Source organism: Polypterus senegalus, chromosome 5, assembly GCF_016835505.1.
Source record: "Polypterus senegalus isolate Bchr_013 chromosome 5, ASM1683550v1, whole genome shotgun sequence".
Classification (NCBI taxonomy): Eukaryota; Metazoa; Chordata; class Cladistia; order Polypteriformes; family Polypteridae; genus Polypterus; species Polypterus senegalus.
Window position 1 is genome coordinate 53,068,712 of NC_053158.1, and position 72,089 is coordinate 53,140,800.

General features: G+C 36.6%; 1 long non-coding RNA gene across 1 annotated transcript; it reads left to right on the plus strand.

The window, feature by feature from the left end:
• Window positions 1-10,636: 10,636 nt before the first annotated feature.
• On the plus strand, window positions 10,637-35,564 carry LOC120530284. The gene is made up of 4 exons (XR_005633936.1): window positions 10,637-10,752; window positions 22,299-22,389; window positions 29,886-30,009; window positions 35,408-35,564. It is a non-coding gene; the product is annotated as an uncharacterized LOC120530284 (long non-coding RNA).
• The last annotated feature ends 36,525 nt before the right edge of the window (window positions 35,565-72,089 follow it).

The window sequence follows — 72,089 nt, forward strand, 5'->3', positions numbered from 1 at the left end:
ATATACACAGGTTCCACATTAAACGTGGCAAAACAAATGTTCCTGTAGCGGCCCACTTTAACAGTCATGGACACTGTGAGAGGGACTTTAAAGTCACAGTGCTTATGGGCAACTTCAAAACACAGCAAGAGAGAAAAGAATGGGAAGTGAAACTCATGCTGGTTTAACACATTACAACATGGCTTGAATAGAGACAAGAGTTTTATGGCCGAATATGAGGATTGTTTGCATCTCTCAGACGGACACAGATAACCTGACTACATATCCACACTGTATGGAAAAACTCATTAGAAACTTCTGTTCTTGTACATTGTTCTTCTCTCTTGTTAAATGACCTTAGCCTGAAGGGGTCTATTAATTTTGTACATTTAAGATTTCTCACTTAAAGATTTACCAATGTTGTTTTTTTTCCTAGTGTGCATATAAACACAGGGAACTCCAGTTTCTGTATTACATCTTGCCTGAAGAAGGGGCCTGATTTGCCTCGTAAGCTTGCATATTGTAATCTTTTTAGTTAGGCAATAAAAGGTGTCATTTTGCTTGACTGTTCACTATAATCTTTCCAGAGCAACTATATTCAAGTAAACTAAAAATATTTCTATTTTCATTAAAAATTATGAAGAATCTAATGCTGCAGTTACCTTTACTTTGACAGTCTTTTCGTTATTTTAATTGGATATGAAGAAATGTGGAAATAAAATAAAGATAAGGACAAGAAAGTTTGGAGAAGTATATTACAGCTGTAATAAAGAAAACCCATTGAGAATAACATCCACCGAATTATGTGTCTGTGTCTTTAATCACTGCGGCACGCATATTCTGAGGCTCATGGAGCTCAGTCACTCCTGGCATAAAGAATTTCAGTCTACATTGAACTTAAAGGTAATTTGCAGTTGCCAAGGACTTTTCACATGTAATGTATTAAAGTGATCTATGTGTAGCAAAGATGTCTGCGGATCATTGTGGCACTGTGTCAGAAGGCAAGTAAAGGGTGATTTTGTTGTTTGGCGACTACTGGGTGATAGCAAGTAGCCCCTTTGTGCATGCATGTTGTCAAACCTCAGATGACGGCCAAATAATAGTACAACACAGCACATCAGCAAACACCAAACGTAAAAGAACACAAGGTATAGGCATAGCTATGTGGAAAATGCACTTCTGCTGTCTTCATAAATCATCAAGTGGCATGAGACTTTTACCTTCCGCCTTGTGGTACTGTGATAGCTGTGTGTGCAATGCAGCATAACATTGTTATAAGGGAATACGGAGATTGGAAATGTCAAATTTCCTTACCTTAGAGCAAATGGTTTATATCAGGAAGACGCTTATCATGTTGTCATCATTACTACTGTTTTACATAGTTATGTTGTGTTGTTAACCAGTTTCTAATTAAAACACTTTGGTTTCAGTCCATTGTACTTGACGTATTCCCTATATATTCAACAAATAAACACAGAGTGCACTAGCAAAAAGAAGGAGGGGATTTTAATACATAATGGAATTTATTGACTTTATGGATTGTGAAAAAAGTAGATTATACAAATTACATTTGTGCACAAACAATTAACAAATATCCTCCATGTTTTTCAGGTGGTATATACTGTATGTGTCTGGGTGAATACAATTTGCCATCCCATTTTGTTTTTTCTTTGTTTTTAAAAGAGTGCTGCTTGTCTTAATAAATAATAACACTCTGCTGTCATCTAAAAGAAGGAGGAAACAATTACAATTTTTATTCATCCATGTGTTTTCCATTTATTTTGCACTTGTCTTATGACTTATGATGCTTTTTTGAAGGCAAAATATCTTCCTGCTTAAAAGTTTTAGTTAAAATTCAAAGTAAAACAGTTCACACAAAAAAGAGAAAATTGAAATAGCAAGAAAAAAGAAAAGTTCTTGTTAAGAAAAGTTCTGTTCAAAGCTTAAATCTTGTTACATTTCAAATTGTTACAAATCACCTCAAAACATTTCTGAAGCATTTCAAAATGGTTTGAAAACTGTATGCCTATCCCATTTCTAATTTGAAAGTGGGTCCTTTAAGTCCCTGTGTACTGGGACCTATTCTAAATAACGTATCTTAGTTATAGCAAGAAAGTTCTATCTCTTACTAACTTACAGGGGGAAAAGACTTTACCATTGTCTATGACTATGAAAGAAATTTATATTCTATTCAAATTAAGCAAATTCTGAGTTTAATTCAAAGTTTTAACTTTCTAAGATTTGCCCTTACATTATGTAATCATCCAGTAAATACATGTTGAAGGCAAATAATCTTCTGGTGGTCAACTAGTGCTGAACCTTTTACAATTTATTTAATTTGACACGTGAACTAGATGATAAAAAAGTTTTATTATAACATATCAACAAACCCAATTGGAGCATACATTCTTACAAACTGTCTGGGGAAAAAGCAAAGGAAAATCACAAAACCCATCTCTCCTTCATAACAGTATTGATCATGGTTTGTATGCAATATTTTTCTGCTCCATATTTTAAAGTTCATTAACAAATGGTTTGTGAACTTTTGTTTATTTTTCATTTGCTCTTCTTTGCTGTGATATTAATAAATAATTATAGGCCTATTTCAAATTTACCCTTTCTGTCTAAAATACTAGAAAAAGTAGTCGCCAATCAGCTTCAGTCACACCGTACACATTACAATTTATTTGAGAAACTCCAGTCTGGTTTCCGCACTGGTCATAGTACAAAAATGGCACTAATGCGGGTTGTTAACGACATTCTGATATCCTATGATGAAGGAAACTCCACTGTAATTATGTTGTTAGACTTAGTTGCAGCATTTGACACCATTGACCGTTCTATTTTACTGCATAGACTAGAAAATGATGTTGGCCTTGCAGGCACCATGCTCGCTTGGTTTAGTTCTTATTTATCGATTCCAATATGTACAAAAATGTGCTGACAGGACTCCATCATTATACACAGAAGTGAGATATGGTGTCCTGCAGGGCTCAGTACTGGGACCTTTACTGTTTTCACTTTACATACTGCCGCTGGGATCTATCATTAGGAAACATAATTTTAATTTTCACTCGTATGCAGATGACACCCGGTTATACCTTTCATTTAGATCAAATGAAGTTTCTCCGATGTTGTCTTTAATGAGTTGTGTTAGTGAATTAAAGGAATGGATGGATAAGTACTACTTGTCTTTAAACACAGATAAAACAGAGACATTAATTGTTGGAGGGAATGATGCTAATCACAACAATATTTTGTCATCATTTAACTCACTTGGAATCACCATTAATTTTACTGAATCAGCCCGCAATCTAGGAGTTATCTTTGACTCTAGCACAGGAGTGCCCAATACATCGATTGCGATTGACAGGTAGATTGCAAAGGTAGTGCAGATAGATCGTGTTGCATTCAAAAAAATGTTTTTAAATGTTAGCCTATCATACAGTATATCCTCCCTGTGGCATTTGTCACTTGATTGACATACAGGACGGCCAGTCTGAGATCTCCTTTCTTCTAATACACTGGTCATCCCGCACACATGATCAAATGCGCGAGCTACTGCAAAACTCTGGCTGTGATCTAGTTAGCCTTCAAATTTATATCGACTAAAGAAGGGATTTAAAAAAAATCATTTGGGAAGGGTATGGGCTGGATGTGGAATTGGAAGAGGATTTTTTTCTGACAATGTCACAATCCAAGTGTGTTTGTCTGATCTGTCAATCTATCATTGCTATTCCAAAGAAGGAAAATGTGGAAAATCACTTTTGAACTGTTCATAAAAACTATAAAACTGAGGTCCTTCCAAAAAGCGATCTAAGAAAGAGAAAGGAGAGGGAACTAAAATCGCAGTTAATCGGGCAGCAGTTATTTTTCACTCAGCTGAATTCAAAAACTCCTTGACTGCATTATTCGGCTCTACTTACCTACCTGGAAAGGGGTCTCTTTTTGAACTGCCTTTCCCAAGTTTCTTCCATTTTTTCCCTACAAGGGTTTTTTTTGGGAGTTTTTCCTTGTCTTCTTAGAGAGTCACGGCTGGGGGGCTGTCAAGAGGCAGGGCCTGTTAAAGCCCATTGCGGCACTTCTTGTGTGATTTTGGGCTATACAAAAATAAACTGTATTGTATTGTATTGTAATTTACTTAAGTGCACTGTCTCTACAGCACTAGAATCTCTTTCAGACAACCTTACTGTCTGTAGTTGCTGCTTAGATGTACTCATTCCACCTCAAGAAGCACTGCAGGCACCTGATTAACACTGCCTTACAGGCGGACATGCCTGCCTATATTTCATGCAGATCTCCTCTCCTCTCCTGTTATGCTTTACTGTTGCTCCTAACAATTTTTGTGGCTCATTTTCAATTACATTCACCTAGGCAAATGCTTGCCACTCAATACATCAGGGGTCCTTAGTCACGGTCCTGGAGGGCTGCAGTGGCTGCAGGTTTTCCTTTCAACTAATTTCCTAATTAGGAGACGGTCCTTGCTGACAACTATTTGACTTTAGTGCTTTCATTCAACCAAGTGAAATTTTAATTGCACTGTAGAGTTTCCTTCTCAGAGAACATTATTCATGTGGTTTGTGGACCAGAACAGATTTAAACTTAATGCTCCTTCCAATTCTGCTCTCATTTATTTCTAAACATTTTTTTTTATCTCTGATTCTTCATGGTTCATACGTGCAGATTTATCTGTTATCTGCATTTCATTATGAAATAATGCCTGATTAAAAACAACAGGCAGCAATTAAAACAAATGCAGATGCTAAAAACTAGAATAGGCAATTAAAGGTTCAGAATTGTAACAGGCAAGATATCTAAATTTAAGCCCTATTACTTTAGTAGTAAATAAATGGGTTCTAATTAAGAAATTGTTTGAAGTGAAAACCTGCGGCCATTGCGGACCTCCAGGACTGTAATCGAGGACCTCTGTACTACAATTTAACTAACATTTTTCTTTGATGAATGAAAGTGCTTACAAATCATATAGTTAAATCCCAAGTTTCATTATCAGCAAGGACTGAGTTCTAATTAGGAAACTGGCTGGAACTAAAATCTGTAGCCACTGCGCCCCTCCAGGACTGTGATTGAGGACCCCTGCAATACATCAACAAAGGGCATTAGGGTCCAAATTAGCAAAACAATGCAAAATACTAATCAAAGTGCATCTTAGTGTAAAAAATCAAAATGAAATTCTTTTGATTTGACAACCTTGTGGCAGAAACATTAGAAGTCATTTTTGATCACCTACTTATTGTAAAACGTCAACATGACAACACCAGACTTTGCATTTTAAATCGGGTGTTCAGGGACGGAAATGGTCATTTAATTAATAAAACTGGCAATCAAGCCATTGCAGCAACTCAATAATCATTTAGAACTTAAGAGTATGAAAAACAAGATTATCAATTGAACAAAAAGAGTGCAAAAATGTGGCTGTTCTTGATGGAGCTAGACATTTTGTCTCTCAGTTTTAAAATATTTTTAATAAAAGTTAAAATTTAGTTTTGGCTTTCAGGATGGCATCATTTTTAAAGTTTAAGCAATAAATACTCAACTGTTTTCAATTTTTTTTTTCCAAATCTCTCAGATGTACTAAAATATGTTACAGGAACCCCTTCCAGGCTCATCTGAGGTGTGCAATACCCATCCGGTGCGAGAGGGGGCACTGGTGCTAACAGTCTCATCCTTTCCCTCTTCTGCAGCAGTGAGAAGACGTCCCTCAAGGGCAATTGAACCTGCACCTTCTGACCAGAGGGCTACAAAAACTCGACACCTTCTTGATGTTGCCGTCTCATTTGGCCCCAGGCTTGTCAAAGAATGGAGCTCCCCATAAAAGACCTGCGCTTAAGAGTCATCAACCGTACAACGCCAAGAAGGCTGGATTATTCTTATTTCTGTTTTGTGCCCTTGTGCACCTATTTAGATTTACAATCATTTGGAATCAAAAAGGGTGACCCAGCAGGCACGCCAACACTTTTTGGATCTCACCCTGTATTCTTTCACCTGTCCACATCAGGCACTTGGTAGGAGAAGATAATGTTGCAGGTTTAAAATTCTTAATTAGAGCTGAAAAATAAAGCATACAGTAAATGGAAACTAACAAAGTTACTAAACTCCTGAGCAACATGACAGACATTGTTCAAATGTACGAAAACTCCTTTCTGACCTGATCTGAGTGCTATTTCAAACAACAGAGATGCAGTCTGTACAGTAATACATGAAAGCTAAAATTATCTTTGTGTACTGCTTAGAATAAATGCTAACTTGACAAATGGGAAATGTGAACCGCCATGAAAAATCCCAATAAACATTAACAGATTAGATTTTATAAACTTCTTTAATGATAAAATATAAAATTGCTTATATTGTTTAAGATCTTTCAAGGTCATCTCACAAACACAATATTGCAGTATCAAACCTTGTTTCTCCTTGTGCACACAATTTTACTTATTATAACATTATAACAGAATAGGAACTCATAAGTTTATTTTAAAATAAAAATGAATATCTGCCCTTTATTCCCCATCACAACAAAACTAGCTAAAAGCTTAGTCACTGTTCTAGCAGTACCCATTCCTAACATTATCAGTAGATCTGAATAAACTACTATACAGTAGTTCCTGAGGCAGAAAAAGTGTCAGTTGTCAGATTAGTCAGTCAGTCAGACATTTTCCAACCCACTATATCCTAACACAGGGTCAAGGAGGTCTGCTGGAGCCAATCCCAGCCAACAGGGCGCATGGCAAAAATAAATCCCGGGCAGGGCACCAGCCCACCGCAGTTGTCAGATTATTATAGAAAAAACAGAGGTAACCAAAAAGACTTACAGATCTATTTCAAATGTACTTCTTTTGAAAGCTATCATGCAGCTTCAGCAGCCCCTTGTTCACTCAGTGGAGTAGTTTCAGTCTGGCTTTCACACTTCATACAGTTGTGTCCTCAATGACATTGTCTTCAGATGAAGGTAATGCTACAAATACTCTGTATTAAAGTTTAGGGCAGCCTTTCATAACCTTGTACTACTCTTTACACAAACTTGAAAATTATGTAGGTGCATTTCATACTTATGAAATCAACTTTAGCATGAACAGAAATGTGATAACAGTACTCTGTCATTATGTTCTGAAGTTAGATGTGGTGTCTGTCAGGGCTTAATACTCTGCCCTCATATACGATCAGCCCCATCCACTCATTAAACAAACCCACCCACAGAGTCCGAATCACACAATTCTTATTTAAAAATCACATATTGTCATGGACCCAAATGCATCTTATCATAGTGTGTTAAAGATTATACCATTTGCCTGTATGCTGATTGGTGGCCGAGTTTTGCAAAGTAACCTAACTCTTGTAAACTCTTTGTTATGTTACTTTGTCTTGTCATTAGTAATGGGGATCGTAACTATTCTTTATTAACAGGGTGTTTTCCTACAGCTGTGTATGTCTCATACATAAGAAGCTACCTATATAGTATATAGTGCCAGAGGGTCATCATTCAGGTTCCACCTAGCTATGTAATACCACCATGGGCCGAGAAGTGGTGCTGTTTCTAACTGTGCATGCTGTTTTTGCCTTCACAGTACTCAGAAACTGTCCAGTGAGTGAGGCTGACTTCGGCCATTCCAGCCCCCAGACCATAAAAACCAAGCCACCCAGAAGGAGGTGTCACTTGTTGATGAGAGAGCTAGACAGTTACCTAGAGCCAAATCAAGATACCTTGATAGGCAACAATTTTTTGTCAGAGCACCAAAGGGTGTTGTTTCTGTTTGTAATTGCGTCATCAAACTCAGTTTTGTTTTTGTTTTGGAAGTAAATGGGTACAGCCGGGTTGGCACCCCAACATTTATCACAGTTATTGACTCATTATTATCTCGGACTACCACAATCAACACTAGGATTATTACAGAATGCTTGTTATTATGAAAAAAATTGCATCATGAAGAAATCTGGAAATGTTTAAAACATTTATGTGATGCTATCTACACTGATTATGAGTTTTAAAATACAGCTGAAAGAAGCAGAGAAGAAAACTAAAGTTTATGACCAGCTGCCTAACTTTCTGACAAATTCGTTAATTTTAACCTTTGAAACAAAACTGCTAAGTTGTTTAATAGAGATGATACAACTGTTTCTACAGCTAACATTTATTTTTAAATGCCATCTGAGAGTAAGCAGATCTCTTACTTGATGAACTTAATTAATTAAAGTGTGGTCTTTCAATTCTTTTCATCTGTTTTGCATGTAACTGCATTTCTTGTACTGTTTTAGTTTCATTAAAATTTCTGTTTACCATGAATTTACCAAGATGAATGTAGCAACATAAGTTTTACATGATGATACAAATAGGCCTCTGTCAGATTGTGTATACAGTGAGAATTCCAAGAAACAGTAAGGTTTGATTGGCTTTTAATGGCATCAGAGACTAGCGTTTTGAGACTTCTGGTTATGATATATAAGCGGCCAGAAATAAGCAACACATGTTAAAATGAGCCAAAGAAATGAGACAGCGCACATCATCCAAAACCTCTTAGCATGCTGTGTGGTCCAGTGGTTAAAAAAGAGACTTAAATACAGGAAAGTCCTGGTAGAAATCCCAGCTTACTTATTCACTCATTTTATGACCTTGAGCAAGTTAAACTACCTCCGTGTAGAGCTTCCCATTGGACATGAAATCAAAAGTGAGGTTCCACGCTATGAGACTCGTTGCAGATGTCAACTCACATTTCAAACACTTGTCTCTGATCGGATGTATTGCTTCAACGGGGAATGAAAAGTGCTGTGAAGAGGCAAACATTATTATGCGAGAAGCTATTAAAAAAGACATGTCATTTTATATTAATTGTATTTGCAAGTACTGCTTAATTTACAACTACTTCTTGTAAATTATAGTAGAGATATTTGTGGGCACTGCTGAGGTGTACTAATATTATCATACTGCATCCACAAATATATGAGATATCAGAAATTGATTTGAGCAGATGGAACTTTGGGAAAATGATATAAAATATGCAATGATATTTATATTACCCATTGAGGCCATATTACTGTAAATATCAATGTCAATTATTTAAATGCCATTAGAATTTACTGTTAAAATAATGCTAAAAACAGGATGCACCATACAGGAATACTAATGTGGTAGCAGATGACATGAGAAGAATGCCAAAGACCATGAAAATTTCAGAGAGTAAGAACTTAATGCTATTCAGTTCAACCAGCTTATTTATTTAGCTATTAGCTAAGTTCTCCCAATATCTCATCCATCTTTTAACAGATGTAAAGAAGAAATACATACACTTGGTAGTTTGTTAAAGTTTTCCTTGACTAGTTGTGTGAAGAAGCGATTTCCAAATTCCGCCTTGAATGTACTTTCATTTAATGTCTTACTGTGTCCTTGAGTATGCGATTCATTACTTAACTGAGAATTAATGGACATCTGAACAACCTGCTGGTGTTTGACTGGTATTGTTGGAGAATAAAAACAGGTAGTTCCTTCTTGTAAGCAGTAGCAAAATCAAAGTAAAGATTTTCATTTTTACAGGGATCTTATCACCTACAGATCTGTATTTGGAGGTTTCTAAATCTTTCGACTGCTAACAATCTAATGGCAAGTCCTCTTTGGGCTGGTAAAGCAGCAGTGGTGGTAACACAGCTGACTGATGGATCCAGCAACCTAGAGACGAATCCCATGACTGAACTTTGTCCAATATAAAGATGGCACATCTTTCCCATGTTTGTATTAGTTTTCTCCATGTACAGTAATTTGATCAATTGAGATACATGGCTCTGTTAGGCATAAGCTACATGGACTAAAAATGTCAATATGCCAGTGCATTTTTGATTTGTGGGACTCTATTATACTGTATTACTAAAGGAATGAAATAAACAAACAAAACAGATATTCAGTGTGAGATTTGGTTTTACTTATTTTCAGCTTTTATGTTTCAACTCTCCTTTTAAATCCCACAATTAAGAACCGATGAGGCTTAGCCTTTTAGACGTCAGATCAAGGCTGTGAGTTAAACAAGAAGAATGTGAAATTCAGAGTAAGAAACACCTGCTGGAAAGAAAATAACTACTAGTCAGTAATTCCATCTTGTATATTAGCACATCATGAAGAGACAGAGGACTTATTTGGATGAAAATCAGTAATCAGAACTTTAAAATAAACTGATTGCATTTTATTTGCAGATTCGTTAATCCCCTACATCAAAGAGGAAAGAGTACAATCAACAAAAAATGGAAAAGTAATGTTACATCAGTTTAATTGGTGAGTTCACTTGAAATAGCTCCAGTGTTATAATAAGTTTGTTATAATATTAAGAATTGTGTCACTGTATCTGTTTTAGATCTTTTTATATGTATTTTTCATTATTTTTCTGTGTAACATGCCATAAAGAGCTGAGCCAGATTTAGCATAGAGTGTCAGCATTCAGAATTGCTGGACCAAGCAAAGCATAAAGACAGACAGGGACATCTGGAAGGCTGTGTTGTAAACCCTTAAAAGGACTAAGTGTCATTTGAACCGACTGTTTGATGTTCAGCACAAAATTGTCTGCCTTGTTTGGAAATGTAATGGGAGCTTGGTCGTGTAGAAAACAATATAAAAGAAGCTGGAACTTTGTAAACTTTGAGAAACTGAGTGGGTGATAGATATTGACCCCAAAAGCCACCTCCGTTGTGACAAAAAAAGCAGTTTCTACACGACCGAATCCCTGAAAAGAACTCTTTGGTGAAATGAAGCTGACTTGTTTCTCCTGTCTGTACAGCAACGTAAGCCACATTAAACAAGCTAAGTATATTCTGTCTTTTTTGTGATTTTGTTGCTGCCTATTGCTGAAAAGAGGGATAGTGTCATTATAATTTATAATTATTTAAATAAAGGTTTATTAAAACGCCGAAATATAAAAGAACATATTTCCAAGGAGCTAACAAACCCATCGGAATCTCCTAAGAGAAAGAATAAAGATAAAGTTTCTTCAAAAATCCAATTTGCACAAATTTGCAAATATGCAGTAGAGTGTAAAATAAGGTACGGATGAACAGTTTATTTAAATGTAGTTAATTTATTAAGCTAATTAACGATGTTGCATCTATGCTTGGTTTACTTGATCTTTGGATTTGAATACTATTTCTTTTTTTCTAAGGCATTTCCTGATCTTAGTTACTTTTATCCTTGGTTTTTAACAGTGTTCAGTATTGAAGGTAAAAGAAAAAGAACAAAGAAGTATGGGCAGACATATGTTGTGCGATTGTTTAAAAATTGTGGTCAAGCAACTACTCAAAATGCATGATAAAGTCACCAGTCGTATATGTGCTCAGACTGTTCAAGCACATTAGCTCCGATTGACATGACACAATGTTGGTGCTCAGATTATGAATGTTCATAACACCCAATGGACAGCTTTGCCCATTGACATTTTTCAATAAATTATCACCCATTCAAAAAAAACTATACAGCCACAGACTTCTCAAAATGTCAAAAAGGAAAAGAGCTGCACAACAATAGAGGAAAGAGCTGACTGTACTGTGCTCTGAAATTTCAGGAGAAAGGAAAGGGCATAACTGAACACGCAGATTGTTGGCAAGATGACAATACAGTCTATTTTGCAGAGAGAACCAGAGGCACATAATCTGTGTAATTTACCATTGTATGAGTTTATTTTTGGTTCTTACAATAAATGTTTACTAAGATACTTTTGTCAGTGGCCATTTTGTTGTATTTGTATTGCAATGTGATAGCTTTTTGAAATAAAAAAAGGGAAAATAAGTTTGACAATGACAATGTACAATGTACAACCACTATATTGTTATCATAGTTTTGCTACATGCACAGTCACTGCAGTCAATGCACAATAAATTTCAGAAAATATGATAGTGACATCAGCAAATTGGCTTTAGAGACTGTTCACACCACAAGACATTTGACTGAAATAACTGATGTGACAAAAAATTTTCCATACATACAACAACCCAATCATACGATCCAATCAGACATAGATAGATAGATAGATAGATAGATAGATAGATAGATAGATAGATAGATAGATAGATAGATACATTGCAAATAAAACAACAGATCAAACCCTGATCCAGCCTGCTATGAATTAGAGTTGCACATTTGAGGGAAGATCTTTTCCCATTATGTAATACTTAAACCGGGTAGAAGTAGAAACATTGACCTCATTAACTATAATTACAGAACTCTGTCTCATTTGTTGATGCCACTCCAAGATTCTAACTTTCAGTGACAGGTGGACAGAGAGAAATTCTGTGAGAGAAGATTATAACTCGGTAGCTTAGAGTTGCAGTTGGCTATAGCCAGTGGTTAAAAGGGACAGATTTCAAGACAAACTTAAAGACAACTGCTGAAGAAGATGAGTGCTACATTTTAACTAAGTCAATATATCCTGCCTTAATCTATACGTGTTCATCGTTCACTGTAAAAAAAGGCCAAGTCAAAAGATTTAAAGCATTCTCAGTTTTGGGCATAAGGAGTGCTGCTCCACTACAAACAACTGACACAGAATCAATAAAATTCAGAAGCTACTGGACATTACTGTCCTAAGCCAGCTGGGAATGAATACAGCAGCCTTGGTCAGGACAAATGCATTTTTATTTAATTTTGAAACTTTATTTTCACTGCAGAATAGTACAACAAATGCTAATTCTAATGATGCTTATGGACAAATTACTAACAGAGAAATAAAGTTATACAGCTAGGAAAAAAACAATAAAGATAACAAATAAAGAAAATACTACAGCTAAAATGTTTTTCGTTTATAAATAAAATGTATTATTATTATTATTATTTAATTGATGAATTAGTGTTTGTAACTGATAATCAAGTATTGGAGGTTTTGCATGTACTGTATATTTATGATTGCAAGAGGCCTGAAGTTTTGGCTTAGTATGAGGTCCATGCTTTGTTTTAGGAACTGGAATAATTTGTAGATGTATTGATGCTGAAATATTATTTTTTGTGATCATTTGAAATTATTATTATAGTTTAAGATCTAATTTTCAAATATTTAGATTTTTGATTGCCATTTGATTTTATCACATTTACACCATTTTGTGGACTTGTTTTGGTGTTGGCACCCATCTTGTTTGTTAGCAATGAGTCCAGAAGATGGAATATAGCTTGCCACTACAGTATTTCAAAAATTGAACAACCAGCAGATGAATGATAATTATAAACTGTTACCAGCAAATACTATAAGGATTGACAAATCTTTCTCTAAATTCAAAACATGAGACAAACATCACAGTCAAAATAAACTCTAGCCAGAATTCAATAACCAAGAATACTTTCAGACACTATCACAAATTTGTTTTTAGAGTCAATTCACCTTTAACCACAATCCTAACCTTTACATGGTTGCACTGATGATATTATTGTTCTGCCAAGAACTGAAAGCCAACAGACCATACAGGAAAATTAGAAAATGGATCAGAAGAAGAATTCAAAGTCAATAAATGAGTCTTATCAAAATCAGGAAAACAAGCCTATGAAACATATAAACCCAAAATATGGACAGAAATCAAAGTTGAGAAGTAGTTGTATGTTTGTTGCCAATAGGTTATATACACACTCTCTTCCAAATTCAACATCAGCCAGCTGTGGAACTTCTGGTACTGATATCAAAATAGATTAGCTATGGCGTTTTTCACCTGATCACTTCAAGACTTACAGTAAACAACACAAGTCGTATTATTGAACACTGTACCAAACATCAGGAGCTAAAAAGGAGAAGGGCTTCAAAATACTGTATATGTTTCAAGCTACATTCACCATTAAAAACTCGTGTCTACTATGAACTTACATGGGACAAATATGTGATTACATTAGGATTCTTAAAGAAAACAGAATTTCAATAACTCGTCATTAAACTTTATTCAAGGACAGGTGAATATGTATGTAAGTTTAATTCTGCAATGGTGCTGGACAAGTTATATCAGCCAGGGATAAGTCAAGAAAAGAATCACTTAGCATTACATAATAAATAACAAGAGAGCATATGAAAACAGCAACTCTACACAGTAGGACGCACTATTTCCAACTCGTATGGCAAAAGGCAAGCAGTCCTCTTAAGAATAGCGAGCCACCTTGGTCAAAGAGCAGAGAATCCATTCATTGTGGTGCTTGGCACTGATGCTAAAAAATCGAATGTCTCTGTCAGAGCCAGCAAAATGGTGAATGCCAAGCTGCTGCTTCATTGTAAGGGTCTCAATATGTTTCCTCAGCTGGAGGATCTACTCACTGAGAGACATGTTTTCATCAAGCTCTAGGTCAATAACTGCTGGATTTGAAGCCGAAGTGTAATTGTTGTCCTGAAGGATTTTATTATCCTCCGCCTCACCCTGTGTGTCGTCCTCTGCTAGTCGCTTTCTCCTCTCCCAAACTCCAAGTCTTGAAAGTGAAATGGAGAAATTGTTCCACTGAAATAATGCAGGAACCCCTCCCTTCTTCAACAGTTGCCACCCTGTCTTAGACTCTGGCTTGAGAAAATCCTTTTTTTAAAATGCCAGCTATAAACTCGGGTATGGGGACTAACTGTAAAGTTCTTTCTCCAGATATGGACAATCCATTTAGATTGGATTTCTGCACTGAAAGGCAAATGTATGAAGACTAAGTTCCTTGTTGTACTTACTACAATCTCAACATAAAGGTATGCAACAATGTTTGGTCATAGAGCTATCTGTACACTGAGACTTAAACTTTTCTTGGACAGTATCAACACTAAACAAATATCAAAACTGCAGTATGAACAATGGAAGTGACTGAATTGGCTCAGATTTCACCGAAAGTATGTCAGCACTACAGTGTGCATATAGTGAATTATCGTATATACTCACGTATAAGTCGGGTCTTGACACCCAAAAAATCAATTATAAAATCAGACCCTGACTTATACACCCATTCAAAAATGCGATACTTCCTTTTTTTTTTTACATCTTCTTGCTTCCTCCAATCTCGCACCAGTTTCTCAGACACGTCAAATTTTGTTGCAGCAGCACAGTTACCAATTTCTTTTGCCTCTTCAATGACTTTTAATTTAAAACCAGCTTCATATTTTCTTCTGATCGTACACTCCATCGTAGATAAAGGATGCTCTTACGATAAAGGTGTATGAGGGTGTGAGATACAAAAAACATACAACAGTGCAATCATCGCTTTGGAATAGTTCGGGTATTACCACGTGGTCACACAATACATAGAAAAAAAAAGGCAGTGTGCTCCGTGGTTACTCTCTCAGGTGGGTGTTAGCATATCAATCTCTTGGATCAATAGCGTGAGTTTTCCTCATTTGACTTATACGACCAACATTATAAAATACTAGAAGTTATATGGTAAAATCAAGTCAGGACTTATCTGCGAGGGAACTTAAACGCAGGAAACCTGAACCACTTTAAACAGCACAAAAAGTAGTCATACTTGGACAGTGAATGTACTGAGTAGCCGGTTTATATATTGTTGCTCCAATGATATCCTTTAACGTGACCTCCTGTTTTCATTATCTAGCAACCTGCAGTCTCTTCCTTGAACAAACAGTGGCACCCAAAAGAAAAACAAGATGAAATTGTAGTAAAATAAAAATAAATTATAATTATTTTAAATCATTCCATAACACAAATCCATGACAAAAATAACTGATAGTGAAATATTTATATTCAGAAATATGGAAAAAGGTTGAAGAAATATAGGAAAAAAATGAATTGAAAGCAGGAAAGTTACATATAAGCACAAATCACACACTCATTTCTTCATGATAATAAAAAAAAGAAAGGCTGTTATGATTAAAAACAAAACAATAAGTCAATCAAAGTGCAGAGAAGGAACATTTCACAAAAAAAACTATCGAATCAGAATCCCTGATATTCAGAATATTCAGAAAGAATAATTTGCACATTCAAAAAGATTTATTTCAATCATAAAAAATGTAAAGTTTCCAAAATTCAGTGGAACCTCGGTTTGCGAGTAACTTGGTTTATGAGTGTTTTGCAAGATGAGCTAAAATTTTTAATAAATTTTGACTTGATAAACGAGCGACGTCTTGCAATACGAGTAGTTTGGAGACGCTTTGTCTGCTGAGCGTCATGAGCTGATGGTTCTTCTCTCTCTCTCTCTCTCGCGGCGGGATTGTGGGCAATCATCTCCTATTGTCTGTCTGAGTCAGCATGCCTCACTCATATAGTCAACATCCGTACGAGCGTATATTGTTTACTACAGCTTTGTGACTGTGTGTGTGTGTGTGTGCGCATGCATGTGTGCTGTGACGTACGAGTCCCCGTCTTGCACCACCAGCTTTATTCAGCTTGAAACAGCAACAGCGCGGTTATTTATTGTAGCAGGATCTGCCACTCTCCTATACACAGACACAGCAGTCAGGCAGGGTCATTGCCAATCAGTACTGTGCCCTGTGCATTTATAATGTTCCTTGTTCCTTGTATCACCTACTGACGGCAGGCGCTTATAGCATGTCCACGTTCGTTCTGGATTCGATTTTTACAGCGAACTGCTACAGTGCTGGGAGACTGCGATTGCTTTGGGACGTTCTTCCGCATCTCGTCCCGTTGGGTGGATTCCCACAAAAATTTAGAAACTCACTCACACCAGCCATGATTCTTTTCAAGGGTAAAGTGCAGGTTAATTTGTTATATGTATTTTTACTTTATATTTTATATTAATCATTTTTATATGAATAGTTTTGAGTTGTGGAATGAATCATCTGAGTTTCCATTATTTCTTATGGGGAAATGCACTTTGATATACGAGTGCTTTGTACTGCGAGCACGTTTCCAGAACAAATTATGCTCGCAAACCAAGGTTCCACTGTAATAGTATTTTGTTGCTATCATGTGATATCAGAAAATTAAGTATCGTAATCCTATAAACCTAGAAGGTAATTAATGCAGCAATGAATTTCTTCCTGGTGTCCAAAAATTTAAATTTAAACAAATGTCCACTGTGGTAGGAGAAAGCTTTCCTAAAGACATTCAGGACAAAAGACTTTTTTAGTGTTTCCTTTCTGATTTTGAGTTTGGGTTGTATTCTGATTTTGTCAATTTTAGTTTTGTTTGGCTTCAAAGTATTTTTGACCTCTGCATGTACAGTATTTTTCAACCTTGATTCTTCTCTCCCTGTCCATCTTTCATTATTCTGTTTCTTCTTTTCTGCCTCCCCACCAGAACAGAAGCAGCATAGTAACTGTAATATTAACTCTCGTATTCAGCTGACCAGAATGTGTGGCCTACTTAATCATGTTATAGAAGGTGATAGATAATTGCTTCAAGAAAAAGATATTAACTTAGAAGACAGTCCAACCTTTCTGTTACTGTTGACAGAAGAAGAAGAAGAAGAAGAAGAAGAAGAAGAAGGGGAAAGTGTGTCCAGAGACAGGGGAGAAGAGGACAGTAAAGACAGTGGAACTGAGCGTAGGAACTTTGAATGTTTGCAGTATGACTGGTAAAGGGAGAGAGTTAGCAGATATGGAGAAAAGGAAGGTTGATATATTGTGCGTGCAAGACACTAGATGAAAGGGGAGTAAGGCCAGGTGTATTGGAGGAGGGTTTCGATTGTTCTACCATGCTGTGGATAGGAGAAGAAATGGGGTAGGGTTTATCCTGAAGGAACAGTATATCAAGAGTGTGTTGGAGATGAACAGAGTGGCAGACAGAGTGATGATTATGAAGCTGGAAATTAAAGGCGTAATAATGAATGTTGTTAGTGCATAAACCCCGCGAGTTGGGTGAGCTATGGATGAGATGGAAGATTTCTGGAGTAAGTTGCACACAAGCAGATTATACCCTATGCAGGAGGGTCAGTCTCAAGGAGAATGGAGACTGCAAAGTGGTGTCAGGGAAAAGCGCTGATAGGCAGCATAGGATGGTTGTCTGTAGGATGATGTTGGATATCAAGAAGAAGAGGAGAGTGAGGGCAGAGCCAAGGATTAAATGGTGAAAGCTGAAAAAGGAAGACTATACAGTGAAGTTCAGGGAGAAAGCAAGACAGGCAATGGGTGGAATTGAAGAGTTACCAGATAGCTGGGAACTATAGCAGAAGTGGTAAAGGAAACAACTAGAAGGGTGCATGGTGTGACATCTGGACAGAGGAAGGAGGACAAAGAAACCTAGTTGTGGAATGGAGAAGTACAGGAGAGTATACAAAGGAAGAAGTTGGCAAAGAAGAAGTGGGATAGTCAGAGAGATGCAGAAAGGAGACAGGAGTACAAGGATATAAGATGTAAGGTGAAGAGAGAGGTGGCGAAGGCTAAAGAAAAGGTGTATGATGAGTTTTATGAGAGGTTGAACACTAAAGAGGGAGAAAAGAACCTGTACCAATTGAGTAAACAGGGGGACCGAGCTGGGAAAGATGTGAAGCAAGTTAGAGTGATAAAGTACACAGTAACAGAGAGTATGGGAAAAGGAAATGAAGGAGTGCGTGCAGGCAGGGTGGAGTGGGTGGAGAAGAGTGTCTGGAGTGATTTGTGACAGATGGTAGTGAGATCAGTTAGGTTATATGGATTGGAGACAGTGGCACTGTCCAAAAAGCAGGAGACAGAGTCAGAGGTGGCAGAGTTAAAGATGTTAAGATTTGCATTGGGTGTGAGAAGGATGGACAGGATTAAAAATGAGTACATCAGAGGATTAACTCAGGTTGGACAGTTGGAAGACAAAGTCAGAGAGATGGACATGGGCAGAGGAGAGATGCTGGGTATATCAGGAAAAGGATATTAAGGAGCGCCCTGCCCGGGGTTTGTTTCCTGCCTTGCACACTGTGTTGGCTGGGATTGGCTCCAGCTGACCCCTGTGACTCTGTAGTTAGGATATAACGAGTTGGATAATGGATGGATGAATATTAAGGATGGAGGTTCACGTAAGAGGAAAATAGGAAGGCCTAAGAGAAGGTTTATGTATTTGGTGAGAGAGGACATGTAGATAGGGGAAGTATTGCAGCAAGATGCAGAGAACAGGAAGATATGGGAAAAGGTGATCCGCTGTGGCAACCCCTAATGGGAGCAGCCAAAAGAAGAAGAAGAAAAAGAGGAAAACATAAACCCTAGTCTACAAAACTGGGGAAAAGCATAAAGGTGTTGTAAGGACAAAACTGTAAAATTATTCTTATGCTCAAATCAGAAAATGACTGTTGGATGAACTACAATACTTGTGGGCAGGTATTAAGATTTTAAAAGATCATTCTGCAAAATTGTTAAAATTATGAGTGATGACCAGTGGGTGAGATAGGGTGTTAGGATGAAATGGAGGCACCAGATGGACGTGGGTTTCATTATTGGTGTTCCTCTTAGAGTGGATGTTATGAGGTCTAATCCTGGCTTGATTGAGGGGCTTGTCCATGACAGAAGAATGGTATCCTCTAAAAATGGAGAAACTCATCATTCTGAACTCCTTATTACAGAAATCAACCTCATCACTGCAGAGGCAGAACAGTGATGGAGGTAGACAGTTTTTAGTATGCCAGGGATGGAAGGAGATGTGGAGAAGGCAACTGTGTGAGTCATTTGGTTTGTGTTAGACAGTGGTTTTAAGTCCTGGACTCTTACTTCATCTTCCTAATTAAGACATCTGTTACATGTGGGATAGAGAAAGAAGAAGTACCATGCTCTGGTTGCCTGACTGTCCTCAAGTGTTCACAGTATTTACATTTAAATTAGCTTGTATTTTTAAGACCCTAACAACAACGTCACTTTTTTAATAGCAAAACGCTTAAATGTATCACTTAAAATTGGTATATCTTATAAATAAGGTCATCAGAGATTGTGACACAAACTAAATTTTCACATGGATGCAGTTCTAGTGGATACCATTTAAATGAACTGGCATTCCCTTCTCCTCTAGATTACGCAATTGGTCTATGCAGATTTCTTGTGATTTAAGAGCCAGGCTATCTCTGCCAAACCAGTTTTTGCATTCTCACTGGTAAAAATGCAAACGGCACAGACCAAACTTCTGAAATTTTATCTCACCTGATTGCCTAACAATAAACAACATTGTAAACATTGTGTATAAGGTTCAGAAAACATGACTCACAAGTGTAATAGCAACATGTGCCTGATGGGAGCTTATACACGGCTAGGTTAAGTTAAAAATATTAGAATTTATGAAAATAAGGAAAGAAGGCTTGCAATTAATATAACATAATCTTTTAATAAAGAAACTCTGGCAATTTAGAACATTTTTGGATTGGTTCTTGAAAGAGATAAATACCATGATAAACTTTAAATGCTGCCAACTCTCCAGTGATTTAAGCACTGGTTAAAAAAAAAAAAATCTCAGAATTTTAAATCAAAAGGTAAAAAGGTTTGGGGTTTCCTGTAGCTGATTAACTTAAAGTTACGACTAAATGCTTAAAAAGGTTCTTGGCAAACGAAATATCACAGATTATGTCAAACAGGGGGTAGATGTCTATAAAACATACAGTATAAAAACCAAAACTCAATTAGTGTGACATAATTATGGCCATGAAGTGTGTCTGATGCTGGGCAAAGCATTCATGCTGCATTGCAAACACTACAATATGGAGCGATTGCTGACAGATTAAAAACAGTATAGGCTCTCCAAAATATCTTTAGACACAAAAAAAGCAGTATTGCTAAGAAATCCCACTTGTGTGCTATGGTTTCGAGTTTCTTTGCAACCAATCTCCGTTTACAGACTTGAGTGGCTATGACACATAGTACTGTTCCTCGGATGTCTTGCCCATTCTTTTTGTACAGATAGAAAACAGAAGCTCTGTTCTTCTTGGTTGTGTTTGTGCAGCTCTTGGAATGATGGATTGTACCATGGCTTTATTTATTTATCTTAGACCACAATGAAGAATATAGCCAAACCTCAGCAATCAGTTGCAAACATCAGATTATGAATTATGAATCAGCAGCAGTTGGCAAAAGGGACACATTCTGCCTGAAGCAACCCTAGTCTGATTAGTAGGACTGTACACTTGCACTTGATTTCATCTTTACTGCTAATCATCTATCAGTTCAAGCAGGCAGAACAAAAATATCTGTGTTTCTTTCTCGTAAAACTGTCAAGCTGATAGACTGCTTTACATTTGTTCAAGACGTGATGCCTCTGTTTTGAGAATGGGCATAAATTGCATGAAAGTTTTATATTTGTTCCAAATTAAACATACATTTACAGAAAATGAAAAATGCATGAATGTGCTTGGATTCCCTCTTTTCTGCAAAATGAATGAAAGAAAGTGATCATTATTGCAACACTGCTCTACTATTTGAAATTTAATTTGCTTGACAAAACTATCTTTTTATTTACAATATTGTGCATTACTATTATTATTATTATTATTATTTATTCAGTAGATACCTTTATCAAAGGTGGCTTACAAAGCATGTTATAATACATGCAAGAGTGATTAGTGGGTGCAAACACTAAAAGCAATAGAAAACAAGATAAAAAAACTGAGCGAGATTAAGTTGTATAACTACTATATAACTATACCTGAAGCTAAACTAAGACAAAAAGCAGTTTCCTAAAGTCATTGGCAGTGCAAACGTAGTTATCCTGTAGATAAAATATTAAGCAGTCACAAAACATTTAATGAAAAGGTGTGCAGAATGGAGACTTCTTGAAGGTAAATATGGGGAGACCAAGGACTGGGGATACTGTGGAGCAGAACCATTCAGAAAGCCGTAAGTCAAGACAAGAATTTTAAACTGGATCAGTTTAGCAAAAGTAAGCCAATGAAGAGGGTGAAGGAGAGAAGAAATAGGAATGAACACGAGGAACTGAGAACACCAGTTGGGCAGATGCCAACTGAAGGAGCTGGAAAGGTTGGATAGCAGTTGAAAGAAGTCCTGGCAGCTGAAAAAGTTCCAAAAGTCCAGCTGAGAAAGAACCAGTGAATGAACGAGGTGTTGGGGGGCATAATTAGTGAGGAAGGATCAGATCCTCTGAGCATTAAGAAGAAAGAAACAACAGTGAATGAAAGTGAGTAGGCCAGAATCATGCAGAGATTCCTGAACGTGATGGATGTTGGACTGCTATAGACTACTATATCTTCTTGGTTGTTTGGCTAAACTTGCCTTCTTAAAATAAGCATAACATTTGGATGTTATATTTCTGAACGAAGAAAGAACAGACTAACAGGCAAGCATTAAAACTGAAAAAATATATATGCAGATATGTCAAAACAGTAATAGTTGAGATTACTTTTACTACCATGATAAATAGTTAAATTAATCAGTCAATTTAATTTTGTAAATTCTTATTTTCCAGCAGAATTATATTTTTACTTTTATTCATGCATCCATTTTATGAATTCACTTTATCCATCCCAGATTCATGAGGAGTGAGAGCCTACATCAACATGAATGAATAGGCATTGTCACACACGTGTACATGGGAGAAAGCTAGAAGGACCAAAAGAAGGTAATTCCATGCCAGGCCAGGGGGTGGCAGGGTGCAGTAAACCTTTCACTTTTATCTTTGCAGACCAGAGATGGGAAATTCTCCCTGATTCCGATGAGGCCACTTCCAGTTTCCAGCCAGACAACATCACTTCCGGTTCCGACCCTGAGGACGTCACTTCTAGTTCTGGGTCCCGATGACATCACTTCCGTCGACCTGTTTTAAAAGCTGATCAATCTCCACTTGGATTCAGTTCTGTCTTGGGCTCAATTCTGAACACAACTCTGTTCCATATTTGCCTTTTTGCTGCCAGGAATTAAGTACACGGGTGGCTGCTTCAACCCTTTTTTTCGTGTGTCAAAAAGGTTTACATGTCACAGCATGTATAAAACCCTTGTCGATCGCATAGCCCATAAAATACCTTAATTTAAACACACCACTTAAGATAATCTGTACAACTTTGAAATAAATGAGAAAACCAGAGTGCCTGAAAAATTCAAACTTGAACATGTGGAGAACATAAACACTCATAACACAGATGTTAGCCTGGAAAGCAAAGCTGGGCTTTCTGGAGTTGTGAGACCCCAGTGTTAACAACTGTGCACCTCCAATTTAATTCACTTCAGTTAGCTTTAAAGTATACTTTCCATAAAGTGTTACTATATTTTTATGCAAATAAAATATGATTTAAACAGAATACAAACTATAATTCATTACATATATTTATACAGATTTAGCAAACTTTATACATGTACACATTAATGAATTTCATGAAATGCTTCTTTATTCTAAGTCTCATAATCATAATAAAGTAAGTAAGTAAACAATTTAAAATAAATTGTAATATAAGCTACTGCAAGGTCAGTTAGCAGCTGATGACATTACTTGTCTTCTGTGCATCATTAGCCTTGGAAGCGTCTAAAATGTGGACGCTTTACCCTAATGCCACAGCTATAAGCTGTTAAAATGCTTTGTTTAGCACTTTCATGTTCAGATTTGCTGAAGAAATATGTCATGCAGCATGTTTTAAACAAACTTGGCATAGCTCTGCACACATGAATTAAATGGAGCAAAAATGAGCGGCGGAGACTGAACGCTTTTAATAAAATGCTGCATTGTAAGAAAGAAGAGAAAAGGCAAAAAACTTGATTCACTGCCACAATTCTAACATAAAATATTATAATTTAGGCGACATGCCAATCATTTGAGCTCTGTATGTGTAATGCAAGTCTAGGGAGTATGAGACACTGCAAACAGAGTAGAAGTGGAGATGCAGGACAGGATGTGCATCACGATGTAGTATAAGTCCAGACATTCCATATGTTTTCACCCATACTGGACTGAAACAGGTAGCTTTCCGAGTGTGTTGTGCCTGTGCCTTGTGAAGAAAGAATGATTCTTAGCCATTAAGTCTACATCCATAGAATTACATTTTCATTTAGAAACAGCTTTTGTTCATGAAAGTACTCTCTGTCCACGTGTGTGTTTTCACCTTGTTTACAAAAGCATCTCCACCTATACTAAAAACAACCAAAGACATATACGGCACAGCTGTTCATGGGCATGTGCCCACCAGCAGAAACAATAAGAGGTAGTGTCTTCCATGCTAGACATTTATCTGCAGCTTGTGTTTACACAAAGAGAACAGCAATAGTGAATACAAAAATCAAAAGAAAAGGATGGAAAACAAAGTAAGTCAAGAAGAGAATCTGTGACAGATTTGAGATGTTGAAGAAACAAATGCTCAGATATTTTTATTATTAAAAAGGTCACTGTCCCAGTTTGTAATTGTTTGCTAATGTTCTTAATAGTCTGAATTAAGTGCTGATTCCAATACAGCAATGTAAATAGTGAAATGGGCTGCAACAGACGTATTCACACCTGAAAAACTTTAAGAAATTCTTTACTATTATAGCACCATGGTAAACTCAAGTAGTCTCTGAACTCAAAAGTGACAGTTGTAAGGCAGATCAAAAATGGAAGAAAACTAAATTAACAGCTTACCGTAAAATTCTGAGGGCTCATGTAATTAAATACAACACAGCAGTTCAATCCTTCTTCTCTAAACTTATAAACAATAATGCAGGAAATCAGAATGCTGTGATCATCCGTTAAACCCAGCTCCATTCATGGAATGAATCCCAAATTAGAGGCTAAAATCTTTTTTAAAGAAAAACAAATAAGATATATTATAATACAGCCCTCTAAAAATAAACCTTCTTGAATCTTAACATACTCATTACAGTAACCTGAACTGCTTTACTACTACAGATTTACCTGAATTTCATAGAATAATTACTCACTGTCCACCTGTGTCCTTGATGCTATACTAGAAATGATTGCAAATGTTCATTTGATTGAACATTCTTCCAATTTTTTTAAAGACTAATGTCAGTAAATCCATGCTTAACAAAAATGACTTTAAGAGGTACTTCCTTCTGTCTTGGTGTCTGCAGTTTGTGTCCACTGTTATTCTCAGTCCAAACCAGATTATCTGAAAATGCAAGGTGAACCACAACAACTATGCAAATGGCCCACAGCTTTATTTATCTACAGTATAGTGCCAGACGACCCTGAGACTCCAAGCCCTTTGATTCTGTGTCTTAGTATCATTTCACAATGAAGTTCATTTATGAAAAAAATTAAATTTTAGTTAGTGGAAGCAATAATGCAATCATTTTTTTTTTCATCTGGCTTTACAAATTAAGCCAGAAGTAAAGAATCTATATATTATTATGGATTCAGAACTGAACTTCTATATCATAAATTAACCATATTAGTCAAACTGTACTATTTTATTTAAGAAACATGGCAAGAGTTAGATCTGTTATAAGATTTTAATATGCTAAAAAATGACTGCACACTTCTGTTTTTAGTCAAATAGATTTAGTATAAAGGATGCATGACATGACAGCCTAATAATATTGAAATGCATTTGCTGTAGCTAGCAAGAGTCTTACCTATAGTATATACCATTAAATATACTAAAAATGTTTAATAGTAGGAGTGCAATTATGCATTATGGATATTTGCACTACTAATGCATACAGTATGTTGCATTGGTGTCATGTATTTTGTGTTGTATATTTGTATTTACCTTGTTATGTATAAGGATGTGACTCCAAGAGAAATTCCTAGCAATTACGTTTGCCTGGAAATAAAGTTCTAAGTTCATATAAATCTCTGAACAATCTTGTTCAGTTTTGTATTTTGCGTTGTCTGTCCCCACTAAATTCCTTATCGGAATCTTAGAACCTCTAACATTAATTTGCATATAATTAGAGAAAAGCCTTTTGTTCTCATATACCAAAATTTTGGAATATTTTACTGATGGAGATACACCAGGGCAATAATGTGGAATATTACAAAAAAAAAAAAATTTTAATTCATTGTTTTAGTTTGGACTTTTCTTATTTTTTTGCCAATTGTAACGTTACATATAAACATCTATGTGTGGAAGTGTGTGTGTCTGTCCAGCCTGGAAGTGAGAGGTGGAGTTGGGGTAAGGGCTCCACCTCCAAGGATATGCAAGCAAGACCAGCACGTCGGCAAAACGAAACCTCTGAAGAAAGAATCACTCGCTTAGCCGCTAATACAGAAGCGAGGCGAGCACTTCAGCAAAATGGTATCCTTTTTACTTTTCCTCCCGCCGTTAATACACAAGCGAGGCGAGCACGTCAGCAAAACGAAACCTCCTAGGAGAGAGATGTCCAGAGTAGTTCCTTTCAATTACTTGACATCTCTATATTTCAATTTTTTTTCTGATGATTTCAATAGTTTTTAGGACCCCGGGCTTTTTACAGCACGGGCTTACCCAGCTAGTCAATTATAATAAGCACTGCAGTCGTCAATGCCCAATATTTTTCTATGTTTCCTTTTTACAGTTTTCTGTAATAGTTTTCTGATATAGATAATAATAAAAATAATAATACATTTTATTTATATAGTGCCTTTCCCATGCTCAAGGCACTTACAGAATATAAGAAAGAATGGCAGGGTATACAGTATATAGCATTGTACAAACCAAATAAATAAATAAAGAAGATTAAGGCAGTAAATTCAGAGAAAGCCTAACAGACAACTTAATTGATGGTCTAGCACACACACATACAGGTTACGTGAGCATCGTAGATACTACAACTTTTGAAGAGATTTGCTGCATCAAATCTTGCAGGACATGACATCATAATGATAATTAATAAGTTTATCCCATTTATGCTTTGTAGATTGCCATTTGGGGTTGGGGGATGGGTGGCCCAGGGTGTTAATGGTGGGGAACCCCTCTTTTTTTCCAGTTTTTGGAGTTTTAGTTTTCCTCTCCATAATAACCATTTGACCACAGCATTAGACTCTGAGCTTTAACATTACAACTGCATTTACTATGTAGTTAATAGTAATTTAAGTTATGCTTGATTCCTTTAGACACTCATATTCACTCCACACTCACTCCATGTTGTTTTATTAATTTATGTACTTGGAGCATTTATTTTGAATTAATTAATCCATTCATTCATCTGTTAATTTCTTTTTAATTGAACTTCTTTCTTTTAGTTTTTGTACTTTTTGTAAAAAAAATATGCTATATAAATAAATGTTAACACAGAAAATATTTTTAATTTTGCAGAATTCTTGAAACATTGAAAGGGTAATGAACTCTGGTTTGAGCAAAAGACTAGTTAAAACTCTCAGTGCTACCTCGTGAACACAGTGCCTTAATGCAGAGGGACAGGAGATGTCTAGCTGTTTTACTACAGTTCCCTCATGTTCAGTGATGCCAAAGTTAGAAAGAATTATATTGAAGGACAGATGTGTTAAGTGGTGCACAGCCATAAGCAAAGTCCTGTGAGGTGGGAGACCAACTGTCAAAACTGCAGCAAAAACCGTTCAGTTGATTAGGTAGAAAGGGATTAGTCTGTGTTGTGGGGATTTCCATCTGTCACCAGTAATCATTTTTAGCCTTTACAATCAGAGGAACAATCACTGGTGGAAAAAATGCTTTTCCAGCTTGTTCCTATCTGCGTTTAACATACTTAAGTTCCCTGTAAAGTTCATACTTTGTTTTTTTGTATTCAGACTTATCTCCACTTTAGGAAGCTTCCTCTTTATCTGGGTGTAACATTTTCAAGCAACAGTGACAAAACACTTTATTGTAATTCTTTAGTGTCATCATCAATAGGAAAATAAGTAGAAAATGTCATGTGTTAATAATATACTAAGAACAATTTGAGAAAATCCTTATTTGGAAAGATCACTTTGACCTGCTCTTCTCATTTGGTTTTCTAATTTTCCCATTACTGCTACACTCTAAATAGTGCAGCCAGAGGAAGAGGCTCATCCACAGGAGCCAGAAAAAATAGAAACTCTTGACAATGTCCACTTTCTTAACAACAACTTGTCCAAATTGTATGGACTTATTTATTATTTCTTCAAACCTCAGTAAACAATTCTCCATAAAAAATCCTAAGCAATGGTGTTGTATTCTAAGTGTGATACTACCTTGTCTATTATGCACACAATCATACATAAAATGAGTCCTTTAACTATTATTTTGCTTTGTAAGCTCATACTCAGTCTTAATGATCCTGTAAAAGTACTATGATTACTTCTGAAAAAGTCACAAATGGTTCTGCAATGAACAATTATTCAAATAGCTGGTATTTCTCATGCTGATTTCAAACAATCATTACAGTGTGATGAGTTTAGAGGCTCGTATCAGTTATTTGGTCTGTGAATCTGAAAGCACGTTTAAGAGCTTACCTGGGTCAACATGAGACTCCAGGAGTGAGACAGCAATGCGTAACCCAAGATCAATAATTTAAAAATCAATTTCAGTCAACAAGGCCCATTACTGGGGAGCAGCCACAGGTACTGGTGAATTTAAGCTACTTTAACAGTCTGGCATTAGATTAAACACTGGATGGGTAAGTCCACATTTTTTCTTTTGATCCAAATGTGGATGTAATGGATGTGTTACACAACAAATCGTTGAAGCTCAATAACACTGTTTTTGCATCTTCTAATATGGCTTTCTCATAGGGTTGTATACATTTTCTTATACTTACTGAACCTATAAAGTGGCACACTGACACAATAGTTAAGAAGGTAATTGTGTTTGATGCTTGCATATTGTCCCTGGGTTCTCATTTATTTCCTCAAAGGGACTTTGTGTATTAAATAAAAAACATATTGTTTAGTCTATTGACTTCTCATTACCCACGTATGTATGTGCCATACAGTCAGACATTTCTGATTGGCTTTCTTCTTCTTCTCCACTTCTGCTGTGTTTATTTTTTTGCTCCTTGCAAATCTAGTTTGGATTGAGAGGATTATGAATGTGAATGGATCTGGAATGAACTTACACTTTATGAACCTTGAACTAAAATGTATTATTTGTTATTGCTTCTGTGTATGTTTCTGCATTTATATCAAGGTATGTTCAATTTAGTCATTTCAAATAGTGAAGCAAAAATGTTTTTATTCTATAAACTGTAGTATTGATCTTACTTAAAGTTCACACAATCACACTTGCCTAGAACTGATGTTGACACCATCTACTGTATGTTCTTTCACCTCTGCTTTAATAAAATGGCAAATTATGAGGAAGCCCCAAGATCAATTATAGCATAAAGTTAGTCTTTGAAGCTGGTCCGTTAAAATTTGTTATACAATAAGCCAGTGCTAATCTGATTATGAACTATGAGCCATTAAATCTACTGTAAAAATGGACCGTGCAGTAGTTTTGAACTCAATACCAGGCAGAAATATGAACCACTCTTCTGTGAAACATTAAAGTCCCTTTGATGTTATATTTTTCTACACTGCATCAGAGAAATGATGCCATGAAGTATGTTTTTATTAGTCCAGCCACAGACTGAAATGTGTGATTTTACTATTAAAAAGACAGTTTTCCCAAAAGAATAGCAGTTGTTAAAATAACATTGGATTAAATCCTACTCAAAAGAAAGCAGCTCACAGACATGAGACGGCTCATACAGAAATTTCCACGTATATTAAACATTACTATCTCTTAATTCATTCTTTGCATATGTCAAAACATTGTCTTATAAAGACTTTTTTCAGTGTTGTATGTTATATTTTGTAAAAGAGTCTTATTATTGTCACTTAGTATTTCTTTTTTGCACATATATGCTTTGTTCCTTCATTCAAAGAAGAGTGAGAAATATACATTAAATGTCTTATACATAAATTGTTTTAGGAAGCCTCTATTATTAACTAAAGCTGAATTAAACTGAGCATGTAATAACTTCTATTTAATCCACATCAACAAATCTCTTGAGCAGTTCAGAACTGATGACTTATAAATATTACATGAGCTTTAAGGATATCATATTAACACCAAATTAAGTCTTCATTCAATTCTAGCTAGTGCTTTTCTCACTCTCCCATTTTTAATTTTGGCTTTTGTTTTGATCATTTCTTATCGTATAACTAACCTAATGGGCCTAGTAGTGTAGATTACTAGTGTAGCCAAGTGCTGATTGATCTTTTTTGCCTAGCTGAAGATCCTGAAGGGCACAAAGGACACTGTGGAATCCTCTGTTGGTGGTAAACTGGGTTGAAGTAAAGTCCTTGTTAGCAAGAATGTTGAATACAGAAGGTACAATATGGGCACTGAAACAGGTAAGTGGTTACAGATAACTGTTACATTTCTACTTACCCCAGTTTAGGAAAGAACCTAAGACGTTAGCTGGCAATCAGAAAGTTGCCAGTTCAATTCCCGTAAATGCCAAAAGGCACTCTGCTCTGTTGGGCCCTTGAGCAAGGCCCTTAACCTGCAATTGCTGAGCACTTTGAGTAGTGAGAAAAGCGCTATATAAATTCAAAGAATTATTATTATTATGTTAGGATTATCTATAAATGTTACTGGATCTTTTGATATCCCTCTCTTCAGGGACGGTTCTACTAAATAGGCAAACTAGGTGGTCACCTAGGGAAGCAAAGTCTTTAGGGGACAGCATGTTATCAACTCTAACAGATGTAGCCAATTGCAGGGAGCAGCACCCAACAATGTTCTTCAATCTACAATAATATACATAGCAAGTACTTTCAAGACTCCAAGGTGTGAGTGCAACAAGTGAGTCTTAGTGTGCAAATCTAAATTATAATTAGCCTCAGTACCGTAGAAGGGGTTTACTGATTTACGTAATCACTAAGATATTAACAGAATACAAAAAATATAAATTCTTAATGTGATTTCCTTAAAGATTCATCTTTGGGGCTTAGCAGCAGATAGTACCCCTAGTAACAAATCAATGGCACAATCATATTCTCTGTATTGGATGAGTCCATAATTATTAAGTACACCCATATACTTTTACATTGTATGGTAAGTCCTCTATTGAAAAACGTTGCAGTGTACATGAAGTTGTTATTTTTTAAGTGTTTTTCAAAACTTAAACATCCCCCAAATTCGATTTCTCCTGGCATCCAGTTATATCTGGGGCTATGTTTCCTTAACCAGGGATAAGCTAAAACAATTTGTGAAATGGTACTATTAAATAACATAAACTTTAACTTATATAAGCAGACAACCTATTGGTAGTTTTAAAATAGAGTGATGTATTCATTAAGACCTTGCCTGATAGGTTCACCATTTGCTTGTGTTGCAGTGGATTTTTTAAGTTACTTTGTTAAAGGTGTCTTATCTCACCAAATGATCTGCTCACTTGAAATCAATCAGTCAAGCCTGACATTTCAAATATATTTATTTATTTTCACATGCAGATATTTGGGAAATCAGTCAAACAAACTTCAGCCTGAGCTACACTCCCATCTTTCTGTAATAATTTTAGTATTATTTCAAAAATTGTCAGGTCATGAATTTCCACAGTACCTGCACATCACTCTAGAGGTTTCTTTCCTTTGTACTTAATGTTTTCTTTTAGTTGGTTTCTTTATCATTTAGAACCTAAGAGGTGATTTTGAATATTGTCAGTTCTAATTCCACATTCCTTCATAGAGAGCGTCTGATTCTTCTCCAATAAAAATGGCTTCTATGTTTATTAATTGTGAACAAACCCAATCCATTTTAGGGTCAGTCATTTTCTCAGGTCCAAATTTATGTGCTCTTACAATGGGAAGAAGCAAGCCAAAAAACAAAATGGTCATTGGATGAAACAGAATGCAAACCCATCAAACAATCAGGGGTTAAAAACACACAATCAAAAGGAATAACCAATATGAATTCCATTAATTTCAATAATACATTCCACAATAGATTCTACAAAAGCTAAAACACAAGGGTTTTACGAAAATATTCAGAAACGTGGTCACTGTTGGAAGCACTTTGCCATCTAAAACAGGATGGACATGATGACATCATCCATTATGTGACCTCTGTATCGTGTGAATAGCAAGAGGCATGGCGACCATAAACAGCAACCATGTGAAGACTGTGACAAAATGGAGCCCACCACACAAAAAACAAAATACAAAATGTTGTTGCCAGAAAAATTATTTTAAAACATAATCACCATTATTAACAACATTAACTCTCAAAATAAAAATTAAATTAAAACCTGGAGGTACAAAATTAAAATTTACAACATTAACATTGTCAAAATGTACAAAATGTCACATGAAATTTGAAAACAGCCCATCTTAAAACCTCAGAATCACTGCAAACAGATTATGACTATTGTCAAAAAGGTCATCTGGTTAATCTGGTGATGATCTTGTGTTTGTTATTTACTTTAGGTTATAACTACTTTTATTAGGATGCTGATCTTTTATCATTCTTGGAATTTATACCAATATTTACATTTTGATTGTATTTTTTTATTGTTTTATTTCTATTTATTTACACAGTCTGTTCTCTGGATATTCTGTTAATTTTCTTTGTAAATGTTGTCTTCAAAAATTTTTTGATTGGTCTAATTTTGTGGTATTTTTTTCTTGTTAGTGAAATTCTTGGCTTTGCCAACTATCACGATTTTTTGTAGTCACGATTCTGAGCATAATACAAGTAGACACATGGGCATCATAGGTAATAAGCTGATTAAACTGAGTGCTGAGAATGACTGAGCTATGATTGTGACATCCACCCCTCTTTAGACATCTCTTGTTGCTCTGCAGGCTGCATCAAGGTGTACTTGAAATGACTGTGAAGATGATCGAGTGTTAGCATTCATTGCTTCATTGTGGTTTGTAAAATGAAAACGACTATTAAGTAACTGGTTAGTAAGCGGTTAATTGAAATTTTAAATATCTTCACTGGCATACAAGAGTACATGGTCTATTTTTGCTATATTTATACATTAATTTACACACATTTTGTATTATTTAATATTGGAGGCTTTACAAGAATGGTTTAAATATGAATTGTAAGCTTTGACACAAGTTTCATTTCAAGGGAAGACTAAGATGAAGATGAAAACCATGTAAAGGACTCCTTTGTATATAAGTTTTGTTTTGCCTAAATGCTCCCATAATGTTGTAGTTGCAGAGAAAAGAAGGGATAAACAGGTGTGTAGGACATGTACAAATTGTTTATTAGTATATTTTTGTAAGAAATATTTGAATTAGAAAATAAAATGAACAGCCCCACCATGTCTTGCTGCTAGCTATCAGTCCTAATTATTTAATATCTTATAACCAATCTCTACTGCTTTTGGGATTGCTCTGGCAGCATAAAACAACAAGAGGCAATGCCTCCAAAATAATCCACAAAACAAATCTTATCCCAATACAACCCTGATCTCAGGAAAATGGAAAGCCTCTGAAAGCTATGGGTCAAAATTCAAAACAAGAAAAAGTCCCTAAAAACCTCAAATATATCTTACCAGAGGGACAACTGTGAAGACTCCGGTTGGAGAAGAGACAAGACCACAAATAAAATGAATAGAACAGTATTGGTAAAATAGCAAGACTCCAAAATATCAAAAAGGAGGCAAAATAATTAGCCTAAAAAGGCAATCTACTATGACTACATCCCAATGCGAATATAGAAATCAGTGTCTATAAACAGAATAAAAATTTCAGAAAATCCAGCTAGACAAAAGAGCTCAATACTTAGAACACATTTGAATGAACTACAGGGACTTGGTGTCCCATATATAAAGATTAGAAGCATTGCCTAAAAATGAGTTTACAATGACCCTGCCTCTTGGGGATCAACCCACAAAATACACAGAATGTGGCAGGACAAATATTTACCAGCTAAATAATCACACAATAAAATAATATGGGTAAATAATACACAAGACAAATAATAAAACTATTAACAAACTAAAATAATATTGCTATATAATACATAACAAGACAAATAATAAAAATACAAAACAATATGTGCATAAGCAAAAACATCAACAATGAACAATCAAAATTTAAAAGGTAACTGAAGCATAAGCCAGAAGAAGATCCTTGGCTTAAAATTGACTATTGTCATTCAGCTACTGGACATTTAGAATGCCAACCAGCTTTTGGGTCTTTTTCTAAACACTTGAGTCTGTCCCAGAAAGCAAGATTAGTGTGAAATCCAGTAAAGGTAAGTCGAGGTGCAAAGAAATTGGACTAATTCTGCTCCAGAAAACCTGGATTTAGACAAACCTGCATTTCTGGAATAGATTAAGACAGAATTGCATGATATGTGAGGCCAAGTATAACTTACTAATCCTGCTTTTTGGAACGGGCACAAGGTTTCCCTGTTAGAGAAAGAACATTTGATGAAACTCAGCCCAGATATTGGGGCAACCAATGCCCTTTAACTAACCTACAGCGAGCATGTCTAATGTGAAGAATTAACACTTTGATGTTGCAATAATTAAGAAGCAGAGCATTTAATCATAAGATCAAAGCCTGTAAATGTTCTGTCCGAAGTGCTGATCCCAGCTGTACTACATAAGAAGCAGAAAAAGACAACAAAATGTTGAAAATGTCATGCTGCTTTCTGAAAGAACAGGTGACGTCGAAGCTCAACTCCTTCATCAAATTCTGCTCTGTAAAATGTAATTTGATCCCAAACAGATATTATGACATGTCCAGAGAAATGTCTTCATGAACATTACTGTTTCATATCTGAAGCTTTAAACTATATGAGCAACATTATATTGCATGACATATTTTTTTTTTGTAAAGGACATATTGTAGATGCCACATTTATCATCCACACACACATATACACAAGTTCTCTTTCCAAGACAGATAGAAATAACCGCCATCAAAGAAGAATTCCAAAGAGTCACAGGTAGGGCAATAACTTTGAAACAACTGCACCTTTTCTGAGCAATAATAATTGATAATAGACTTACTGGTAGAACTTTAGAAGAACCGCACACGTTTTGACCATCTGTGGAGTCCTTTGCCTTTTAAAGAAACTCCTATGAAGAGTCTTGTCATCAACAGATACCCTTACCCAATATGCTTATTGATGCAGTTTCAATTTGGCGATCTGTAATGGAATAAAGTCATGATATTACTTCTGTATTGTATTGTAGTTTATTTGGCTGATGGCTTTTACGAATGAAGCACACATATGTATATAAAATACTGAGTATCAATGTGTTCTCTTATTCAAATAACAGAAGAGACCACTCATTTAATTATTGTACAAATCTTGAGGCCAAATATTCAGGGTCTCAGGACTGAACAAATTAATCATTAAAATAATGGGCACTGTGAGTCTTCTGTTGCAAATTTATACATAACAGTAATTAACTGTTAATGTTTGTCATCTCTAACAGAAACCACTACAACAGCTCTATGTATGCTGAACACTTAATTTTATGGGTCTAACATTTTTTCAAAGATATTGAAATTGCAAAGATGGAGTACAATGCTTATTTGAGTTCATGTAGCATTTCAAGTACAGTTATACCATCAGGGGTGTATTTTGCACAGAGCAACCATTTACCACACAAAGTTTATACGTATTTCACTGATTAACTGTTTTACACATTCACTCTGTTGGTGATATTCCCCAACATCATCTCTTTTTACATGGATGCTGTTGTTGTATTGCTCTTCTTTTGGATGATATGCCTGTAATCTTCATGTACTTTCATCATCACTTTTTGCTCAGCTTGTTCTCAGGTTGTTCTCCCTATTTTGGCTCAAGGATTATCTAATTTCTCTTTGTGCGACTCACCCCTGGACACAGATAAAGAACTTCAGCTAAAGACAAATGATTTGCACATGTTCCTGTTTCCATTGTTGGATGAGAGACCCTGATTCTGATGATGTGCTCACTTCTTGTACCTTAACAATTTATTGCTTTTATAAGTTAATTCAGTATTAAAAGTAAATACTATTTTCCATTAGTATTCAAGTGTTTGATTATGTGTTGCCTGTTTTTCTAAACTATTATTACTGCATATTTGGTAGACAGTGTTAATTAAGATGACTCACAAATTTAAGATACATCACAAGTGTTTGCATATATTTGTTTACAATATTACATTTGATGCACAAGAAAGCTAATTGACTTGGTAAAGGGGGTCTTTCTGCTGCTAAGAGGTGTGAACTGAAGTTATTACCTTCTGTTTTAAAGTCCAATACCATACCAGCTAGGTCATGCTGCCTAAGGAACAGTGTCTTAAAGCAAGAATATTTTTTGAATTGTAATCCATCCTAGATGTGACAATCTGAGTCTGTAAAGTATGCCTTGCAGAAAGCAGATTGCATTTTGATTTGGTTACACAAATGTGTCACACATTTTTCAGTAAATTTGCCTAATTACAGTGAACTTTTGGTCACTTCATTCTCCTTTGTATTCAAGTGTTTCTTTTCTGTCAGTTAAGTATTTTATTCACATTCTTTGGAAGTTTAGACCTGTTTTGTTAAACAGAGTAATTGACAACTGTAAGTAGTCATCCTGGATGATGACAAGTACAGTAATTGTGGGTTCCTAAATTCTACTATAAACAAAACTCAAAGGAGATACTTACAGTGCATTTTCTCATGGCTCTCTGACATTAATCACTCTCTGGGCCTCCAATTACTCAAGTACATCTTTGCTACATGACTTATTAATATTTGAAATAGTAGCTGATGTCTTCATAACAGCTCCCAGTGTTGTTGCTGAAATAGATTCCCTGTTGCCTTTTAAAGGTGACTGAATGAGATAACATAAAAACTTTCCAATTAATTTTGCAAATAAGTCATATTTGTTCAAAAGTTAAAGTTAACTTACACTTTTAAATAGTTCAAAAAATTTTTCAGGAACGCTCAAACAAAGTTTTTTTTGTTGTTTTTTTTTTGATAAAGTGGAATTTTTAAAAATAGAATAGCACTGCCCTGTCTTAATCCTTTTCATATTTGCTAATGTCAACCTGCTTCTTTCATCTTTCTTGGGCACCAATGAATTATGATACTGTCCAAGAGTAAGTAGAAGAACATCATATTTTTTTAAACATCTGGATATTGTGATTTATTTATTTATTCATTACTTGAGTTTTTCTCACCATTTTGGAGTCAATTTTGCCTTGTGGGTCTTCCATTTTTGACATATTGTTATAATTTCTGTTGGTAATCATGTGGATACAATTGTGACATCACACATGTAGGAAAGATGTTGTGCGGGGATTTCTGAACACAATATTTGATTGTTGTTTTGAACTATGACACATAGATATTATCTGTTTGAATTGTTGTCTTTTTCTAACAACTCTTCTGTTTTGCCCCTTTTCTCTCAGTCCTGTGGACTTGACATTTTTATATCTTGGCCATAATAAATATTACATCCTCCTAGAGAGATTTGTGATCAATAGATATCAATCCATTATTCAACTCACTATATCCTAACTACAGGGTCACAGGGGTCTTCTGGAGCCAATCCCAGCCAACACAGGGTGCAGGGCAGGAAACAAACCCTGGGCATAGCGCCAGCCCACCGCAAGATCAATAGATATTAGAGGTTTAAATTATGCCAAATGTTGAATGACATTTCATTGGCAAAGAATTTATTTTGAGACATTAATAAAATATACATATAAACACAGCTCATTTTACTGCACTGGATTTAGAGGAACTTTGGCCTGTTTTTCTGTTATTTACAGAATTTTTTTTCTTTTTAATTTTGAATTTTTTAATTTATGATTTAACACTTGTGGTATTGTGCATTCATAATATCATTGGACACAATTTTGATGATTCCATTAATTTTATTTTTGGTATTGTACTCTTCACTAAGTTATTTTTTACATATTACAAATTGCATATTCATATATTATGTAATGCTCACAAATAATAATACAGGTTGTAATAATACAAAATAAAACTAATTTTAAAGTGATTTATGTGAAACGTCATGCTTTCTGAAAGAACAGGTGACACAGAAGCTGAACTCTTTCACCAAATTCTTTTCAGTAAAATGTAATTTGACCCCAAACAGATATTCTGTAATCGAAGCATTACGCACATCTGAATCTGTTCCTCGGAGGGTCGCAGTCAGGGCAGGTAATGGAACGGTTCTTACGGATGACACTGCAGTTGTGACTCGCTGGGTTGCCTACTTTGACCAGTTGTTCAAGCTGATCCTCCGGCTAGGATGTTGGATATCTCTGGGTCCACGGTTCTTGAGGCTGATCCTCCAATTAGCTGTGAACCACCCAATCTCACTGAGATTGCACAGGTGGTGAACCAGCTTAGGCTGCAGGGATCTGTCGTATCTGGGGTGAACTTCTCCAGGCTGGTGGTAAGGCTGTCCTCCTGGGATTGCAAGCAATCTTTACCTCCATTTGGGAGACTGGCATCATCCCAACTGACTGTCATCCCTATCTGGAAAAGGTAGGGTGATTGCCTGGATTGCAGCAACTACAGGGGGATAATACTGCTCTCGGTGCCAGGTAAGGTCCTTGCTAGGGTCGTCCTCAATAGGATCTGTGATCACTTCCTCACCTACCAGTGACCAGAAAAGTATGGTTTTATGCATAAGAAGTCTATCATCGACTGCATTATGGCACTGAGGGTTCTCATGCTATCGGCAGAGTTTCTTTGCAGCCTTTGTCGATTTTCACAAGGCATTTGACTCGGTTGATCAAGCTGCCCTGTGGGACATTCTAAGGGTTCGCGGAATCCCCTCGAGGTTGCTGGATATCATGGCCGGCCTGCACACTGGTACTGTGAGTGCTGTGCAGAGTGGAGGAAGGACCTCTGTGTTTTTCCCAGTTGATTCTGGGGTTCGTCAGGGGTGTGGTCTTGCTCCTACTCTGTTCAGTGCTTGTATGGACAGGGTGTTGGGGTCCATGGTCCAGCAGCTGTGGGGCATCTGTTGTTGAAGAAAGGTTCACGAATCTTGACTTTGCTGACGATATTGTGATCTTCATGGAGTCAATGGAGGCTCTGATTGGGGAATCTGAGTGTCTGGGCTTGCGAGTGTCCTGCATAAAAACCAAGATCCTTTAATGACCTCTTGAGCAAAGCCATTAGCAGTGTGTCTGTCTGTGGACAGACCTTATCGAGAGGTTTACTTACCTTGGCAGTGACATTTATAATCTTTGGTGAGTCTTCCTTTGAAGTCAGTAGACGGATTGGGAGAGCATGGGGGGTCATGAGGTTGCTGGAAAGGGGTGTGTGGCGCTCCCGATGTCCATACAAAAGGATGATGGTCCAAGTCTTTAGAGTCCTGGTGCGTCCTGTCTTGCTATATGGTTGCAAGACATGGATGCTATCCAATGACCTGAGACGAAGACTGGACTCCTTTGGTACTGTGTCTCTCTGGAAAATCCTTGGGTACCATTGGTTTGACTTTGTGTTGAATGAGCGGTTGCTCATGGAGTCCCAAATGAGGCACATTACCTGCATTGTGAGGAAGCGTCAGTTACGGCACTACGGCCATGTGGTGCGTTTCCTCGAGGATGATCCAGCTCGTAAGATCCTCATTGTTGGGGATCCAAGTGGCTGGACCAGGCCAAGGGGCTGCCCACGTAACACCTGGCTGAATCTGATAGTCTTTAAATGTAGACAGAGGGTCATTTCCGGAGGGTTGGACTGGACCGCATATCTGCCTGGGGGGTTGCAAACTGGGATCCCGAGTTGTTTCGTCATGTAGTGGGTGCGGCAACGCACTGTACCAGTGCATGCTCCCCGACTTGACTTATGTGAAACATTATCTTACATATAAACGTCTACACATGGAAGTTTGTGTGTCTGTCTGTCTGGCCCGGAAGTGAGAGGTGGAATCGGGGTAAGGGTTCCACCTCCGAGGATACACAAGCAAGGACAGCACATCGGCAAAATGAAACCTCCAAAGAAAGAATCACTCGCTTAGCTGCTAATACAGAAGTAAGGCGAGCACAGAGGCAAAACGGTATTCCTTTTACTTTTACTCCCGCCGCTAATACACAAGCAACATGAGCACGCCGGTAAAACAACACCCACGAACAAAGACAAATTCGCTTAGCCGCTAATGCACAAGCGAGGCGAGCACATCAGCAAAACAAAACCTCATAGGAGAGAGGTGCCCAGAGTACATTTCAATTTTTTTTCTGGCAATTTCAATACTTTCTAGGACCCTGTGCTTTTTAAAACACGGGCTTACACAGCTAGTATATCCATAAATATAATCTTTGAAATATGACCAAGTTGACAAATAAAAATGGAAAACAAAAACTCTAGTCAGTAGCATCCCAGGAGATAATTAACCTCTGAAAGGTCAGTGTTCTGTTATAACACAAAGTCAAAAGACAATGCCGGACTCAGTGACAGTTCTGAAGGCCAACGTTAAATGACGCATTTTACAGTATATATTTATGCTGGGCAGTCTAAGAAGGCAAAATCATTTCCTCTTTGGTTTCCAGGGGCCTCATGTATAAACGGTGCGTATGCACAGAAACGTTGCGTAAGAACTTTTCCACGTTCAAATCGCGATGTATAAAACCTACACTTGGCGTAAATCCACGCACTTTTCCACGGTACCTCATACCTTGTCGTACGCAAGTTCTCCGCTCGGTTTTGCAGACTGGCGGCACCCAGCGTCAAAGCAGTGCTACTGTTCCTATGTGGTTACACCTTATTTTCCTGACGCGGCTTTATAAATACACCGAAACTAACCGCATATTGTTTATTAGTGTAATGCATCTGATTGTAATTAACTTGTAACAATATAATGGTAGAGGGAACAGCCATAGTATTCCAAATACCATAACTGCTTTAGCATTGGTACTTTCACTTCTTCTTCTTCTTCTTTCAGCTCCTCTTGTTAGGAGTTGCCACAGCGGATCATCTTTTTCAATATTTCTCTCACTGCACCACTCAGAGTATTTATATCACTGTATCTGAGTGTGAATCACAGCAGCAGCTGATCGGAAAGGGAATTATCGGTATACAGCTTCAAGGACACGCTGTCTCAGCCACTGCAAAATGTTTTAAAGCCTTTCCTGTATGGACCTCGTGGTTCAGAAACAGTGTCATTTATAAGGTGAAATTCAGATATGTTTATTAAATAATTAAACATGTACTATGAAGATATTTCAATGTTCTTTAAACGTTTTGAAGAATCGTCGCTAAGCTTACAGATGGCTTAACGTCTATTACAGAGCTGATTGTATGGCGATCGGTTACTTGGGTAAAGAAAAGCACTGACTGCAGTGACGGCTACGCCAATATATATTGAATATAAAACAGAAAGATAAAATAACAACACAGCTAAAAACACAGCGACGAATTTCGGCAAAAGTTAAATGCTTGTGTCATGAGCACGAGGCAGCTATGCAGTGTCCGCAACGGACGTAGCCATCCACCGTGCATAAGCTACCTTACTGACGGGCGGCGAAGGAGCCACCGATTCTTCCTCTGCCCAGTGCCACCACAAGCCTAGAGCCGCCCCTGATTGTACTGCTGCAATAAATTATTTCATCGAAGTGAAACACATGTTTAATAACGTGCTTTAACTCCTATCATCATGAAAATGATATCACGTATACATCTCAGTATTTTAGTTATTCAGAGAACTGTAATATTACAAATGTAATTGATTCTGTGTCCAATTGGAGGAAGAGAGCCAGTTTAAAAAGCAAGGAGTGATTCACACACATAGAGCACAAGATCAAATACAAAACAAAGCATTTAACGTGCTACTTTAATTACGATGTGATTTGAGAAACTGGTTAATTAAACGATTTTAAGATGAAGTTTATGATGTTCTACTTTAATGACAAAATAAACTACGTGATTAAAGTGGAAATGTCGAGATTGAAGTTGACATTTCGTGCTTTTTCCTCACTGTGTGCCTTTTTTCTCTGTACCCTAATAAGCTTTCATATGACACTCAGACAGTGGGCTTACAACTCGGCTTTTCACGCGACTTTGATATGTGACTTCTTTTTATTTCCGGCACTGTGCGATTTGTGAATGTGAGCTTTCAAGTTTCTCCAACACGCTATGTCACTCGATCAACTTCCTTTTGTTGATTATACCACGGTTTATTTGAACAAATAGTATGTTTTTCATTTGCCTCCACTTGGTATTCGCTGAAATTCTTATATTTTCCCCGTGCTTTTCCCATTGTCTTTTCACAGAAGGCTGCGCTTAAGGGCGATTTATATTGATTTGCATATTCAAATAGGCGTAATTCTGGGAGGATTTGGGGCGTTACATAATGCGCTTGCACGAGCGTTAGTTTTCACGCTGATCGGGATTTATGTAGCGGAAGAACGTGGAAGTTGGAGTACGCACAGATTCCTGCATCTGGATTTTTCTGTGCGTAAACACATTTCGGCTTTTGTGCTTAAGCCATGTTATAGTGCGAGTTCTACGCACGGCGTTATACATGAGGCCCCAGGTCTCCAAGTATCACTGATGTCTTCCCCATGGTTAAAGAGGTAGAGCAGTAGCTACAAATTCAACAGCAGGAATTTCAAGAAGAGAAACAGAATAGAAGAGGGCTAGTAACAGTTCACAATTATTGTAATACTATTATTTTTGTGCAAATGACTAATAAAGAGAGATGTAATAACAACAGCTAATCAACAGCTCTTATCAGGGTATACTGTAGTATGCTAAAGTACTGAGTTTAAAAGATAAGACTAAAGGGACAGCTCTCATTTATACAAGCAGGCAGATCATCCCATAACAGGGTAAAATCTTGACAACCCACTGTTGTTTTATTCATCCTAAAACTGTTTACTAGATCAACATCTTGAGTTCTTTAGCATGCTCTGGTTTGTATATAATAAGTTCAGACAGGTTAGTAGGGCTAGTTATAGCTTTATATGAAAGAAGGAGGATTTTGAAATCTGCTCAAAGTTCAAGTAGAAGCCAGTGTAAAGATTTAAGAATATGAGTTGTGTGGTCATATTTTACTTTACAGCTTTAGTAATCATTTTTAAGCAGCTTGAGATAAGTAAATGCTGCATATAGAATTGTGAGCAGCCTTTGAATAATGCACTGCAATAGTTAATCCTACTTGAAATAAATGCATAAACTAAATTTTTCAGTATCCTTCTCATTTTAAAACCATCCTAATTTTATTTTTTTTAAGCCATAAAAACATATTTTATATAGTGTTGTAATTTTTTTAAACAAAACTAATATCAAAGGTAATGTGTAAGGTGCAGTGCCTGTCAGTTGAGTAAATTCATATTTAGACCTTCTGAGTTAAAAATGACAAAATATCATTGCTATCTGTATAATTTCCAAGAAATTACATTTCCTTTTTTTCTGAATTTAAAGACAAGAAGTTATCATCGATCCACTCTTTTCACTCATTGACGCAATTAAGGATACTGTTGGAGAAACATCATTTGGTCTTAAACAAAGGCATAGCTGGGTATCGTCTGTATATGAGTGAAAATGAAGGTTATGTTTTCTAATGAAAGTGTGGAAAGTGCAAACAGTAAAAGGTTCAAATTGTGAGTCCTGTGGGAGAGAATATTTAACTTCTGAATATAATGATGGAGCTCTGTCAGCACATTTCTGTACATACTGAAATCATTTTGATAAATATGAACTAATTCATGCCTGACAGCCCAATGTAATATCCCAGCCTAAGTACGGTAACAGAATAGAAATGGCAATTGTGTTGAAGGCTAACCACATAATTATTGTTGCATTTCCTTCATCAGAAGATATTAAAATATTATTTATAACAGAGGTTTGTGCTGGCTCTGAACTATGACAGATGTAAAAACCAAAGTGCAACATCTTAGGTAAGGTACAATGGGTAAGGTGAGAAGACTTTAGGGACACAGTGTTATTTTGGAGAGTCTAGGTTAAAAGGATTGTCAAGTTTGATAGGCTGAATGGCTTTTTTCACAAAAAAATATTCTAATGTTCTAACTTACTCAAAACTATTGTGGACCCACATTTCATTCAGGGCAGATATTTGCAATGCTGTTAACAAAATCTACTCTTTGGTAAAATTTGCAAGCTCTCAATCTATTACTCTTTTTTTTCTGACAGTAATTTTAATAATTTTCTTACTTTTTTTATTGGCAAGGTTAATGTTGTTCGGGCTAATATTGTTCCAGCTGTCTTACCTAGTGCTCTCATCCACTCATGTTCTGAGTCTTTTGTGTTCTCAGACGTTTCACTTTCGGATCTTTCTGACTTGTTCAGGAAGATGAAACCTTCATCATGTCCTACTGACCTGTTGCCAACATCATTAATGTTAAAATCTTTGAGTTTTATAGGTCCGTGCCTTTTGAATATCATAAATTGCTCCTTGAGATCTGGTGTAGTTCCATTTTATTTTAAACATCCTGTAATTCAATCGTTGTTAAAAAAATATAATTCCGATCCGTCTATTTTGAGTAATTACAGGCCAATTTTAAAACTGGTTTTTATTGCCAAAGTTTTGGAAAAGGTGATTGAAGAGCAACTTTGTGCCTTCTTAGAAAAGCAGTGGTTCTTTGATTCTTTTCAATCTGATTTTTGGAGGCAACATTCTACAGAAACAGCTCTTCTAAAAGTTTTTAATGATCTTTTAATTGCTGCTGATGCAGGCAGGTGCTCTGTGCTTGTACTGTTAGATCTTACCGCAGCTTTTGATACGGTGGACCATTGGATCTGAATTAATAGATCAGAGCTGTTAGGTGTCTCTGGCTCTGCTGTGGACTGGTTCTCCTCTGATTTGTCAAATAGGAGTTTCTCAGTCGGTGTGGCTGGCTTTTCATCTGACTCCTTTGACATGTGGAGTGCCGCAGGGCTTGGTTCTTGGGCCTATATTTTTCTCTTTATATATTCTTCACCTATCACAGATTCTTAACTCTTTCAAGGACATCTCATATTATCTATATGCAGATGATATACAGCTTTATTTTTCATTTAAGCCCAATCATATTAATAATTTGATCACATTGGTTGATTGTCTGTCTCAGGTTAACGACTGGCTCAGTAGTAATTACCTGCAGTTGAATTCAGGAAAAACTGAGGTACTAATTGTTGCTCCTCCTGTTCTTCATTCTAAGATCAGTTTAAAACTATCTTCTGTCTCTCCTGTTAGTAAGTCGAGTCTTCATAACCTTGGGTTATTTTTGAATAGTTCCTGATGCTTAATGAATATGTAAGGTCAGTCAGTCGCTCATGTTTCTTTCATTTAAGAAATCTCTCAAAACTAAGAAATGTTTCAAAATCAGAATTGGAGATGATTGTTCATTCTGTTATTCCCTCACGGCTTGATTACTGTAATGCTCTCTTTACAGGTTTGAGCAAATCCTCTCTCTCACGCCTTCAGTTAGTTCAAAATGCAGCTGCCAGGCTCCTAACTTGCGCTAGCCGGAGTGATCATATCACCCCCATTTTACACACACTGCACTGGCTCCCAGTGTTTTATAGAATTCATTTTAAAGTTTTGGTGCTTACTTCAGAGCTTTGCATGGACAAGCTCCTGAGTACCTAACCAGCCTGCTCCAATGCCATACAGCTTGCCGGACTCTAAGATCTGGGCAACAGGGCCTTCTCATTGTCTCACACACTCGACCAAAAGCCCGTGGGGATCGTGCCTTTCTGTCTGTGGCGCCAAGACTATGGAATAGCCTGCCTTGAGGTCTGCGTGAAGTCGAGTCTGTTGATTCTTTTAAAAAAAACTAAAGAAGATTTTAATCAGTGCTGAATAGTTTCAGTTTGCTTATTTACTGTTTTAATTGGTTTTGTTTTAACTGTTGTGTTTGTACTGTATTTGCTGTTCAGCGCTTATGTGATCTTTTCTCTATGAAGGGCGCTATATAAAGAAAACTACTACTACTTACTACTTACTGGAATTATTTGTTTAATGACAAAAGAATATTTTTAAATGTGTCTACCTGATCATACATTAATAAGAAGACACATCCATTAAAAGTATTGGGTTGCAGAAAATAAAAAAGTAAATTAGTTAACTAAATGAACATATCTGCCCAGCAAGCATGGTTATTTTGCCTTTGTATAATGCTAGAATGTGATTCTTTATGGATTCATCATCCATTTTCTGATTTGGTGTATGGAGAACATTCCAATAAGTTGCACTTTAACAAAGAAATCTCTGTTATACAATACTGTATAATATGGTCCTCATCCTTATTTGTTTCCACCAAGAATAATTTGCCATTCTTAATGCATAGCAGATAAAGAGAGAAAATAAAACCTAAAACTCAATGAAAGAGAGTAAAAGTAAATGAAAAATACTTCCAAGGTAAGTGATTTTGGCAAAAGGCAATAATATATTATATGTTGAACAATTCTACATTCAACTAAAATCTGAAACAATTCTCATAACCGTTAATTCTGCAGCAATAATTGGTTTTCATAATCAACGGGAACACAAGTGATGAACCAATATTTATAAAAAAAAAAACATTCTTATGAAAAGAAAGAACCAAACTCTTTTATTGTAAGTTAAGGATGAAAATCAAGATAAATAATACAGTATATTTACCTCTCTGATCCTATGTTTTTGTTGCTTCCTTATGGAATTTTAACTTATTAGTGAAACCTGCCTGAATCCATGTTGGCTATTTGATAACACTCCCGTCCTTGACATGTTCAGCTCAATCCTTTCCTTAATAATTGCCTTCATTAGTTTACATATGATGCATGTTAAGCTTACTGGTCATTAATTTCTTGGATCAGCACTATCATCCTTATTATACACCATGATAATATTTGCTGCTGTTATAGATAGACAGATAGAACTTTATTTTAACATGGACTTTTACCGAAGCTCCTTAAATAAATCAATATATAAATAGGTAGATAAATTAATATTTATATGCAAACATTATGGTCTGAACTCACACTAGAATGACTAAAAAGCAAGAAAATTAAAAACGGAACCTTCTGACTTGGCTTTCACACTCACAGTGAGGCATTATGCAGGGGTAGTACTTTTGGTATAAAGGAACCCCAGTAGCATTTCTTGACACATTTCTGCTGAATGATTCATTCCTTGCAGTCTTCAGAAAATTCTCTAGTGTGCAGAAATTTTTTTAAAAATATATGTCAAGTGTTCATTTATTAACTTCATTAAGCACACAGGGAGAAATATTATTGGTTCATTTTGCTTGTTAGATTTTAGCCCATCAAATCTTCTCTCTTTACAATTTCCAAATTTCTAAGTACCGCCTTAGTAGTCCCTGTTACTTATCAGAGCTTATTGACTTCTTCACTTTTGTAAACCTAAGAAAAATGAAAGTTCAAAGCATTTGCTATTTCACTGTTGGTATGATCTAGGTCTCATCACTGTTCCTAATATTCTGTGTCTCCTTGTTGACATGCTTCCGAAATACACAAGCATGCTTCATTCACAACGTACCCCAGCTCTTGGACATTTGAGAAAAACAGCAAAAGTGAGGAAAAAAGCCGTAGCAATTACTACCCAACCTTTAGTCGCAAACAAAAGCTTTTAGGAGAAAACATTCTATTTTTGTAAGTTTCAGGCATAAGCAGCCTGTAGCACCCAGTATAATCCACCAGCAAGGATGATCTCAGCATGCAATTTTTACTCTGTGTTCTAGCCAAAAAGAGCTTTGAGCTCATATGCTCTATTTCAAGTGGGTTGGTGAAACTGAATATAAAGCATTTTGAGTAACAGTATGGGAGAACCTTTCCATGCTTTGTTGTTTTAGTGTGCATTTGCTTTTGAACACTACTTTTCTCTACAGCAGACCTCAAAATCATATAACTGTAGATTGAGTTACTATTTCACATGACATATTTACTGAGAAGGTGATTTGTAGTTGTGGTCACCATTACCATAAGCCAATATATGCAGTTACAGCTTAAAGTTTTTAGCTGTTAATAGAGATTTAATGAAAACTTGAGAAACATTGGCATATATCTGAATTTTCACAGTTACGAAGTTGGAAGAAAAATCCTGAGGTTTTCTACAGAATGAATATTTCTTAGGACTGACCACAAATCCATAGGTAAGAAAGAAACTGTACAGAGTATGGGGGATGGGGAGTAGCTGATAGCACATAACATAATACCTTGGGGATTAATAAAGTATCTATCTATCTATCTATCTATCTATCTATCTATCTATCTATCTATCTATCTATCTATCTATCTATCTATCTATCTATCTAACATAATATGGTGTTGGGAAATGCAGCTTTTGCAGGCATGTAAAAGCAATATTGTGGAATGTGACAGATCATGGGATTAATACTGCATTCATCTATTGTTATTTGACTTTACTTGTATGCATAAACAAGAGTATACTTGCTAGAGTATGGCTTGCTTTGATTTAAGTCTTACCAAAAAACTAGTGAGCCTTGTGCCAGCCAGACCCTTTAAATATGCATTAAAAAAATTAATATATGAGGTAAAAAATGAATTTTCTCATTATTAACAGGCAAAGCAATGCATGAGGCAGAGCCACATGGAAGGAGTGATGGAACACTGGAGATGTGTTGGAAGGAGACAGTGGTTTCAGGTGTAGAATAAGCCTTAGGTAGCAATATCTCTTGCTTACTGTGGCAAAAAACATTAAAAAAAAAGACAAACTAAATGCTCATAATTACAAAATCTCACACAAAACAAATTTATGGGGTAATTTTATAAAACTGTACTTAAAATGAAACTTTGCTGTTTTACTCATCACTACTGCTTGAACATTCACATTGCCAGTTGTCACACACTTGCAAATAGGAGGCAGCTAAAGGGCTTGAGTAATGCTGATACAACACCAGACCGGAGGTGGCAGGGTGTACTGACTGTCTTTCTCAGTTCCTTGTAGGTCAGTGATGGGAAATCCCACCTACTTCCGGCACCAGAGATGACATCATTTCAAGTTCCTGCCCCAATGACAACACTTCTTCTGCGGGCCTTTAAAGCCGCCAGCTTACCTCTAGTCTGACAGTTCTGATTTGGACTTGATCTTGTGAACACCCTAGTTCAACTATTTAAAGTTTTGCAGCTGGGTTATAATATACGGGTGGCTGCCCCAAACCTTTATGATGTCTAGAGTGGTTGACTTATCACACAGTACAAAATGTTTGTCCAAAAGCAAAGAAATTCATTTGCAGAAGAAAGGGAAAAATAGAAAGCTGCTGATAAAAGAGCATTGAAGTGACACCATGTGGCTTTTGTAGGAGAACTAATGATCTTATCATTATGACGGCCTACTTTTATAATAGATTCCATGTACTCATGTTCCTTTGTCAATACATATCCATCGTGTGAGTTTATATCATGCATGTGGGGTCTCTGGAGCAAAGTATTGTTGGTCATCAGCTGCAAAATACAAAAATGGAAGCAAAGAAAATAGGTTACAAAATATCAAAGGTGACATGAAGCACTCTCAACCATTTGATATATCTTTCTGAACTAAAACATAGATCTTTAAAGATAAATCATGTACATGAAATATATATGGCAACTTGACTGTGAGGTAATTAGTCCTTTTGAATCACAGGTCCAGGGAGTTGCATTCATGCTATGGTTTTGTCACTGGAGTTTGCACGCTTCACGTGTCCATTGTTTTTCTCCATGGACTCAAGTCTCCTACTGTATTACAAAAATGTGCCCTCACCTTGTACCCCTGCCCTGAAAGAAGTGAGTTCAGGAAATGGATGGGGGGAACATGATGACAGAAGTGTTGCATATGCAGAATGGACTGAGGATTTTAATATTTACTTTGGGCCAGGTATTAAAATTGACTGATTGAATACATTAGTTAGCACTTTTACAAACAAATTAACATTACTAAGTACACAATCAAGTAAAATATAAGAACTTATTTATAGCAGCCTGGAGTCTTGTTAATATTTTTTAGGTTTTTCTCACCATTAAACCCATAGCAGACATTCCAATGCATGTAAATGCTGAGGTTAATTTTAGCTTGAATAAAGGGTTCTAGAAAATGGATGGATGGGCAGATGGGTGTTCTTCATAAGATACTTTTCATTTTCATATGGATGCAAAACAATTTATTGTATAGTGCAGAATAAAAAGCAACAGTCTCACATGATGTAATATATGCACTGTAAAATCATGAGGACTGCTAGGTGAATCTAAACAATTCTAGCTGAGTCCAAGTCCTATATCTGCTCAGATGGCTCCAAATATAAGACCCTTCAGTGACCTTAAAAATTAGCATTTGCGCAACAGTCTGTATGATGCAAAGAAGGTGGTGTAGTGAAAGGTGCTATGCAAATGTTGTTATTTGGGGAGTCAGTACACAAACCAGCATTGTGTTTCCTTCTTTGCATGTTTAACTAAGTGGAAAATGTGCAGTAGAGAGCAAGTGGTACATTGTGTTCCCATTTCCTGAACAGTAGAAAGAAATAAAAGCATCCTATCTTTCTATATAAGACGCTACCGTGGCTGTTCGTTTGTCCGTCCAGGATTTTAAATCACCTGTAGCTCGCAAACCATTTGAACTATTGACCTGAAATTTGGTACACATATACTACGTGACATCTACTATCTGCTTTCAGGGTGATGATTTTTATTACTCTTTTTATTTTTATTTTATTGTAGAATCAACTCTCGGCAGTGTGCAGCAGGGCGGCCATAGGCCGCATTCATATGGGCACCATTCTCATTCCCTACCACCTTCGCTAATCATTCTTGAGGCAGATTGAAGACTTAAGTGCCAGCTTAAGTGAAAAATTAAAGAAAATGTACTAAGTAATTGCAACACAAAAACTAACAATCAGTTTTAACGCGAAAAGATGCCAATGAAAGAAGAAAAGCAGCGGGCCTCTTGGGTGGAGAAAAGAAGAGCTGCTCAGGAAACTGCAAGTGCATCAACCTCTGAGCAAACGAATGCTAAACATGCAGAGACAGAGAATGAAGACTAGGAATGTTCAAGTCAAGTGTATTCATTGCATGTTATCGTGCAGTATGCCGTTACTGGTCTATATATATATATATGCTTTTTAATTCTGCTGAATATCATGCTACTATGTCAAATATATAAATAAATAAATTATATATATATATATATATATATATATATATATATATATATATATATATATATATATATATATATATATATATATATATATAAATAAATAAAAATACTTCTGTATATAAGTATTCAGTTTTGGAGTGTGTTCAGCTAAAATGATCAAACCTAGACAGGGTACTACAGTATGTCAGTGAAAGAAAGATGCAAGTCTGCTGTATAATTATTTTAATTACAATTAAACCTGATTTTTAAAAATACAGTAGTTCACAGTATTGTGACTTTTTCATACATTTATTTGTAAGGGGAATGTTGTCATTGTTACACTTTGGTTGAAGCATTCTTATACTTTTTATGTTGACTGTTGTGTAAATTAAATTATTACCATGTACTGTGAGATTATTCATAATTGTCAAAAGTATTCAGTTTTCTCAGTCACTTATTGATGGTGATATGTTAAATCTTGATGTAATGGTTCATTAAAAGTCATGCTAATTGCACAACTTATCATCACGAAAACAAGTCTGTATATTTTTGAAGTAACTGGATGCCTATGGTATATGTTTCAGTCTAAGTATACTTTTTATTTATTTGCTGTATTTTTTCTCTGAGACAAGTAAACACAAATTTTATTTTACTGTAATAATAATAATAACCTTGACTTAAACTGGTGTCATTAGTCTGGGGCCAGGTGGTAATAACTTGTGGAATATGACAAACTCAACCAAAACTGACGGAAGAGACTATTTTGTTAGGCTACAGTATAGGGAAAGTATTCAGTATTCATCTACTAAATTCTTGCATTATTGATTTTGCATTCTTCCTGGCAAGGACTGATTCATCTTGATAATCTATAATGCACAGGGCCAAATGTTTAGAATAGCTAATATTAATATACATTAATACGGGAAATCCTTGCTATCAGCAGATTATGCTCCCATGCATTCACCTTATCTGCTTCAATAAAAGTATAACCTATTTAATGACACCGTCATTTGCTTGCTGCCATGTACAGTATGGAGATCCGAGCAAACAACCTGATGCAGTTGTGCAAATCAGTTAAAAAGAAGAGATTACATTGCCACAACCTTCATTGAGTCAAATGTAAGTCAACATGGAGGAAGAAGCAGCTGATATTAACAATGTCAAGCTGGCCTTTCTATCTGTAACACCCACCCTACAGAATGGCCGGAACCTTTCCCTTGGTTCTTTAAGGGGCAGCCAAGGTTGAGAGTTTCAGAATATTACAACGCCCTTAGCACCATCAAAAGGAACCCCAGTAGCATTTCTTGACACATTTCTGCTGAATGATTCATTCCTTGCAGTCTTCAGAAAATTCTCTAGTGTGCAGAAATTTTTTTAAAAATATATGTCAAGTGTTCATTTATTAACTTCATTAAGCACACAGGGAGAAATATTATTGGTTCATTTTGCTTGTTAGATTTTAGCCCATCAAATCTTCTCTCTTTACAATTTCCAAATTTCTAAGTACCGCCTTAGTAGTCCCTGTTACTTATCAGAGCTTATTGACTTCTTCACTTTTGTAAACCTAAGAAAAATGAAAGTTCAAAGCATTTGCTATTTCACTGTTGGTATGATCTAGGTCTCATCACTGTTCCTAATATTCTGTGTCTCCTTGTTGACATGCTTCCGAAATACACAAGCATGCTTCATTCACAACGTACCCCAGCTCTTGGACATTTGAGAAAAACAGCAAAAGTGAGGAAAAAAGCCGTAGCAATTACTACCCAACCTTTAGTCGCAAACAAAAGCTTTTAGGAGAAAACATTCTATTTTTGTAAGTTTCAGGCATAAGCAGCCTGTAGCACCCAGTATAATCCACCAGCAAGGATGATCTCAGCATGCAATTTTACTCTGTGTTCTAGCCAAAAGAGCTTTGAGCTCATATGCTCTATTTCAAGTGGGTTGGTGAAACTGAATATAAAGCATTTTGAGTAACAGTATGGGAGAACCTTTCCATGCTTTGTTGTTTTAGTGTGCATTTGCTTTTGAACACTACTTTTCTCTACAGCAGACCTCAAAATCATATAACTGTAGATTGAGTTACTATTTCACATGACATATTTACTGAGAAGGTGATTTGTAGTTGTGGTCACCATTACCATAAGCCAATATATGCAGTTACAGCTTAAAGTTTTTAGCTGTTAATAGAGATTTAATGAAAACTTGAGAAACATTGGCATATATCTGAATTTTCACAGTTACGAAGTTGGAAGAAAAATCCTGAGGTTTTCTACAGAATGAATATTTCTTAGGACTGACCACAAATCCATAGGTAAGAAAGAAACTGTACAGAGTATGGGGGATGGGGAGTAGCTGATAGCACATAACATAATACCTTGGGGATTAATAAAGTATCTATCTATCTATCTATCTATCTATCTATCTATCTATCTATCTATCTATCTATCTATCTATCTATCTATCTATCTATCTATCTATCTATCTATCTATCTATCTATCCTAACATAATATGGTGTTGGGAAATGCAGCTTTTGCAGGCATGTAAAAGCAATATTGTGGAATGTGACAGATCATGGGATTAATACTGCATTCATCTATTGTTATTTGACTTTACTTGTATGCATAAACAAGAGTATACTTGCTAGAGTATGGCTTGCTTTGATTTAAGTCTTACCAAAAAACTAGTGAGCCTTGTGCCAGCCAGACCCTTTAAATATGCATTAAAAAAATTAATATATGAGGTAAAAAATGAATTTTCTCATTATTAACAGGCAAAGCAATGTATGAGGCAGAGCCACATGGAAGAAGTGATGGAACACTGGAGATGTGTTGGAAGGAGACAGTGGTTTCAGGTGTAGAATAAGCCTTAGGTAGCAATATCTCTTGCTTACTGTGGCAAAAAACATTAAAAAAAAAGACAAACTAAATGCTCATAATTACAAAATCTCACACAAAACAAATTTATGGGGTAATTTTATAAAACTGTACTTAAAATGAAACTTTGCTGTTTTACTCATCAGTACTGCTTGAACATTCACATTGCCAGTTGTCACACACTTGCAAATAGGAGGCAGCTAAAGGGCTTGAGTAATGCTGATACAACACCAGACCGGAGGTGGCAGGGTGTACTGACTGTCTTTCTCAGTTCCTTGTAGGTCAGTGATGGGAAATCCCACCTACTTCCGGCACCAGAGATGACATCATTTCAAGTTCCTGCCCCAATGACAACACTTCTTCTGCGGGCCTTTAAAGCCGCCAGCTTACCTCTAGTCTGACAGTTCTGATTTGGACTTGATCTTGTGAACACCCTAGTTCAACTATTTAAAGTTTTGCAGCTGGGTTATAATATACGGGTGGCTGCCCCAAACCTTTATGATGTCTAGAGTGGTTGACTTATCACACAGTACAAAATGTTTGTCCAAAAGCAAAGAAATTCATTTGCAGAAGAAAGGGAAAAATAGAAAGCTGCTGATAAAAGAGCATTGAAGTGACACCATGTGGCTTTTGTAGGAGAACTAATGATCTTATCATTATGACGGCCTACTTTTATAATAGATTCCATGTACTCATGTTCCTTTGTCAATACATATCCATCGTGTGAGTTTATATCATGCATGTGGGGTCTCTGGAGCAAAGTATTGTTGGTCATCAGCTGCAAAATACAAAAATGGAAGCAAAGAAAATAGGTTACAAAATATCAAAGGTGACATGAAGCACTCTCAACCATTTGATATATCTTTCTGAACTAAAACATAGATCTTTAAAGATAAATCATGTACATGAAATATATATGGCAACTTGACTGTGAGGTAATTAGTCCTTTTGAATCACAGGTCCAGGGAGTTGCATTCATGCTATGGTTTTGTCACTGGAGTTTGCACGCTTCACGTGTCCATTGTTTTTCTCCATGGACTCAAGTCTCCTACTGTATTACAAAAATGTGCCCTCACCTTGTACCCCTGCCCTGAAAGAAGTGAGTTCAGGAAATGGATGGGGGGAACATGATGACAGAAGTGTTGCATATGCAGAATGGACTGAGGATTTTAATATTTACTTTGGGCCAGGTATTAAAATTGACTGATTGAATACATTAGTTAGCACTTTTACAAACAAATTAACATTACTAAGTACACAATCAAGTAAAATATAAGAACTTATTTATAGCAGCCTGGAGTCTTGTTAATATTTTTTAGGTTTTTCTCACCATTAAACCCATAGCAGACATTCCAATGCATGTAAATGCTGAGGTTAATTTTAGCTTGAATAAAGGGTTCTAGAAAATGGATGGATGGGCAGATGGGTGTTCTTCATAAGATACTTTTCATTTTCATATGGATGCAAAACAATTTATTGTATAGTGCAGAATAAAAAGCAACAGTCTCACATGATGTAATATATGCACTGTAAAATCATGAGGACTGCTAGGTGAATCTAAACAATTCTAGCTGAGTCCAAGTCCTATATCTGCTCAGATGGCTCCAAATATAAGACCCTTCAGTGACCTTAAAAATTAGCATTTGCGCAACAGTCTGTATGATGCAAAGAAGGTGGTGTAGTGAAAGGTGCTATGCAAATGTTGTTATTTGGGGAGTCAGTACACAAACCAGCATTGTGTTTCCTTCTTTGCATGTTTAACTAAGTGGAAAATGTGCAGTAGAGAGCAAGTGGTACATTGTGTTCCCATTTCCTGAACAGTAGAAAGAAATAAAAGCATCCTATCTTTCTATATAAGACGCTACCGTGGCTGTTCGTTTGTCCGTCCAGGATTTTAAATCACCTGTAGCTCGCAAACCATTTGAACTATTGACCTGAAATTTGGTACACATATACTACGTGACATCTACTATCTGCTTTCAGGGTGATGATTTTTATTACTCTTTTTATTTTTATTTTATTGTAGAATCAACTCTCGGCAGTGTGCAGCAGGGCGCATAGGCGCATTCATATGGGCACCATTCTCATTCCCTACCACCTTCGCTAATCATTCTTGAGGCAGATTGAAGACTTAAGTGCCAGCTTAAGTGAAAAATTAAAGAAAATGTACTAAGTAATTGCAACACAAAACTAACAATCAGTTTTAACGCAAAAGATGCCAATGAAAGAAGAAAAGCAGCGGGCCTCTTGGGTGGAGAAAAGAAGAGCTGCTCAGGAAACTGCAAGTGCATCAACCTCTGAGCAAACGAATGCTAAACATGCAGAGACAGAGAATGAAGACTAGGAATGTTCAAGTCAAGTGTATTCATTGCATGTTATCGTGCAGTATGCCGTTACTGGTCTATATATATATATATGCTTTTTAATTCTGCTGAATATCATGCTACTATGTCAAATATATAAATAAATAAATATATATATATATATATATATATATATATATATATATATATATATATATATATATATATATATATATATATAAATAAAAATACTTCTGTATATAAGTATTCAGTTTTGGAGTGTGTTCAGCTAAAATGATCAAACCTAGACAGGGTACTACAGTATGTCAGTGAAAGAAAGATGCAAGTCTGCTGTATAATTATTTTAATTACAATTAAACCTGATTTTTAAAAATACAGTAGTTCACAGTATTGTGACTTTTTCATACATTTATTTGTAAGGGGAATGTTGTCATTGTTACACTTTGGTTGAAGCATTCTTATACTTTTTATGTTGACTGTTGTGTAAATTAAATTATTACCATGTACTGTGAGATTATTCATAATTGTCAAAAGTATTCAGTTTTCTCAGTCACTTATTGATGGTGATATGTTAAATCTTGATGTAATGGTTCATTAAAAGTCATGCTAATTGCACAACTTATCATCACGAAAACAAGTCTGTATATTTTTGAACTAACTGGATGCCTATGGTATATGTTTCAGTCTAAGTATACTTTTTATTTATTTGCTGTATTTTTTCTCTGAGACAAGTAAACACAAATTTTATTTTACTGTAATAATAATAATAACCTTGACTTAAACTGGTGTCATTAGTCTGGGGCCAGGTGGTAATAACTTGTGGAATATGACAAACTCAACCAAAACTGACGGAAGAGACTATTTTGTTAGGCTACAGTATAGGGAAAGTATTCAGTATTCATCTACTAAATTCTTGCATTATTGATTTTGCATTCTTCCTGGCAAGGACTGATTCATCTTGATAATCTATAATGCACAGGGCCAAATGTTTAGAATAGCTAATATTAATATACATTAATACGGGAAATCCTTGCTATCAGCAGATTATGCTCCCATGCATTCACCTTATCTGCTTCAATAAAAGTATAACCTATTTAATGACACCTGTCATTTGCTTGCTGCCATGTACAGTATGGAGATCCGAGCAAACAACCTGATGCAGTTGTGCAAATCAGTTAAAAAGAAGAGATTACATTGCCACAACCTTCATTGAGTCAAATGTAAGTCAACATGGAGGAAGAAGCAGCTGATATTAACAATGTCAAGCTGGCCTTTCTATCTGTAACACCCACCCTACAGAATGGCCGGAACCTTTCCCTTGGTTCTTTAAGGGGCAGCCAAGGTTGAGAGTTTCAGAATATTACAACGCCCCTTAGCACCATCACCCATCTTTCAAGGTAAGATTCTGGTTCATAAACTTCATTTTTGTATTACATTTTGTTGTTAAGGCATTGTGATGGACAGCCGGCAGCTCAACCCGGCTGGGATGGCCCTGAAGTGGAAGGATGGGGGAAGGCAGCCTTTTCAGGACACTGCCTCCCCCAAAACGCTAGATGGCAGCTCCCCTGGAGTGCAGTGGTGCCCTGGATTCCCACAGGTCATCATGGGATTTGGAGTCTGGTTTCTCAGCCCTGTTGGGTACCATGGGTGCCGCCAGGGGGATCTATGAAAAGAGCTGGGGAGTCATGCTTCCCTTGCAGCCCGGAAGTGCTTGGAAGTAATGAGGATGGAAGCCCCATAGTACTTCCGGGCTGATTAAAGACTTGGGATTCTCCATCTGACCCGGAAGTACTGGCAAATCACGTGGAAGGAAGAGTAGGAGCACTTCCGGGTCAAGAACTATATAAAGGATTGCTGGAGACCCAGTAAGTGAGCCGGAGTTGGGAGGTAGAAGACAGAGCTTGCTGGGAGGTGTGGAGAAGAGAATTGTATTGATTCATTATTTCTTTATTTGTGTATGGTGGCTGTAGTGCTTGAAAGGCACTTTAAAGAAAAAAGAAAGTCTAAAGGATTTTCTTTGTGCTTTTACCCTGTGTCTAGCGTATCTGTCGATTGGGTTCACGGGGCAACAGCACCCTCTGGCATTCTTACAGCATATATTAAAATGTTTTTTATGTTAGACTTTTATGTGTGAGTTTTTGTTGAAGACTAGTTTAAAATATGTCATAAAATACATACTGCATTAGGGGAACTGTTCTTTACTGTAATGGCACACAACATTATGTGTTTATACTGTTAGCAAAAGAGTGAATAGGAAATGGCAGAACCTAACTCCATTTCTCCCATCCTCAGTATCTGCAGTTTCCATTTCCGCACAGTTTTCAGGAATGTAACCCCCATAAATAATGAGAATTAACAGTATACATATAGTATTTCAGAATGCTCCTTACCCACTAGATACTGGACTGGTGTTTGAATGATAAGAAGCCCTCTATTAAACATTTCAGTTTTCTTTAATCTTTTATTTTTGGCAGGTATGAGGGTGGAGTATCTTTATCAGATTTGGAATTATATCATTAAGCATTTAGACTTCATCTAATTTGGATCTGGGTAGACCCTCCAGTTAATCCCCCTGTGTGGCTTTTCTTTGGGTCTAATATAGTATCACCAATATCCCTCACTGCTCTTCCTTTCACTGCCCTTATACTAAAGTCAGGATTAAAACTTGGTCCTATTATTTTATACATTTTGGGGACTTGGCTCTTGGTTTCTTGATTCTTGTTCAGTTTGGTACTCTGACATATCCAAATTCAACAATTTGGTGGAAATCCCATTTCTTAGATGTGTGGTTTTTCTGACTCCCGTGGATGTTTATGATGACTCTGGACCTTGGACTTTCCAGACATTGAGGTCAAGTCATTTGGGTATCACCTTTTCTTTTATTTATAACTTAGATCTGTTTTGAAGGTGAGTGATGTACCACTATCTTCTCCACTTCCTTCTCATCCTTTTTATAAATGTTGTTGCTCTCGTCCCCCTACCTTAAAGCCAGTGCAAGTGCTGTATTCATCTCTTTGTAAAGCATTCTACAGGCCCTTATCAATATTCTCAATCTGGCAGCACATTTTTTCTTGTGTTCTTCCTATCTCATAGAAATCTATTTTTAAAAAGTTCACTTTTTCTTCTAAGAACACAAATTATCAGCACATCCAGCTCAAATATTCAAACCATTTATATGTCACTCCTTGGAAGTGTTATGCCATGGGCCTGGCTGTGGATCCTAAATGCCATCTATGCATGATGAGTGCTCCAGGCACATTTTTACATGCGTTCCGGAAATACCCACTTGCTGAGGTTTTTAGTTTGATATTTCTAATTTTCTGTCCTCCTTCTTCTAACCAATATAACTTAAGTGCCACAACCGTTCAACTTATTAGATCTCATTTCTCTTTCTTCTTACTGTTATCCAGAAGAAGTTATTTTGTTTAGGTAAAATCGCTGCAAAACTTTATTGCCCTCTCATTGGAAATCCCCATACTCTCCTTTTTTTTAGTTTATGGAAATCTTCTTTTAGAATTTGATTTTCCTTGATTTTTTTTGCAGCAAGGATCAACAGGTCATCTGAGAGTAATTTTGAAAGATACAAGTCAATGGTGAAGGTGGTCTATGGTGACATCATGGGGCATTAACATTGCTCTTGTTGTTTGACTATTTAAATTTTTTCTAACTAAGCCTGTACATGTGTGGCTTCCTGGTCTGAGGTTGACTTGAGCAATCCTAAAACTCTTTGTTTTTCTCCTTACAGGGCTGTTTTGGGTGGAATGAGGTGGGGTTTTCGTTTGGGCTGCCATTAGGAGGATGTTTCATATATTTTTTTGTTTTGATTATTCCCGAAAATGATTGTCTTTGCATTAGATCAATTTGTGTACTTATATTTGATATATATACTTATATTTGACAGTGGCACAGAGGTTAATGCTGCTGCCTTAAAGAGTCCTGGGTTTGAATTCTATTGTTGTTTACTGTCGATTCTCTTGTTTTCCTTCCACATCACCAGTGATACAAGATAGGCATAAGACTGTATGAATATTTGCAGTGTTACTGCACATGAAGCTGGGTCCTGCTTTGCTCCTACCCCATTACTCTTAACTGTATTAAGTGTGTTTGGTAATTGACGTCTGTATATTATAGATCTACTCTTTACCACAGTCCCACAGAGTGAGGAGCTGTGCTTTAGGGGCTCACCAACCTGGTACTTCAAGAATTCCACAAGTTCTTCCTTAGTGATGTAATGCCTCCCACTCTTCTTTTCTTCCAATAGGACCCTGGCATACTTAAAACAGTTTTGATAAACATCATCATCTCTTTCTCCTTCCCGTTGTTTTATTTTTGGATCTATTCTCCCCTCTTCAGACCAACCGTCTCAGATTCTTTTTCCTCCATGCCTTCCTAAGTTACCCACCATCCCTTTAACAACTGCAGAATGTCCTTCTTCTCTTTTATCCAGTCTCCCTGGGGATGCTCTTCTTTGCTTCCTCAAATCCTTCATTATTTGTAGATAATTTTGCTAAATATGTTTTTTTAACCTCTATTCCACCTTGCAGCGAATTTCCTAAGACTGTATACAAATTCTGGTCTAGTCTGCTCCAAGTTTCTCTTCCATTTGTCTTTGGCCACTTGAGTTTGTTCCTTCTCCTTGCTTTCTCTTTCTGTCTTGCCATATCATTATTTGGTGCTTCTTCTCCTGCTCCTTCCTGTCATATATGGTGCTGCTCCTTGTGTTGCCCAACTGCAATGGATCTTGAAGCACTATGGTGCTTATCCTGGCTCCGAATCCTTCTTGTCTACCCCGTCTATGCAGCGCAGGGCTACACATGTACAGTACATGACTAAGGAGAAACGCCAAGCGGTTGCTTACATTTTGACAAACTAAGATTTTTGTGGCAATTTTACACAATGATTAAAAATAACTTTTCATATTTTTTCATACTCAACTCTGCAAATTGTACAGGACTATAGCTTTAATATATTAAATGATGTGGATTTTTTTTATTTTCATAAAAAATGGCTAATCATTTAATTCTCATAAATGTATTGATTTACACATAATTGTAAAAAGGTTTTATATATTTTTATATAACTCTTAACAGTTTGTCTTTTGCAAAACTAAAAACCTGTTTTGACATATTTAACTGTTAACAAATAATAATGTCAAATAAAAATACTAAAGGAAATTATTGCACAGGGAAAGTGGCCCAAAACACAGTATAACTTTTTATTTCTAGTTTTCAGGTAGCACACATGGCAATTAATACCAGCAGATGGTGCTAAACTTGCATGGAATGGAAAAAATAAGCCACAGACTTAGGTGTAAAATGATACACTTTTTGCACAGCATTTAATAAAGGCATTTTAGGAAAGTGCAGTGACTTACATTCTGAATGACAGTGCCATGTCCATTGTTAAAATATGACTTTCCATTTTATATTTGTTTACTCTACTTGAATTTTTTTATTTGCCGCATTAAATTAAAAAGCAAGATGTTACAATTTAGCCTGTGATATTTTTCAGCTCGTTACAGTAAGCACATACTGTCATGGGCGGCATGCATGGGTCCCTTTCCTATTCAGGAGGCCAGAGTAGTGACTGGGAAAGAAGGAACGTCAGCCAGCAGCATGGTAGAAGATGCCAATGTAGACAAAAATACGCTGGTATTATGGCTGAGGGGTACCGAAGAACCTTGACTGGCCCAGAGGCCAATATATTAAAGGTGCAAGGGGCGACAACTGACTCAGATTGCTTACTCCCCGGAAATTCTAGATGGCAGCATTCCTGGGATACAGTATACATACAGACACCTGCAGTGTGTACTGGGAATTGTAGTCCATTTGCCAGCCTTGTTGGGTTCTGTGTGGCCTGCCAGGGGGTGATCTGTGATCCCTACTTTGAGGAGCTTCCACTTCTGCTTCCTACAGGCAAGCACCTGACAACGGGAGTACTGCTGGGTCTTTCATAAAAGGAGCCGCTCTACCTTACCTAGGTGAGTCAGACTTAGGTCAGGAGTGGAGTACAGCTAAAGCTCACCTGGGAAGAGTAGAGGAAAAGAAATAAAGAAAAACAAGGAGAGGGAGAGAGAGAAAGAAAATAAAGGATTGCCTTGTGTTTTGCTACTGTGAGGAAAGAAGTTTGATGTACGGTATTTGATGGAAATAAACCTTTAATCTGCACCTGGGGCTCGTGTCTGGGGTTCAGGGTTCTATGATGCCCCCTATAGGTCACATATGTATTTTTATTATGTATTATATCTTGTCACACACGTGCGCTTGGGAAGCAGTCAACAAGTCCTAAGGTGAGCGATGTAACAATTAATGGGGGTTTTTTTCATGGTAATAATACCTCTCTCTCTAACCTTATAGAACCAAAGAAGATAAATAAAACAACTACTCACAACATAAACAATAATCCTGAGAACGGGACAAATATTCCTCCATCATTCACAACACTTCCGGCTCATGTTGATGACGTCACTTCCGGTCCCTCAGAGATGACGTCACTTCCAGTTTCCCTATGATCCATCACTTCCTGCAGCCATTTTATGTCTCCTATAAAAGCCACCATTACACAGCAATGTTTGGATGTTTTTCATCTATTTTTTGACCACTTTTGCTTCCAGCAATATACGGGGCCATTCCCCAACACTTCTTTTTGAGTTGTGCTCGACTTATTTACCACAATCTATATATCTCCTATAAAGCACTATTGTACAATTTGCTTGCTATTACATGGTACATGTTAGTATTTATTGGCCATGGTATGATCCAAAGTCCATTTTTTAAAATCAGAATATAATACAACCATACATCCATCAATTTTCCACACCTGCCTATCCCGAGCATGGTTGCGGAGAAGCTGGAACTGGATACCAGCCCACTACACTGTGAACACTCACATCAGGGGCTAATTTAGTATCAGAAGCTCAATTTTCTGGACTGTAGAATAAAACCGGAACACCCATAGGAACCCCATACAGACATGGGGAGAACATGGACACCCCGTACAATTAGGACCCAGTACTTGAACCTTGATTCTCCTTGTTGTGAGTGACTTATTTACTTAATTATCAAAGATCTATTGTTTGCAAACACATACAAAATTTAAAACATAAAAAATATATTTTTTTTCTCATATTTGCTTATTTACTTACTGTTTAACAGCCTTATTAGTTCTGATTTGTTGACTATTGTTAATTACTTTTGCTGAAAAAAATGCTTTAAATCATAAATAAGAGTTTTTTTTGTGAAAAACTACGATAAATTAAATGTGTATGCTGGACCAGATGTACTAATATAAAAAAAAACAAAACTTCATAACTTTAGAACAGAGAGTCCTTTACAGTTTCCAAATCTGCAGTGTATCTGTAGTGTTTGGCAGCAACAGTTTTACTATAACATGTTGCACCAGTATGCAGTACTGTTGACAACTAACCACATGTGCAAAATGTGTGTATATTTTATCTACTAAAACAATTTCTTAGCCTTTTCCTTGTTTTCTTATATTGACCTGATGAAATTCTGATTGCTCTTGACTGCACATTAATAATTTTCAATTGTGCCTCATAAATTTAAACGGGTTATATCATTCAAATGTCTGTTCCTGAGTGAATCCAGTTTAAGTTAATTTCACAGATGAGCTTACATCCTGTGGATATCAAATAAAAATATCATTTTTGATGAATGTATTGCTGGCTAAGGAGTAAGGAGAACAAAACTAGACAATTAAAATCCAGATTGTGTTTGGTTCTAGTCAAGGAAAATAAGATATCATTATTGCCTAACTTCTGCCAGATCTATGTGGATTTAAAAGGTTTCACTTTTACAGCTGCCAAATTGATAGACTGAAAACTTGTTTAAAACATTAAAAACAGTGTTGCCAAAATGCTGTAATTGAACAGGCACCACTAAACACCCATAATACTTACACACAAACATATAAACACACTCTGTACATACTGTATGGGTGTATTAAGCAGTTTATTTGATATTCTCCATTTAGTGATTCTTGCCCTGCACCCAGAGGCGGCCTTAGGGGTGTGCGGGGCCAGTTATGTCAAACTCTGTTACTGGTATGTGTGGACTGTATATTTTCTCATTATGCATTCAGTTACTTTTTTGCAAGATAACACACAGACTTTATCAAAATATAATGATATATTCTATTAAAAAAGTGAAATTCATAATTCATGACAATACCATGATAGTGCGAAATGCGATGCGGTGTCATGTGGAAATTAGCAGGGCCTCTTCTAGAAAAGTACCCAAATTGCAAGTATACTCTGAGTCTCGATATGCAGGATGTCATAGTCTTAACTCACGTTGATGTCATGTCAGCCATTATCATTAGCGATATATGTTTTTGTGCATTAATATTCAGAGATGTTTATGGCCTACAAATAAAATGTGAGTTTCAGTGTTTTTGACAGGAAGTGTGAAATTAACATAGAGGTATCATCATGAAATCTCTTACCGGCTTCCAGGTTTGGAGACGAAAATCCACGTTTCTTGCCTTCCGATTGGAAGTCTAATCTGGATGAAATGTCTTTTTCTATAAATAGGATCTCCAGAACACAAAACCTGTCTTCAGACATGGTTGATCTATACTGGAGAATATAACCTGACAAATCCACTCGAACGGGACACGCGGACCTCAAAAGCAGGGCCCCCTTAGGCGCGGGCCACTTGCCACCCCCAAACGTCGCTCTTGCCTGCACCCACAACTGTTGGCTTGCATGTCCCTGAAATTGGCTCAACATAAAAATAAATCCATACATGTATTAAACATAATATATAAACATGTATAAAATAGCTAGCACAATTAGATCAATCCTAGTATCAGAGCCTCTTTATCTTGCTCATGATTGGATAGCAGGTAAATAAAAAAAGGATGTACACTCACCTGTGATTGCACTAATCAAACCATATACTGATCTGGTAAGAAACAAACACCCTAGGTGACTGGCAATCAATTCCCCAAATTTTTCACCTCAAGAGTGATGCCTAGAGGTGGGGAGTCCTCCTTCTCAATGCTCACTGCTCTACTGGCACAACAAAGACACTGGAGGTGCATTAACTTGGGTAATATGTAATAAATGTCAATCAAACATTCTAAAGTAAACATTATTAACAAATATTTATAGTAGGTACAAGCCAAAAGACGGTAGATTTGATTGAGATAAACTAAATAGGAACTATGTTCACATAGTAGGCTACCTGAGAATAAATACACAACATACAGTGAAATGATTTTCATCTGACATGCACACTGTTTAAATGACATCGAAGCGGCCACATCACTGTATGCCCTGAGCAGTGCTTGCCATCTTCTTTAGACACACCTAGATGAAATTGTTTCTTTTCTGTAGCATGTGAAGTAGCGCATCATTTTCAAGCCCTCTTCTACTTATCAGATAATAGGCATTCTGTTCCCAGAGCTATGATTGGGTAAGCAAACCTCACATTTATTGCAAATGCAGAAGTGCACAAACGCAGTTGTTGTCAATGCTCCTTATCGTGGGAAAAAATTGTTTCTAACCACTGAAAGATTTCTACATCATGCCATTATGTTGTGTTTATTGTTACTTCTGGTTCGCATGAAAGTACGCTGTGTAAAATGAAACAGCTTGAACTGGAGATTGAAACAAAGTATCTCCTGATTCAGTAGAAAGCAGATATTTTTTGACTGCTACCTCAGAATCAGAAATGAAGCTGGAAAAGCACTGTGGGAAATGGAACAGCATCATGGACAGAGTTATTCCAGGTTTACTTAAAGGTTTAATTGTGGGTTAGATTAGATTAGATAAACTTTATTAATCACATGGCGAAATTCAGATGCATAAAGCGGCAGAAACAAAAACATAAAACAGGAAACAGACTCACAGGACAAATAATATAGCCGAACAATCAATCAATCGAAGAATAAATGAATGTATATCGTGTTGAAATTTTCAAAATGACCTTAACGGGTACATTGGGGGGGAATTGAATTGCTTGATAGCAGTCGGCAGAAACGATCCCTAGATGCACTTTTTAGCACATCGTGGTGGAATAAGCCTGTAGCTAAAAGTTTTCAAAGAGAGTGCCTCCTGGAAAGGGTTTTTCATAATGGCATCCAATTTTGCCACCATCCTCTTTTCCACAAAAACTGTGCACAGAGTCTATTACTTCTTCTAATTAGTTCATTTTTTGATAATACTACAATATTGCAATACATTTTTATTTTTGTGTATTAAATTACAGATCTCATTCTTCTTCTGAATTTTCAACTTTAACTGCTGTCGTTGATAACAAAGTGCTGCTGATGTGATGTCACAGTTTTGACAGGAAAAACCTAAAGGTCTACTGGGCTAAGATTTCTGTGTTTTAGTTTAAGATTTGTTTCAAAATGTTTTCTGTTTGTGGACCAAACAAATTTGTAGTTTTGTGCTATTGCAGGTTGATGCCATCTCACCTTATGACATATGCTAATTAGCATTTAACAAAACAAAAACACTATGCACTTGGTCACTTAATTTTACTCTTTTTTTAAAATAATTTAAACTATGTTAGGAATTTTCCAATCTATCCATTCATTTTCTTAATCCACTCATTTAGGGCAGAATTGTGGTGCTAATTGCCAGTTCACCTAATCTCCATGTCTTTGAGAATTTTGAACTTTTTCAGTTTTTATTCTGTTTGGCTGAGGTTGTGTAACCTCTAAGGCAGATTTGTGAGTTCATAGTGTACACTACGCCCAGAGAGGGACTGCAGTTAACTAGTTTATTTTGTATTTATTGCCATGTCTTTTGGTCATCTGTCTATTTTCAGACTCTTTTGTTCGAAACCTTAGGAACATGTGATGGTAAATGTCTTCAATAAACGCACATACAGGGAAGAATAATTGTGTTCCATGTCTTTTCAAAGATAACTAAAAGTCAGATTTGAGATCCATGCTGTAGTTGGGGAAATACAGAGGTATGTATGATGCAATGGCAAAATTATGATTGTTCACTCCAGTGTGTAGACTGGAATATTGGGTCTGGATGGTGACAAAGGATTTTATAATTTTAAAAGTCATGGCACAACTTAGCTAAGGGAATCTAGAAAATCTTTTCCAACAATCTTCATTGATTAATACATGAATGGGAATTTGTTACCTAATGGTGTGCGGTATACCAAAGAGAATTAATCAAATAGAAATTACTCAGCTGCAATATTAACATGATAAATAATTTAAATAGAAGTTCAACAATTAGAAGTTCCACTAGATGGTGTTTATTGCACATAAAATTGGCTCAAGAAGCATCATGCACCTGGTAATATACATAACACCTAAGAAACAGTTATATAAAATGGCAAATATATACTTACATTATGAAATACTAAGAAGATATATGAACAACAAGTACACCAATTAAATTTCAAATCATAATAACAACTTGGCAGTCTATTTAATGCTGGGTATTCCAATTACATTCTAAATATCAGAAAATTCACAAGGGCAAATTTTAACTACATCAGAATGTGAAAAGAAAAATATTTTCATTAGAAAATTTTAGATGAGAACAGGCCATTTAGCCCAACAAATCTTGACAGTCATATCCACTTAAATCCTCCAAAATAACATCAAGTCAGTTTTGAAGGTCCCTGAAGCTCTACTGTCTAACGCACTACTTGGTAGCTTATTCCGTGTGTCTATGCTTTTCTGTGTGAAGAAAAACTTACTAATACTTGTACAAAATTTACCCTTAACAAGTTTCCAAATGTGTCCCCATGTTCTTGATGAACTCATTTTAAATGAACAGTCTCTATCAACTGTACTAATTCTCGTCATAATTTTGAACACTTCAGTCATGTCACCTGTTAATCTCCTTTCGCTGAAAGTAAACAGGCTCAGCTGTTTTAAGCTTTACTCCTAACCCGTTCACTGTAGCCCTGGACTCAGCCTAGTCGCTCATCTCTGGACTTTTTGTAGCACTTCTATGTCAGTTTTGTAGACTTGGAACCAGTAATCCAGAAGAGGTCTAACCAGTTTGTTATAAAGCTTGAGCATAACCTCCTCGGACTTGTACTCTACACATCGTGCTAAATCACCTAACATTCTGTTAGCCTTCTTAATGGCTTTTGAACACTGTCTGGAGGTTGATAGTGATGAGTCTACTACAACTCCTAAATCCTTCACATAAGCTGTACTTTCAAGCTTCAGACCTAAAAAATGTGCACATATTTATGTTATATTCACCCCCATCTTTGTTATTTGCCAGGTTTCTGTTAAATTGCTGTAATATAATAATTATGCTCAGTTACATACAACTCCAACTCATTTGTTTTATTTTTGATACTTCTACAATTAAGACAAGCTATTTTAATGTGCTACTTATTTTACTTTTTCACTTAAACATTTGATTAGAATTTAGGTTATGTATGCATATCTGTTTTTACACCAGCTGCAGATGGTAGCTTCACAGTAGACTGACTCATCCAAGCCATCCTCCAAAAAGTCTAAAACATCCAACAGGATTTTCATTGCACTGGTTACATTTTTAAAAATTTGGCTTTAAATTACTAAACTGCTCCACTCTATCTATTAAATTTAAATGATTTCACTTAAATTATTAAAATTAATAGATTAAAAAACTGCTGCAGTTATTTAACACTTTCTGGCCCCTTAAGCTTTTATAATACTATTCCCCTTGACTGCCTGCTTTATGTGTTTCTTTGAAATTATTGACTTTACTTTTCTCTGTTGTCCTAACTTTGTGCTCCTTTTATTATTTCCTTGCATTGAAGCTCTCCACAGTAAATTTTTTATTTTAATTAATTCTAACGGAGCAGCAGTATGGTTTCATGCCAAGAAAGAGCTCTACTAATGCAATGTTTGCTCTGAGGATGTTGATGGAGAAGTTTAGAGAAGGCCAGAATGTGTTGCATTGCGTCTTTGTGGACCTAGAGAAAGCATAAGATAGGTGCCTCGAGAGGAGCAGTGGTATTGTATGAGGAAGTCGGGAGTGGCAGAGAAGTACGTAAGAGTTGTACAGGATATGTACGAGGGAAGTGGGACTGTGGTGAGGTGTGTGGTAGGAGTGATGGATGCATTAAAGTTGGAGGTGGGATTACATCAGGGATCGGCTCTGAGCCCTTTCTTATTTGCAATGGTGATGGACAGGTTGACAGACAAGATTAGGCAGGAGTCCCCGTGGACTAAGATGTTTGCTGAAGACATTGTGATCTGTAGCGATAGTAGGGAGCAGGTTGAGGAGACCCTGGAGAAGTAGAGATATGATCTAGAGAGGAGAGGAATGAAGGTCAGTAGGAACAAGACAGAATACATGCTTGTAAATGAGAGGGATGTCAGTGGAATGGTGAGGATGCAGGGAGTAGAGTTGGTGAAGGTGGATGAGTTTAAATACTTGGGATCAACAGTACAGAGTAATGGGTATTGTGCAAGAGAGGTGAAAAAGAGAGTGCAGGCAGGGTGGAGAAGAGTGTAATTTGTGGCAGACGGGTATCAGCAAGAGTGAAAGGGAAGGTCTACAGGATGGTAGTGAGACCAGCTATGTTATATGGGGTGGAGATGGTGGCACATACCAGAAAGCAGGAGACAGAGCTGGAGGTGGCAGAGTTAAAGATGCTAAGATTTGCACTGGGTGTGACGAGGATGGATAGGATTAGAAATGAGGACATTAGAGGGTCAGCTCAAGTTGGACGGTTGGGAGACAAAGTCAGAGAGGCACGATTGTGTTGTAGTAGTAGATGTAGTAGTTGTAGATGTAGTGAGAGGACATGCTGGTGATGGGTGTAACAGAACAAGATGCAGCGGACAGAAAGATATGGAAGAAGATGATCCACTGTGGCAACCCGTAATGGGAACAGCCAAAAGAAGAAGAAGAAGTAGCACAGTATACTCCACACTTCTTCAAACTCCGCTCATAAGGATGATGTCAGCACGTCAGTCTTCAAAGTGCAACTCCTCATTGGAGTTATTCATTGAAGAATTCATTTAATTCAGGGAGTTCTTATAATTTGACCATAGCAGAAATTAAATACATATTGCATGTAAGATTATTGATTTTGCTCTTGGATCTCTCAATTCACCTCTTCCATTTTTGATTTTCATCTTTGCGTCAGTTGGTAACTTATAGATTCTTTGCGTGGACACTTTCTACATTTCAACATTGTTGATATCAATATTTTATTGTTTAAAGTTCATCTTAAAGATATCTCGGAAGCATTTCTCTTTTTCATCTCCACTGCATTTGTACTGAATGAGCTGTAAGAATGTAACCTGCTTTTTGAATCTGGTTTCTGACATCTGGTCACCATGACCACTCCAAAAATGTAGGAAGAAAATGATCACTTCATTATTATGTGTGGTGCTGCCTTTTAAGAAAGCATTGTTGTACAGGCTGTGGAAAATATAAGGCTCCTTCCTGATTTCAACTGTAAAAAAAACTATATAAACTGTTGTAAAGATAATGCAAAAATTAAAACTGATACATATGGTAAAAAATGCAGGACGTTAAATCCTGCCTTAGGAACACAGCAGCCACTTTTGTATGAGTTGTGCAGTTTCCCTTCAAAATTCTTTTTTTTCTGATGGATTTTTGTTCCAGAACATCCACAAAAGAAAAACACCTTAAGGTAAAAGGTAAACATCTAAGATACTATGATTTGTTCATCTTTTATAATCAATGGAAAATGCAGCGTTACTTCAGTACCAGTTAATTCTTGTGTGCTTTGAATGTTTGTCACTATTACCATTACTTTGTGGTATTTGATGAGCTGCTGCTACTGGTGATAGAGTTCACTTGCATCTTGACTCTTCAGGCCTCTTTAATGTAAGCAGCTGTCTGAGTTCAGCTGACAGCAATCCCCTGCAGCTGATTGCAGTGTCTCCTGCTGGAATCCAACCATCAAGCCTTGACTAGACTAAATTATTTATAACTTTTATTTTTTTGACTCACAATAAGTTTCTAGGGAAGCATAAAGCGGAAGTTGAGCATGAGGCCATTCAAATATTTCAAATGGATATGCAAATGTGGAATTTGTGAAGGCAATGGTAATTCATAATAAGCAAAAATAATGCACAGTTATTGAAAAAGAGTTCTAACTGCAAACAAGAATAAGATATTTTAAGTACGTTGTAAAAGAAGCCTGGACACAGACAGACACTGATACAGCCAGATGTCCAAAAATCACACTTTTCTTCTTTTATACAGCACAACACACTAGCACAAGCACAATAAACTCACATGGCTCAATCCTTTTCTACTCTCTTTTCTTCTGCCGACTCCTCTCCTCTCCCGCGGGCTCCGTACTCTTCCACCCGACCCCAGCTCACTGAATAGAGTGAGGCGGCCCCTTTTATGTTGCACCTGAATGTGTTCCAAGTGCGCACTGCTGAACTTCCTGCAGCACTTCCTGGTGCCTTTGGTTCCTCTTCCAGCAGTACTTCCCAGTGTGGCGGAAGTGCTGCCATCCCGGGCTCTGGGATCATCCAGCCGCCTCCTGGCCCTGATGTAATTCGGGGAGGCTGCCCTCTTGTGCCCCGGGGAAGATATTGGCCCTCTCCCGGTTCTTTCCTTCTCCAGGCGTCCTGGTGGGATAAAGTCCCTGGTTGTCTACTTCAATATATAATGTCCATTTATGTGGGGTTTGTTTGTGCTGAATACATTTGTTTCAGAATATGTAATTTATTTCCCAAAATGTTCATAAATTTTAAACTTTAGAATAACATCAGCCATACAGTTGATTCAGAAAGCATTCAAACCTCTTCACTTTCTGCACACTTTATTGTTTTGTAGATTTAATATTAAATGAAAAATTCCAATTTTTTTGTCCATCAATCTACACTTAATTACCCATAATGATAAAGTAAAAACATGCATTCAGAAAGGTTTGCAAATTTATTAAAAAAATAAAATCTCATTTATATTAAGTATTCAGTACTTTGTAGATGCGCCTTTGGCTGCAAATACAGCTTTGAGTCTTGGGTAAATCTCTACAAGCTTGGATTTTATGCCATTCTTCCTGTCAGGCCCTCTCAAGCCCTGTTAATCTGTCACAGGTCACACCTCTCAAGGAGAAGATGCACCTGACCACAATATGGAGCGCTACAGCAAAAGATGTGAATGCTTATAGAAGGAGAGATTTTCATCTTTGACTTTAATTAGATTTGCAAACCTCTCTATAAACACATTACTACTTTGTCATAATGGGTTACTGAGTGTAGATTGATTGGCAAAAATGTAAATTTATCCATTTAAAATTAAATCT